Source organism: Euprymna scolopes, chromosome 5 (genome assembly GCF_053919585.1).
Source record: "Euprymna scolopes isolate OS-2025 chromosome 5, ASM5391958v1, whole genome shotgun sequence".
NCBI classification, from domain to species: domain Eukaryota; kingdom Metazoa; phylum Mollusca; class Cephalopoda; order Sepiida; family Sepiolidae; genus Euprymna; species Euprymna scolopes.
Window position 1 is genome coordinate 151354986 of NC_136486.1, and position 72089 is coordinate 151427074.

General features: G+C 37.7%; 2 protein-coding genes, 1 non-coding gene and 1 pseudogene across 3 annotated transcripts in view; 2 read left to right on the forward strand and 2 right to left on the reverse strand.

Annotated features, from left to right (window-relative positions):
* Positions 1-17901: 17901 nt before the first annotated feature.
* Positions 17902-18039, forward strand: LOC145277317 (U2 spliceosomal RNA; annotated as a pseudogene).
* A 21824-nt stretch (positions 18040-39863) lies between these two features.
* Positions 39864-40064, forward strand: LOC145277183 (U2 spliceosomal RNA). Its single transcript, XR_013868118.1, has one exon. It is a non-coding gene; the product is annotated as a U2 spliceosomal RNA (small nuclear RNA).
* Positions 40065-66346: 26282 nt separating this feature from the next.
* Positions 66347-66769, reverse strand: LOC145276651 (uncharacterized). The gene has a single exon (XM_080127842.1). It carries the CDS (start codon positions 66767-66769, stop codon positions 66347-66349), a length of 423 nt encoding a protein of 140 aa, XP_079983968.1.
* Positions 66770-67873: 1104 nt separating this feature from the next.
* Positions 67874-72089, reverse strand: part of LOC145276652 (protein CFDP2-like) — a 5494-nt gene continuing 1278 nt past the window's right edge. The window contains exon 2 of the mRNA XM_080127843.1: positions 67874-68415. Within this exon, the coding sequence (XP_079983969.1) occupies positions 67874-68415 (542 nt within the window). The remainder of the gene's footprint in view (positions 68416-72089) is intronic.

The window sequence follows — 72089 nt, forward strand, 5'->3', positions numbered from 1 at the left end:
CATTCCAAGCTCTTTTTAAAAATAATTTTATTTACCTAATTTATGCTTTAGTAACAAAATAAACCGTCGGTTTAGTTTGTTCACGGCGGTTGCAGTCAGACGTAACCTGATTTTTTTTTTTATAAAGAGAGACGCATTCGAAATCGAACAGTTTTACAATAGAAGGGATGCTTGTTTTGTATTTACAATATTTTGTTAAACATGATTATATATTAATAGGAATAATATGTACATTTATATGGAATTAAAATAATAACATTAATAAGAAATTAATTTTACTAGATTCATTATTATTTATTTCCGAGAATCAGAATATCCCAATCATCATCATCATCATCATCATGATATCGAAAATTCTATTGTTAGTATTGGTCTCCCCGATATTTATATAGGTAGAATTATTTCTAGAAATACATCAAGTACTTATAAGAGGGACCATGTAAAGGTAGCCAACATCCTAAATGAAAGTGATTTTTGTGGAACGTACTGGATTCGAACTTGTGACACCCAGTCCATGTTGTTAACCACTGAACCACCATCACTTCCCATAATATAAAAAAAAATAATATAGATGTTCGGGTTTGGTGCACACGTTTTCTCCGTTCTTTGATCTTGCCTAGTACGGTCAGAGCAGGCGTTCTGTTTGTTATATATAAAACCAGCAGGGCGCCCGGCATTGCCCGGTCGTCAAATAAGCTTAAATATGATATTTTGATTAATGCAAATTTCGTATTTATTATTATATTATATTTGACCCCACATATAGTAATGATTTAAAAAGTAAAAAAAAAAAAAGTGACTCGTGTGCCATCACCGAGAATTGAAACCGAAACGTTTGGCTTACGATTTCTTTTTTCCGTTGCCATAAATGACTGGGTTATGATAACATATTTGTTGCAAGGCTAAAATTACTGTAAATATGATATTTTGATTAATGCAAATTTCGTATTTATTATTATATTATATTGGATCTAATATAATTTAAAAAGTTAAAAAAAAAAAACTAACTCGTACGCCACCACCGAGAATCGAAACCGAAACTTTTGGCTTACGATTTATTTTTGCCTCTGCCGTTAATGACTGAGCTATGAAGACATTTGCTGCAAGGCTAAAAATTAAAACATGAGGTTATGCATGCATAATTTCTAATGCCGTCGTTCACGCTTTTGTACTGATTTTCCCGGGTTAAAACACAAATCTAAAGTTTCGCACGGGTTCAAATACCTTATACACGAAGTTTCACGTCTGTAGACCAAACACTGACAGAGGATTTTGGTAGGCAAAATTTTTTAAACAAAAATATGTATGCAAACATAAATATATATGAAAAGAACTTTGCGTTTACTATAAACCTTTTATGCAAATATTAGTATAAATCATTTAGATTACCTGCATGAATATAATTACATGTAATGGTTTACTAACATGATCATCCTATAAGAAAACCGAAAAAAAACTAATAGGAAAATAATTAAAATGAATGCTTAAAATAATATGCAAACTAGCTAGATCTTTTGCTAGTGACTGCAATTCTACGGCCTATATATAAGAAAGTTGTATTTTCTTTTTGAATGAATAGAAAAAAGAGGTTTTAAATGTATCAATACACAAAAATGAACAAATTTATAAGAGTATAAAAGGGAACAGAAAACCACTTTTTAAGAGTAAAATAGTATTTATTTATTGTTGTCGATGTTTATCTTGCCGTACATCGTTCCCATGTTTGCAAATTCGAACGCACCATCCTCATGGTGTTAGCTTACGTGAAGCCAAAACATAAAACAAACAAGAACCATTTTGAGTTGTCCTCCTCATCATTATATGGCTAAAGATTCTATTTTTGGCATCGTTTTCTCTGACATTTTCCCAGTCAGAATTCTTTCTAGAAATACATCGGGTTTTTACGGGAAGGACCACGAGAATATTTCCAACATACTAAATGAATGTGATTTTTATGGAACGAACTAGATTCTAACATCCAGCTCGTCAGTTCGTGTCGTTAATAACATGGTCATCACCATTTACCACTTTGCGTGGTAAACCCCTACGATTTCGCCTGCTACTATCCCTTAATGAAAAAATACAAGGGTAGATATTTTCTGGTTCTCACCACTGTTTTCCTCCCACTAAATCGACTCGTTGTCAACTATTATCCCAGTTATTTCAAATCAAGCTAAATTCGTATGGAAATTAATCCTAACCGGTTGTTTATTTCATGGGATCATTTAACTTAATAACCCCTCGAGAAATATGGTTAGTCAGCTTTTAGTGTTGTTTATTTATTTCACAGTTCAAACATCTTTCAACCCTTCCTGTTCCAGCTCTTCCACAAGTTCCTGTTTTAGCTCCGTTCAAATCTTTTCGGCGGCTGCTTTCAGAGTTTCCTGCTTCAGTTTCGTTCTGCAGCGTTTGTTCTCGGTCCTACTTGATCCTGCTTTTTGTTTCAGCAGTCCCGGTGCCTGACTTCTCCCGTTAGTGCAGATGTCCTAAATCTCTTTCTTTTGTAGATCCAAATTTTGATCACGTCCATAAGGATCGGATCTAAAACATTTTAGGGACGTCCACATCAAACTGTATGGCGTTATTCCATGCTATCTAGGATTCAGTCTCCCGGTTCCTGTTGATTCCATTTTCTTCTGCTATCCAGGTTCTAGAAATGTCTCCCATATATCCAGCCAGTCCCGCTCCAGTTTCCTCATTCCTGTTGATCCAACATTCCTGCTGTCCAAGTTTCCAGAGATGCCATTCTTGTCCTTTTCTGTTCATCCGCTTTCAGAGATGCCATTCCAGTTCTTCCAGCCTTCCCGCTTCCAGAGACATCGATCATGTCTTTCCAGCATTCTTGTTTCCAAACACGTTATCAAACCTATTTCTTCAATCCTTTTCTGGTATTTTCTCTTGTACAATTAATGCAATAAATACAACCTCTATTAATATTGTTCATCTGCATTTGCCATCCTCTTTGCCGTTGCTGTTACTTTTTAACTGCGTCTACATTCTTGGTTGTTATATAGTTCATCCAGGTGATCGGCCGTCTACAACACATCTATTAATCTATAATATAAATCTCACTTGTCTGTTTAAATGTATGTATGTATGTATGTATGTATGTATGTATGTATGCCTGCCTAAAACTTTCGACAAAGACGACGGATTCTGAGAGGGATATGTTTTCGGGGGACTGTGCGTCTTTTGGGCTTACTATTAGTCTTAAGAATTCTAAGATCATGTTCACACCTTTGTATGTGGAACCAAATATTTTTATCAAGAACCAGTTGACACATTTGTGTATTTGTGTAGTATTCTCGCCAGAGATGGAACCCTGGATGCTGAGGTCAACTATAGGATACAGCGTGCAACTAAGGCTTTTGGTGGCTTAGAGAAGCGAGTATAGTGTGACAGGGGTATAACTATTCATACAAAGATCAGTGTCTATCAATCTTGTATTTTACCATTCCTGTTTTACGCTTCTGAGGTCTGGACAACTTATGGTAGACACATAAAAGTCATGGAGAGAGTGCACCAGAAATTCCTGAAACACATTCTGGGCATCAGGTGGAACACTTTTATACCTGATATGGATGTTCTCATGCAAACTGACGTACCTTGTATCGAGAAGTTGATTATACGCAACCAGATGAGATGGGCTGGACATCTGACAAGGGTGGACGACGATAGATTGCCAAAGCGCCTGTTCTATGGTGAAATTACACAAGGAAAGCGTCCACAACATAAACCGACCGAGGAAACGCTTTAAGGATAACATCAAAGATAATCTTAAAGCTCTTGGTATTGACGTGTTCAGTTGGTAAAGTTCTTCCAATGATCGTAAAACTGGCGCTCCTTGGTCTATCATGGCTGTGATAGTTTTGAGAAGAAAAATATAAGCATGACAAAAATGAAGCGTGATATCCGGAAGAAAAATCTGTCAGATATATCAGGTCTGTCGGAGGATTTCATGCAGAACCACACCTGTGATTTATGCGGTAAAATGATTTTATCCGGAGCTGGCCTAGCTAGCCACAAACGTTCACATGGAGATCACTCTTTCCTTGATGGGGATAACATTGCAGGGCACAGAGATTCTGTTTGCTCTCTGGTCTGTAAATCGAGTGGAGGCCTGAAGCGCCATATGAGCGTCCACAGTAGAGCAGCACCAGTTGGCATCCATCAATCTCAGCTTAAGTGTGACCTTTGCAACATACTATGTAAGAGCAGGGCTGGTCTGAAGAGCCACCTTTGCTCCCACAGCAAATACGAATTGATGCATCTTGATTACATCTCCACATGTATATATGTATGTGTGTATAAGTGTATATATGTGTATATAATTTATAAAAAAAAGAAGAAAAAAATAAAAAAAGATTTCAAAAATACATGAAAATGAATGAGTAATCAACAATAAAGCAAGGGAAAGATGGCCTTCTTCTGTCAAGAAGTGACAATCACCACCATGTATATATGTATGTATGTATGTATGTATGCCTGCCTAAAACTTCCGACAGAGGTGACGGATTTTCAAGAGATCGGGATCATTTTGAAGCCCGCCCCTTTGGACGACATATATCGAAAATTTAGCTAAAAACATTAATTCCTTCACTCTTAACTGGTCACTTTTCTACAAGGAGGGGTCGCTTTTATCACCGATATTTTCGAAATTCATCCCCTCTTTTCGATTGACAAGCCTTAATTTAAACCTTCGCCACTTCCGGTTTAGCAGTAGACGCAAGGACAAAGACGTCACGTTTGTTTTTTCACGTTCTTTGCTTCTTTCGTGGTACGGGTTCGAGCTTGCCTGCTTACTACCACTACAAAGCCAGGCACCCAGGCTAGTCTCATACAAAACAAATAGAATATATGTTACCTAAGAATCATTCTAATAGTTCTTCATTTTTTTTCTTTCCATATTTTCATTATTACTGGGTCCTGTAACACTCTCATGCATCAGAACGAAGTATAAAATATATCGGCTTCTTTTAGAACAGGTAAACATAAAGGGAATAAAAAAATATACTACTTCTACTAACCACAGTGAGAAGATGTTGAAGTGTGAAGTGTTTGAGGAATATATCATTTCATTGTGTACCATTGTTGTTGAATCCCACGTATGTCATCGTTGTTTTCATTAAATCATAATCATCATTAAAGGATACTGTATTCTTCTTGGATGGAAACTTTTATTCGCGTTAGAAAACTATTTAGACACCATTAAAATAAATAAATAAATAAATAAATAACAATAATAATAATAATAATTATATATATATATATATATATATATATATATATATTTTATTCATTCATTTGAGCTAGAGAAGATGTGTGTGTAAGATTATAATACCATATGAGCGCTGGGATAAGTGAATTTTTTATCCGTACCGTCGCCCTCAAAAGTGAAAAGACAACAATACACCTCAGCAGAAATTACGTCAGACTTTTTTTTTTACTTTCCTTTATTCACCGAGGTCACATTTCTGACCCATAACAGTCAATCATTCCTAGTTAGTCATTTACAATCAATCAGCTATTCTCTGGTTGTCATTGTATAACTGTAACATATAAACCGTCTCTATTTCCTCTGTGTGTGATTGATGCTTTTCTTTCTTTCTTTTTAAAAAAATGTATCTTGTGTTTGAGGACGGCAAAAAAGGAATAAGATCTTACCTCTGAAAATATTTTCATTTTCTACTTTAGTTAGTCGGTCGGATATCCATCCATATTTGCATCATATGTATGTATGCACATACGAAACAGCGAAATAATGCGGATTTATATTTTATAAACCCAGCTTCGATTATCGTTCATCTACTACTGAACAAGCCACGCAACCCTAGATCAAATGACAAATATTATACATAATTAGATAATGTCGATTTTTTGTTGTGCACCGCTAGCAAATCTAATATATTGACAACTTTTAGCGTTCATTCTGTATGATCTTCAATGTTTTGATTTGCATCAATGTATTTCTATAATAACCATTGGTCGTTTAGTAGATATGTCACGCTTAAGTCTAAAATAGCTTTTTGTCGGTGTGTCAGGCTTAAATTTGAAATAATATTTTCAACGGTCTGTCAGATATATTTGAAATACCATTTTTGTTAGTCTGTCATGCTAAAGTTGAAAATATGGTTTGTCTAGGTTTTCCAAGTTTAAATTCAAAACGTTGTTTCGATGGTCTGTCACACTTAAGTTTTTAAAAAACATTTTAGTCGGTCCATCAGGTTTAAATCTGCAATACTAGTTTTGTCTGTCTGTAACGGTTAAGTGTTAAATACTATTTATGCCAGTCTGTCACTATAAAATTTGAAACAACCTTTACACTGGTCTGTAATGGCTAAATTTGAAATATCGTTTACGTTGGTCTCTAAAACGAAAAATTTGAAACAGCATTTACGTTTGTCACGTTTGAAATATTTATGTCAGTTAGTCGTAGTAAAATTTGAAATAGCAGTTATACCGATCTGTCACGTTAAAATTTAAAACAGTTTCCGCCGGTGTACACGCTAAAAAATTAAACAACATTTATACCGGTCTGTCATGACTAAGTATGAAATATCGTTTAAGCCGATCTGTCAGGCTTAAATTTTAAACATCATTTACGCCGGTATGTCATAGTTAACTTTGAAATATAATTTTACTCGGTCTGTCACACTTACGTATGAATAACCGCTTTCGTAGGTGTGCCACACTTACGTTTGAAATAGCAATTCACCAACGCATATTTATAAGAGGTTCGTTCTGTAAATCTGTCACGTTTTAGTTTGTAATAAGCATTTTACCTCTAAACAACCGTGCAGTGAATGGACGCATCTTCAGCGTATCCGTTTTTACTAGATGCATTGATAAATCGATCATTCTCTCTGACAGTTCACTTTGATCTTTGATCCCAAAGGAAGATCAATAAACAGACAAGATCAATTCCTACTAAAACCAGCCACGTTGATTTTGAAAATAAATAAAAAAAAAGTTCTCGTATTTATTTATTTGTTCAGTGTATGTTAATGTTTGATACAGAGATCTCATGAAATATTAAAATTATTTAGAATAAAAAAAAGACGTCTATGACGCTACATACCAGGTAGTTGCAAGAGCCTGCTTGTAAGAGAGATTAGCATTTCCATAGTAAATCATAAAATAACGGACTTTTAAAATCTACTCATTTGGTTGGCATGGTAATACTGAGGACGTTCCTAAAGTAATACCTCCTATTTTTATTTTGCTCGAATAGATCAGAGTAGATTACAAATTACATGTTAAACTTATATATTTATGACCTTATGAAAGCAACCCATGTCATTAGCGTGCGTCAGAATCAGAGATGCGCCATTGAATTCCTCCATACAAAAAAGTACTGATCAACAGTCACCAGTGCTTGTTGATCGTTTTCGAAGTTGATGCAGCTTACGCCAGCAGTTAGGAGATAGATTATTCGATTTCAGAGTGGCGACAGGGATTTGAGTCGCAAATCGCGTTTCGGATTTTTATGACCGAGTCACTATCTCCCACTACATCATGTCGAGGAAGAAGAGAAACAAAAAGATTGATAAAGGGGTCTTACTCCGAAATATATGTCTTTAAAAATAAACACCTGTTTATTTTATAAAAAAAATTCGCGTTGCAGTCTTGGCTTCAAATGTATTTATATATGTTTTATTCTTCAAATTTCACTCAACGCTTCGAACGGATATACACAAAAATAACTACCCAGATTTTAAATATTGTTTTGTTTTTTTAATGAATAGTAACATTTTTTCTCGCGTAAGTTGTTTTTTTTTAGGGGAGGAGGGTTAAAGTTTAAGGTTTACGATTAGGATTTAGAGTTAGAATTTAAGGTTAAGGTTTGGGTTAAGTGTAGGGTTGAGATTCAGAGTTAGGATTAGTTCCTCCTAACGGAGTGTTTCAAGTTCACTCACATTCTCTTCTGATTCCTTTTTTCTTTTGGCCGTGCCTTGCACTTCATTTCAGATGCTACCAGTTTGTTCTATTGACAGTATTCTACGTCTAACTTGTCCAATATAGTTAGATTAATTGCGGTGTGTTGCTCCATAATTTAAAAATAATTAAACAATTTTTTTCACCCTTTCTTCTAATTTATCGAAAGTCGTCTGCTAATTATGTGTTCTCATTGGGTAATGACGTTTATTGTCGCCTCCTGATCTTTCAAGTTTTGTACGGAGACGCTCGTCATATCCGGACAAACCCGAGCGGGCGTTTACAGACATCCGGTTCTGCACTAGTACCTATTATAAATAGGGTTAGAACTCAGGAAAAATATATGCTAAGTATTTGAAGATTTCTTGTGTTTGTTTAAAGCTTTAAGAAGCAAGAAAATTATTGATCTGATGAAGTTGAGACAAAGAAAATAGTATTTGGAAAATGACGTAACCGGTCGGGTTAGGGTTAGGGTCAATAAAACGAGGCACAGAAATTAAGCAAAGGATGAAATGTAACGTGACCATTGCGCTTGAACCGTATTCGTTACAGTTCAAATTTCTCTCGGACTTCAACGCCATCATGTACCGTCGTTAAAGAAAAAAAAAATAAATCGACTCAGTTTTTTAAATTTTAACACAAGTCGTTTATTACCGTTACTCTCCAAACAATGCATGCTTCTTGTTATTTTTCTTTACTGCTCATTTCGTCTGCCATGAGGTTAAAAACACCCTGCCGTCTCTACACCAGCTTAAAAGTCTCTCGCCACCACCATAGGGCCACGCGTCCATCTCACCTGGTCGCGTTTTTCTTTCTTTCGACCTCACGTTGGCATTAGCTATTTCTCGCTTTCGATTTTACATGCCCATCTTCTCCGGCGCGAATTATGCTGAAATTCAGACTTACGAAATACTGCTTAATAAGTCTAAATTAAAATAATTTGTTCGCTATTCTGCTTATAAAAAAAACTGGTATCAGAAACTAACAATATTAAAACAGCTCCTTCAATATTTTTTATTGCATTTTCATCCCAAACAAAGCATGTCGCCACTGTGGTGAAGAGGCTACTATCTGTGACATAATTTTTAGGGATGCTATGTAGGGAGTTCAGTAGCAAGATATCTGTTTGCATTACTTGCACTTCTGCATGACAGTATAGTCGGAAAAGCAGGAAACCGGAAGCGAGTTCCAAAGTCTAACAGTTCTGGAGAAGAAACTATTAAAGTAGAAGGCTTTTTGGATCTACGGTTCTCTACTATGCAGGGTGGGATTTTGCTGCTTGTCGGGTTTGTCGGGAGCATTTACGTCGAGGGGGTGTGAGGGCTTGCAGTTCGTCGGAGCATATGTCATTAAAATACTTGTAAAACAGGCGGAGGGATGCAACATTTCGTCGGTGGGAGAGAGGCTGAAGCTTAGCTGACAGTTAGGGACTTATTAGGTTCGCGACTCTCTTTTGAACCCTGTCCAGGAGTGAAAGACTAGTAGCAGATTCACGAGCTCAAATGTGGCGAATGGTGGTCTTGTAGAGGTACAGGATACTTTCAGGCGTAAGTAACTTTCTAGCACGGTAGAGATATCCCACCTCCTTCGTAGCAGCTGTGGCAATGCCTTCGATGTATTTGTTCCAGCTCATGTTTCCCATGAACGTTAAGCCAAAGAGTTTGAACAAAGTATTTTCAGGAAGGGATCATTAGCCATAGCTAGTAGCAGTTGAAAAGATTTCTTGTAATTATTAAACGACAGAAGCTTAATTTTGCTAGCATTGAATATTACCATCTATTTTTGTTCCAATTCCACTACAGATTGGACGACTTCCCCTTGGGTTTCCGCCATTGCCTTAGATATGTGTTAATACGTTTTCCCCTCGTGCCTACCATAGAGCGTTGTGTCATTCGCAAATATACCCATGTCAGATACAATTTTACCAGGGAGGTCTTTTATGAATATCAGGAATAACGAAGATTCCAAGATCGACCCCTGAGGTACACCCGCATTCATATCATACTGTTTAGACTTCCGTCCATCGACGATAACTAGGATGCTTCTCTTACTTAAAAAGGATTTAATTATATTAAGTATTCGTCTAGTAATACTATATGATCTGATTGTCTTGAGAAATCCCTTGGGCTATACCCTGTCAAAAGCCTTGGATATATCTAGGGCTGCTGCTCTATCTTCCGCTGCTTTATTCAGTGCATTGTAAATACGTTCAGAGATGACAGTTAGGATATTTGCACTAGAATATGATTACCTAAATCCATATTCTTGGTTGAACAGAAGTTTATTAGCTGTAAGGTGGTGGATTAGAGTTTAATAACATTTTTTTTATGATATCATGCACTTGGGATGTGGTGATTTTCAGATCATCTTATATGGTTTCTGTCTGTAAAAGAAAATCAGGGAGGGAGTGTTTGCTGGGTCTAATGTAGAGTTTGAGGCAAACCGATTGGCAAGCACGTTGCCCTTCTCGGTTTCTGTCCAAGCAACCTTATGATTGTTGGATAGTCGAGGAATTGTTGATTGCCTATTATTTACTACACTGTTATAGATTTTCCAGAAACCTCGAGTTCCTAATTTTCATGCTTCAATGCGTTTTCTGGTGGATTCAGTGTATTCTCTCTTAGCTGTCGCTATTTTTGTCTTGCAATTACTTCTAGCTTTTATAAACTTTTGTCTGTTTGTCTTGAACTTATGTAAGATAAACTTGCGTTATACATGCTGCCTTTGAGCAATCGCAACTCCATTAGGGAAAGTGGGGTTTGCTATAGAACTTCCCTGTGGAAACATGTGCTTCAATTACTATTTTGAGCCCGTCGCTGGTTTCGTTTGCACACTGTTCTGCAAAAAGAGAAAATATTTTACCCGTGGGGCATCTGTGATGAGATTCCTGATATCTTCCCGGTCAGCTACTTTTAGTACCTTGTCGTTTTGAGTAATGGCTCTTCAGCTTTGCGTTGAATGTTAAAGGTGATTTCTACCAGTATAACACCGTGATCAGCATTTCCGAGTTGGGTATGGGCATTCGTTACACAATCATCGAGAAGTGTAGTCAGAAATAGATGTAGAAATGAAGCTTGTTGATCTTATCGATCTGGGAGACGGGTCGAAACGTAACTGTCTATGATAGCGAATGAGATACAGAGAAGCAATGTCTTATGATACCAGCTTCGTCTGTGTAAGTAGAGAAACCAAGCCAATTATTGTGGTGGACATTAAAGTCGTCAAATACATGTACTTGTGCGCTATTATCAAGGGGGTATGCGGTATCTATGCTGTCAGAGACTTGGTTGATTAGGGTAGTTCTGGTTGAGAGGGAATGGTACAGAAAATATAAGTAGCTAACGCTAAGTTGCAGGTTAGCCATGAAGGTCTGTTAGTACATGAAGGCCTGGTCGTCTGATTCTAAATTTGATTCTCTAGCCAAAGGGCGGGTGTTTCGAATATAGATTCCAAGTCCGTGCATGACATTAGTTAATCTTTAATGAACTTCTAATGTTAATATAGCTTGATCTATAAGCATTACTATCAGTATTTATCGTATTTTATATTAATGATTGATATTCCATTATGATAGTCTCAGTGTTTTATCTGAATGTTACATGCAGAACGAATCTTGAATTGCGACTAGATTTCCTATTCGTATAACTAGAGAGCATAGTTGAAATTATGGCCATGATATTAATTTATTAAACCCATGACTGTCTTTATGTTCTATTTATCGTTTTTATAGATGTTATAATTAAATCGAGATATGTACGTTATTTAGAACGTTTATGATGTTATCATTTTTTATTGTCCGAAAAATCTCCGATAGGTTTCTTTGAAATATCCTTTATTTATATTTATTTAAATTCCAATTCTATAAGTATTCTATATGTATATATCTGTTTCTTTGAAGATGAGTATTGATAATGTTTATTATTCGCCTTAATCGGACTACTGTTCTTAACTTGAATGTTATACTCACAGCTTTTCGGCCAATGTAACCGACCCTTTTTCAGATGTATCTTGTCGAAATCAGAAAATTTCCTGTTGAACCTGGAAACAGTGCCTAATCAAAAAGAATGTTTTCCTCTTTCAAAACATAACATGCACAATAAACTTTTTAAACAAGACTTAAGTTACTTTTCAAAGAAAATACCAGTCCGAAAACTTTGATTCCTTTTCTTGTGCTATAGGTGTGGGACTTCTGCTGCTTCATTGCCGCTGAAAGAGACTTTACATCGGGTTTGCATTTTGTGATCTTCAGAAATATACACGGACTGCATTATCAATTAGGCTATTCCTATCACGACACAATGTAGTTCATAAATGTAAACAAAAACATAAGCATATACAGATGAAAACATGAGGGAAATGCTGTTGCAAAGTTTTTTGAAACACGACAAACTTTCAGAAATATCATTCCAAGCTCGCTTCATTGTTTGCACTTGTCTATTGTATTCCAAGTTGACTCTAAGATCAATAAACTTGTTTCAAATTGAGCTACTCTGAAATTCAATCAACTGCATTTAATCCATGTTTGTACATGAAAAGTTTTTTTGATGAACTTTGCTGTCTCTTCTATTTCTCTGAATTTTGAAAATCTTGTGAAGAACTACTCATCAACTGACTCGATAATGTTTATAAATAGCTTCTGGAGGCTGTGAAGATCTGTTCTGTCCTTATTTTGGAGTTTCAATCTTTTATCTTCAATATCTTTCTCAAAGACTTCTCGCTATTTTTGAAAAACCTTCATGTATCCAAACGTAGCATACGTTGTCATACCACTATCCTGTAATTTAACATAAGTTCATTTATAAGTTCACACAAATCTGCAAATGACATCAGTTATGAATCTAATTGTAGTCAGATAAATTTTGTGTAAGAAATATGATGGTTATTTAAGAAGATATTTTATCTTGCAAAGCATTTAACAAATCCTTTTAGAATAAAATATCGGCTAAGCCGTCGGACAATGGTATAAATTTTTAATCCATCATACACAGGTTCTACCTCGTTCAGTAAAACTCCAAATTGTCTTGTATGAGAAAAATATTGTTCACAAATTTGATAATAATTTGCATCACTTTCTGAAGTTCTTTCATGTCAGCTTTTGCATATAATTCTTTGTCATGTATGATACAATGGAAACCTATAACTGGATGACCAACTTCTTTAGTGAACAAACTTACAAATCTACATTCTCACTAGTCATGCTGTGGTCGCCATCAGCTCTAACAAACATCACTTTGGAAAGGCCAAGTTGATGAGGATACAATTCATTTAGAGTAACCTAACATATTTGGGTTCCTGTAGTACGCTTAGTTAATGTTAGAAGGGCAACCATTTCTTCACATATTTCATCACCTTTAAAAAATCTAGACAAAATATTGACAGTGCAGCTGTTTATGTAATATCCGTATGTTCATCAACATAAATAGAAAAATACTTGCATACAAATCTTGTGTTAACTGTTAATAATATCACTTTTCACGTTAAGTATCCTTCACTGTTTTTCTACTCAGACACAAATCTTTAATACGTTGAATAATCTTTTCTTCTTCTGCAAAAATATCAAAACAAAATGATGCACACGGTAATTAAGTTGCTCTAATGTAATCTCCATCACTAAGTGATTTTCCATGTTGAAGGATTATTTTTGAAACTTCAAAACTAGCAGTAACTAAGTTGGAACTGAGATAAAGTTCGTAAAATAATCAGCTTGTTCTTTTGTCTTGCTGAGTTCACAACTAATTAATCGTCATTTTTCTTTTTTGGTTTTATTGTTTATGTTATTAAGAACACTTTCAACGTGCGTTTTCACAGAAGATATTCTACAAACGAAAGTTTCCAAATAAAAAATGCTTTATTGTCTTTCTCAATCACGCCAAATTTTTCAGGTCGATATTTTTGTAATACTCTGACATCGTTAATTGAACAACATTGTTTTAGCAGATTGTCTTAAAATTATCCACAGTCTGTCAGTACAAAAAAAGAAATGTAATCAAGTTATTTATTTAAAAATCTATAGATAGGCCTAAAATACAATTTAAATTTAATGAAACCGTTCACTTATCTGAAATAAAATTGCAGAGATTAATTCTTAAAATCATTTTATTATAACGGTTCAACGTAATAACATCATATTCAGCACTGTTAAAAATACAGAGTAAAATATCAAATAAAGCACAGATACAAAATTAAAATAAATATAAATTACAAAGCAACATTATCTACTCAAGTTTTAAGCATAAAAACTAGACATATTTTTTAACTTCGGATTGGTTTTTAAAAAAATGAGGGATTCTAAAATTAGTAAAATTATTTCTTAATGGGCAGGTCAGATTATTTTAAAAGTTTTGTTATTAATGGGAGAGTTACAGGTTTGGTGGCAATGCTATTTGATGGAGAAATAACTTACAGTTGCTAGTAGCCTGTTTGTACGGTGACTAATATCTATGTGCTTGGCAACCCTATTATTAAGCAATTATTTAGCAATTAAATTAGTATACAACAGAACACAAAGACAAAGGAGATAGAGAACGTATATATTTGAAAAAGAAACCTATTGTAAAATTATTAGATGGAACACTTCTAATGATCATATTCGGACAGAATTTTCGTAATAAATCCAAAAGATTTTTTCTCAAACTGTTACTCTCAGATCCAAATTAAGGCAAAGAAACATAAAACAGTTCTCCATATATAAAATTATCGGGTACGGATGGATTGTAAATTTTAGACCCAAGTTTCGTTAAATGGGAGTAAATGATGCCTGATGAATAAGGATTCTTAACGGCACTAATTAACACAAAAAATTCAAGCATGTAACGTTACAAAAGTACGTAAAGACTTTACAGCACTTAACGTTACAAAAGTACGTAAAAACTTTACAGCACTTAACGTTACAAAAGTACGTAGAAACTTAACAGCACTTAACGTTACAAAGTACGTAAAAACTTAACAGCATTTAACGTTAAAAAAGTACGTAAAACATAACAACACTTAATATTACAAAAGTGCGTAAAAACTTAACAACACTTAACGTTACAAAAGTGCACTTCTATTTCTTGTTCTCTTTCGGTGGAGGAGAAATCCTTCACGACTGAGACAATTTTTATTTTTGTACCTTTTCTCCACGTTAAAAAACGACTCTGGTGTCTAACTCTGTCCCGTCGGGAGGCATAGTAAATAGGTACAAATGTATGTAAAAACTTAACAGCACTTAACTTCATAAAAGTACGAAAAAACTTTGGAGCATTTTACGTTACAAAAGTAAGTAAAGTCGAACGATATTGCGTAAGAGTGTAGGCAAAAAAATGTTAAAGTTTGCGAAGTCACCATTTTGTTACGTCATAGTATATTTCATTTCAGTCATATGGCATCAAAACACGAAAAGGAGTTAAATCAAATAATGAATTGTTAAAACAAAAAGGAAGAAAAGAGACACCCAGTTTCATCAGATAATACTGCGACGAGTTTATTAACATTTTATTTGAAGGGGGGAGGATCTCATTTCCGAGACCTCGCTCACGTGTTGGATAGAAGTGCTCGCGTGACAGGTTTGGCACGCGCGCTAGAAGTTGCCCATCCTCGCACCAGTTAAGTCTTTCTTTTAAACAATATACAGTGAGCAACTGAAAATCAAAAACATATCATTATTTAAGATAACAACTTTGCCGGCCTTCGTGACAAGATCAAAGTGTAGCATCTGTTCCGGCAGATGCTGCACTTAGGATAATTTGTACCAGTCAATGGAGGGGAAACCCTCTATACTGGGACAATTATTATTTTTGGTAACCAGAGTGCCCCCTTTTTGCCTACTTTTAGGGGAGCTGGTTTTACCTCACATTAAAAACGGCCTTGTGCCTAATTTGCTCAGTGGGGGAGCAAATAAATACCATCTGTTCCGGCAGATGCTACTAGCTATGACTAGCTATGACTAGCAAAGACCAGATGTGGGGGCAACCCCACATGCCTGACCTTTAACCAGCTCCCATTTCCCACCTCTCGGGAGCTGGTCCCCTTTTCCCTTTCCCCCTCCCTTCACTCCTCACATTAAAAATCGGCCTTGTGCCTAATTTGCTCGGTGGGGGAGCAAATAAATACCATCTGTTCCGGCAGATACTGCAAGCAAAGACTAGCTATGACTAGCAAAGACCATATGTGGGGATAACCCCACATATCTGAACTTGGTCAATGTAGGGATCACCCTACAGACCACAGTTACTATCCAGCTCCCATTTCCCACCTTTCGGGAGCTTGATCCCCCTTTCCCTCCCCCTCCCTCTCCACATTAAAAAACGGCCTTGTGCCTAATTTGCTCAGTGGGGAAGCAAATAAATCAAATCTGTTCCGGCAGATGTTGCAAGCTATGACTAGCTATGACTAGCAAAGACCAGATGTGGGGGCAACCCCACATGCCTGACCATTAACCAGCTCCCATTTCCCACCTCTCGGGAGCTGGTCCCCTTTTTCCCTTCCCCCTCCCTTCACTCCTCACATTAAAAATAGGCCTTGTGCCTAATTTGCTCGGTGGGGGAGCAAATAAATATCATTATTTAAGATAGTGATGTGCAAGGAAGACAAAGTCGATTTGACTCGTTAGTTTTATTTCGGGTAAGCCATTGATTCAACTAGCTATATCTATCCTAATTTGTGCGTGAGTCAGTTTATTATCCGTTTTGTTCCCTTACTTATACTCTAATATGTGATGTTTACCATAAATTATTCTCGTTTATATTCCTACTTTGCTACGGCCATAAACTCCATTACTACCGAAATTCTGTTGCATAGGGGATACATATATATAACAATGATGAGGGGGAAATATTTATACCGTTCTTGGATGTTTCTTATAATATATATTAGCGAAAAGAGAAGGTGATAGGGTTATAGATGCACAGTTCTTGTATTTCTTGTAACACATATAGAGACGAGGAGAGATACATATTCTTGGATGGGTTGCATAATGTTCATAATAAGATGATTAACACATTATCTTTTAATTTGTTGAATGACGACATGAAGACAAACAGTTAAATATATTGATGGTGATTCTTTATTTCATTGGACCGGTCGAATGATGATGACGTCATGAATTCACATTTGTTCTACAGTGTTTGATCTTTCAAACCTTCGCTCCCAAAGGAGTAGCTTACCACTGACTGACTCTCTTGATCTCTGCTGACTAGCAGACTCAACTCTTCTGCCTCAACTGCTGACTGATTTGACTAACTCTAGCTCCTATATTGAGAATCTCCCTTTTGCTATGACATCAGAAGTGTGTTTCCCAAACGTGACCAATTCACGTGGCTAAACACACGTTTTTCCAAACACACTTTTGACAACAAAGAATTCTCAACTAACCTTTTTTTTAACCTAACCTATTTTTTAACAATGTATTTTTAATTTGTATTGTTCATTCTTTTTAACTGACATTTTTAATATTCATTTTTTAGTCGCATGCAAGCGACTTTATGTCACTCCGTCGGTCGGTTGGTAGGTCGGGCTGTCCGTAACACTTTTGTACTTGGCCTTTTTGGTTAAGATCAAAGGTCTGTTGTTAATAGATGCTGTTGTTAGCTTTTTAAGCTTTTCTTGGCCTTTTGGCCAAGATCAAAGTGCAGTATCTGTCCGGCAGATACTGCAACCAAAGACTAGATGTGGGGATACCCCACATATAAGACCTTGGTCAATGTAGGGGCAACCCTTTATACCAATTGTCAGTATCCACCCCTACTCCCCATTTCCCCTTCACTCCTAACATTAAAAATCGGCCTTGTGCCTAATTTGCTCGGTGGGGGAGCAAATAAATACCAACCCCACATATAAGACCTTGGTCAATGTAGAGGCAACCCTTCATACCAATTGTCACTATCCAATTCCCCTACTCCCCGGGGAGTTGGTCCCCATTTCCCCTTCACTCCTCACATAAAAATCGGCCTTGTGCCTAATTTGCTTAGTGGGGGAGCAAATAAATACCGATTTTCTTGGCTTTTTGGCCAAGATCAAAGTGTAGCATCTGTTCTTACTACATGCTGCACTTATGTTTGTAACTTTGTGATATAAAGTGGGGGGATCACTTTTCTGTATTAATTTAATGTAAAATGATCACCCACTTTACGACCAGTCAGTCTCAAAGCCATTCAAGTCATTCTCCAGATCATTCATTTTTGAAGGATTACAGCTATTTTTTCAGAATTCAAGTCATTCTTAAGGTCATTCAATTCATCCTTAAGTTCATTAAAGTAATTCGAAGTCATTTACTTTTTATTTATTTAAGTCATTTCAGCCCATTTTTCGGCCATTTTAGTTTATCTTTAAGAATTTCATGTCAATCTTACATTCACGCATTCATTCATTACACGAGAACACGCGACTAATGGCTTTCGGCCTTGATATAAAAGAATGAACAATCAATTCTTTTTACGATATAAATAATATTTAACTATTTAGAATAGAATTTAACAATAGGCCTTTTCAGCATTCTGATTTCTAACATTCTATTTCTGAACCTTGCTTACAAGGTTCGAGTCTCGGCTTATCCTTATCTCATTTTCACTTATCTAATGTTCTTCTTATTTACATGGAAAGGGACAGCCTTTTTTTAATGTAACAATACTAATAACATTTTTTAATCTATGGTTCTTGATGAAGATTGCCACGAACATGTTTTCAAGGCAATATCGGTTTATTTTCGAATGAAAGAAAATATTTATATTTTTAAGGAATGTAAATGCAGAGAGTAAATAACAAATCATATACGCCACAAGTAATTCTCTCTAAAACAAACATTACGAGTCGAAATAAATTCAGTTTCATTAGTTTAACGATCAGCAACTATTAGTGTATTGGTATACAGGGTTGAATGATAAAATATCACTCTAAAGAAAACAACACTACAGCCTTATTTTAAAACTTTTATTGAAGAATCAATTCAAGTAACTTTATTATATAGTAGAGATGACATCTATTCAATGTATCCGCTTTTAGCCTCAAACATCGCTCCGATACGAGTCCGGAACTGGGAGCATGCTTTTTCCCCAAGTGCCGACAGGAGCTCGGTGAATACTTGACGGGTAGCGGCGATCACACTGGCTTTGGTGTTGTGGGAGGTCATGTTGGTGATGTTCTCGACGTATGACCACACGGAGTCGTCCAGCGGATTCAGGTCAGGAAAGAAGGGGGAGTTAGAGAAGGGTCCAAATTCGTAGCACTCCTTCTGAAGCAAAATCTGGGTCAATTTGGATTTGTGGGTCGGCGCACAGATCCAGATACACTTATGTCTTAACTTTCAAGCCGACTACGAAGATGTAACGTGGCGTGATGTTGCTCTCACTTGAAACCATGTCCGAAAACGTTGCTTTCATCGCCCTGAGCGCGTCCTTGTTATGTGTGGCAATCCAATGATGCATTTTGAGGGTGCTGGCAATGATCCTGCTGTCATAACTTGGATGGGTAGAGAGCGCGAGTTGTACAGCGCCGCATCTCCGATATCGCTCGTTGAACATTGTGCCAATTTCATACATGATAGAAGGATTCACTTCTATCACTCTTGGGATTTGTACACAACTGGCCAACCAGTAGATGATCTGCAAAAAAACAAAACAAAACAAACAAAAAAAAAACGGGTTTCATCAAACGGAAATGGAATCATCTCGAATTTTCTAGACCGACAATATTATTATTCCACCCTGTATTTCAATAAATTTAAGTATTTTGTTTTCCTATGTCTGATTTTTACAGAATATAGATTTCGTTAAGTAATATCGGTGTCTTTTCGAAACGAATTATTTTCTCTATTTTTCTTGTATGGTTTTACACCCAAAGAGAAATGTTTTATCTCGAGTTAAAATACGTTACGACATTTATATAAAAAAAATCGCTTCTGACATTTAATGTCACCGAAATGTTTTTTAGAGCCTATTTTTAGGGTATGCTTTAAATAAAGAAAGTGTCTGTAACATTGTACACGTTTACACACCCGGGACCTAACACGTTGTCGACTTCGTCGCAAGGAACAATGACAAAGGAAGAAATTTGTTACCATGATAAAGTAGGGATATGGCTGAGCATAATTCACCGTAAATAACACGGGTTGGAATATTCAGAGAAAAACTCGAATGCTAAGAAAATGGTTTCTAGCAACGCTGGGTAGAGACCAATAATAAAGATCAAGGGACACTATTTTTAACACAATACTCTAATATGTGGTGCTATCGTATTTTTTTTTACAAACGAATCACGACATATCAAGGGCCGGAGGCCACTGGAGGATAAGGGTTAAGAGTGCACATGTAGCCATCGTCAGTAGTGGAAATTTGGTAAATTGGATTACTTAATTAAGAATTTGTTCACGTTGGACAATCATATTGTACTCAGTTGGAAAGCAGGAAAACAAAACAGAGTTCCACCGGCGCGCAGTTCTACAAAAAGAGTTTGTTCGTGGAATTTACGCTTAGGTTTAAGAACAGATAAAGAGTGGTGGTAATTATTGACAGTGATTTTGGCTAGACGAGTGTTTTTCGTGAAAATCAAGACAGGGGGGACCATAGACTGGAGTTCCAACAAGCATGTGCCATGAAAATAACGACAAAGCAGAGACAGACTCGCAACATCTCTTCTGTGGGAAAGAGGTTGCAGGGAAGAGAAAATGACACCTCCTCTAATCTACGAAGTCTATTTTGAACTCTATCAAAGCAGGAAAAGCTGCTTCTAGCAGCTTCTGCCCAGATGTGGCAACAGTACTCCATCCTTGGACGTACCTGGCTCTTCTATAGGTAGAGAAATGCATCAGCAGTGAGATTTCTTCTGAAGCAGTAGAACGATCCCACCATTTTCCCAGCAGCTCTGGCAACGAATTTGATGTACATGTTCCATCTCAGAACGTAGAGCCTCCCCAAGACGAGAGCTGTTCATTTCGATTGATGCCAGACTGGAATCAGAGCGTTGATGATGGAAAGATAGAAGCTTCGTCTTAGATGTATTAAAATTATCCAGCCACCTCTTTCCCAATGCACCATGTGATCAAGATCAGAGCAGAGAAAATCAGAGAAATCTTGGTCGTTTACTGCCTTTGAAGTGTTGCCATAGATGGTAGGGTCGTCAGTATAAATATCTACAAATGATCTTAGGATGTGATTTCGGAGATAATTGATGTAGATCCCAGGATGTCACCATGAGGTACTCCAACATTAATACAGTAGGCTTCTGATTTCTGCCCGTCAACCACTACTCATTATTCTCAGTCATATTCCTACCTGTTTATGGTCACCACCTCTGTCACAACTAGTTTATTGTAAACGTTATTGTTTTGCTAACTAAATTCCAGTCCTAAATTAATTATAAAAAACTGTAAATGTTTCATTATTTTAAATATTTATATTTATTATTTTCTGCCATTGGAGTATTTAATATTTCATATTTCAATAACATTGAACATATAGCAGTGATCTTTTGTTTTCTTTACTCTCTCGTGTAATTTGGCGTTGCCTGGGAGTCATAATATCCAACACTAATAGCTCCTTTAATATATCATAGTAAACGAAGGTTGCCACTCGTATGTTTTAAAAACAATTCAGAGGTGAAGTCAGTAGTGATGACGTAGGAATAAGACAGAGCATACTTTACGATAAATATCACGGCTCCAGATATTTAGAATAAACTTTAATGCTAATAATATGATTCCTTAACAGGTCCGGATAAAAAAGAAAGATCGGCCAAAATATTGTTGGAATGTAAAAAACTACTTTGATAACATTAGTCAGAGAAATGTAAATTAGTTGTCGCATTTTGAATATTAAAAAGCAGTTAATCATATTACAAAAAAAAAAAAAAAGAACCTTCATCTTTTATCTGAAAAAGTATATTCTTGCGTCGAATAATTGATAACAGAAAAGACCTTTCTCTTATTTCATGTAATACGTACACACATTCCTCTTTTCTTCGACGAACGCAGGAGAAATCAAATGAAACGAATTTCCCTATTTTGTTATCAAAATTGTAATCACAAAATGGCGGAAAATCAAATTCTTGTTTCCTTTTGTGCTCGGTGCATATTTTGCTATGATTAAAGGGAGAAGGTCGTTATTTCTGTTGACAAAAAAAAAAAAAGAAAGAAAGAAAAAAGAAACCCTTTCGCTATTTGTCAATGCGCAGTGAGAGAACAAACTGCAAGAACGTGCCGCATAATAAGAGGTTCACCCACAAATCGATAACAGAAAGTGCCTCGTAATTATGATATTGATCATACTTTTCTGATGTATATCTCAACAAGTCTTACTCGAATGTTACATAGACGAAAGATAAAGTACTTCAATATAATTGGAAATGTTTCTACGTTTTGTACAGACAACTGATATATTTCTTGAATGGCCATAGATGAAGGGACGATGTTTCCTGGATACTTTATCTCCGAGTTTGTGTATTGAGTTAGGAGACGAAAATAGTTTTCACTTAAAATATGTGAGTTAGATGTGGAGAAATGGATGACAACGCAGACTGACGAGTTGGGCGCGCCAAGTTCGAATCCAGGCGGTTTCCTAGCATCATTTTTCTACAGATGCTGACAACATTCACCGGATCACTCTTGTAGAAACCTCGTGGAAACCAATACCAATAATAAAATCAGGTAGAAAATATAATCTGCTGATTACTGGCAATTATTGAAAATTTTTAACTATGATAATCAATGTTCCACGGTAATGGTTGCTTTTTGGCTATATAATTTCGCAGAGATATAAGCGCTCCTACATATCTGGCTAATTTGGCGTGATGATGAAAGTGTTCGCTAATAGGCCAGGAGACCGAGGTTCAATCTGCAGTTGACTCTTATCAAGGTCTTAAAAATGGTACTTTATGCTCCTTGCTGAAGGTTCAACATTATAAGAGGAATATCAAGAGAAATGGCGTAATCTTGGGCATGGAGTAGCACCCTTCCTCACATGTTAGTGTAACACCTAATGAAAACGGAGTATTCGAGTCGCTCTAGGCAATAGTTGGCCACTTATTAGCTTATCTATATGGGCTTTAAATTATACGTGTGTTTTCAGTGTAAGAGTTTCAGCAATTTAAAATCAACTTAGAAATCTTTCTATGTTATGCTACTTTAAGCGATCATATCCATCCACTGTCGTATATTTGACCATGATTAACTCGAAATTCAATCCATATCAATTATTTGTAATAACCCTGCAAACTATATCTAAACTTAACTTCAAAATCATATTACTGCCAATAAACACCTTTGCCTCTGCTCAGGGAGTTAAGTTTTATTTGGTTTTATTTTATCTGACGATTAAGATTAGGTATAATAAAACCAATTGTCATAAAATATATTGGATTCATAAAATCGATCAAATTTTATTGCGATTGCGTATGAAAGCCTTGATTCAACAAAACTTAAGCTATTTATCGTTTGACATGACAAGATACGACTATTATATTCTTGCCGTGCTTAAACCAATGACGACAAACACTAATATCTCTATCTCTACTATTATATAAAAGTCACTTGCTGTGTGTGCATGTGTGAATGCGTGTGTGTGTGTGAGTTCCTTTCTCATAGGTTCCGAAACAAAGGTCATTTATATTTCTGGCAATGTTCTTAGATAGGTTCTGTACAGAAATTAATCGGATAAGTATCGAAAATCGAAAATATCTGATCTTAAAATAGTCTTTCTTATCTTATAGAAAAAACAATTTACAGGGGAATATTTTACGTTACACCAGTGTAACCTTTGCCGGTATAACGTAAAATAGTCCCTGATAAAATTCATTATTTATATAGATAAGAAGAAAGGCAATTTTTAAGATCATCAAATGGAAATATCAGCAGACGTGATATTGTAAACAAACATAAACGAAATTTGATGAACGACATTATCATTATTATTAATTTAATTTCTTTGCGAATTACTCCACCGGCCAAATTATTCCTCGTAATATATAATATTCAATAGAGGCTTTGTTTTAGCAAAATACATGCGCATTCTGCATAAATGAAGATATCTTTTATCTTTATGGCTTCTATTACCATTTTTGGTACAACTTTTGTTGTATTGAGAGGTACATTTTGAAATTGATAAAAGTGTATACCCCAATTCATAATCATGCAGAATTTTGTATAGATTTCCACGTAACACATATATTAACCAATATATCCAAAATTATCGGGTGGATTTAATAATGAAAATAGTGTATTACATTTATTGTTTTTTGTTATTAGTTTCATTGCAATATCTATCTATCTATCTCCTCTTCTTCATCCTCTCTTTGTCTCTCTCTCTTTCTCTCTCTACTGGAAGAATACATAACGCAATTAAATCCTACCTAAGTAAAAGAAGAATCCAGGTTGTCCTCAATAGTCGTACATCTAAACAATATGATAAAATTCGGGAGTACTTCAAGGGTCTATCCTGGGACCTTTACTATTCATAATATTCATAAATGACCTCCCTGATAAAATTGTCGTTGAGATGGGTATATTTTCTGATGATACCGCGCTTTTTAACAGGCACGAGGGAACAAAAATGGATGGTCACATTCAATGCTGCCAAGACTATCTTGTTTCCTTCAATAATTACAAGAAACCTTCTCTACCACCAATAGCAACGGCCCGAAACACATTACCTGAATGTACTTCCTTTAAACTCCTCGGCCTAACGCCCACGGGGAACAGGAATTGCAACAGATACATTGAGAGCATAGCCAAGGCTACTGCGAAGAAGGTGGGCTCTCTCTACCGAGCTAGAAAGCTACTTATGCCTGAAAGTACCCTGTGCCTCTTAAAAGCGACCATTCGCACATGTAAGAAGTACTATTGTCACATTTGGGCTGGTGCCTCTGCTACTAGTCTCTCACTCCTGAACAGGGTTCAAAAAAGAGTCGACAACCTGATAGGTCCTAAACTGTCATCTAAGCTTCAGCCTCTGTCCCATCGACGAAATATTGCATCACTCTGCCTGTTCTACAAGAATTTTAATGGTGAATGCTCTGACGAACTACAAACACTTGTGCTTCCTCGACGTACCCCCGACAAACAGCTAAATCACACCTCTTCACAGTAGAGTTCCCTAGGTATGAGAAAAGCGTCTACTCCAATAGTTTCTTTCCCAGAACTGTTAGACGTTAGACCTCCCTTCTGAGATTCTGCTGTCCCAATTGTACTGACATGCAGAAGTTCAAGTGTAATGTGAAAAGACATCTTGCTGCTCATCTCCCTTCATAATATCCCTGCAACTTATGACCCTGACAGTAGCCCCTACTTCAAAGTGACACTGTGCCTTGTTTGAGGTGAAACTTGAATAGGTCTATCTATCTATATATATATATATATATATATATATATATATATATATATATATTATACTTAAGGGATTTAAATGATGCAAAATAAAAATTTATTAAACGTATTGTTCAAAAGCAAGGAATAGAGTACATGCTTTTTCCTTATTCCATAGAGTTTTAAAAACTCATAATTTTCTTTTCAGCGGAAACAAATAGCAAATTATATTAAAAAGAACATTATTATAAAGCATAAAAATTGAAAAGTTTAAAATTTTCAATATGAAAAATGTAAATGAAAAATTTCTATATTCCAAATACCAAGATTTTTTCATCTTACCGTTTATTTCTTTGAGAAAGATATAAATAGTAAGATGTACAGCATCTTCGAATTTGGAAAATATACTTTTTATCATTTATTTGTATATGCTCTGTAGTTATATTTAACATACATTGAGATTCATAAATAAAAGCATGGGTATAAATAAAAGGTGAAATATAATTGAATAATCATATTTTTCCCATAAACACACGCACACACACACATTATATGTCTCTTTTCATTTCAACTGACGTTTCAACTGAAAGTTGTTTCTGTATAGCCAAGATTATCATGTCCCCCTCAAACAACCCTTATTTTGGGACCACTCACACAAACAATTTATACAGGATCCATAGAGTTGGAGATTTTATTACAGACTTTTACGTCTTCTTGAATAATTGCTCTGTCTACTCTAATCTTTAACATATACATCGCATTATGCCTCGTTCCTTACTGTTCCCACATGAAAAATGGCCCTGTCTGTGGGGCATTAGAATACGCCGACTGCCCCCCTGCAGAGGGTAAAAGTCCCTCAATGGGGGTCCTGGATATGACCTTAAACTATATCAAGTGTTGAGGCCCCAGCTTTGGGGAGTGTGGAACCACCCTTTAATTACCATTGCTCCCAGGTCCACTCTGACCCGGAGTGGTAGTACCTGTTAGGGTCCCAACTATGGGTTAAATAGAAACCGACGTGAAAACAACAAATATATTCTATTAAAAAAATTTTTCTTCAAAATCTTTGGATTCGGCATTAAATAACCTGAAAAGGGTTGATATGCCGTAAAACAAAAACAACCAACCAACCCACATGAAAAATGTGTTATAATTGCTTCTACTTCCTTGGACTACGTCTCATTATCATCTAGATTATAATTCTTATTTACTTCTATGATTTAGGCAACTCCATCGTAATCTTGTTGCAGTTATTTGTAATGTTTTATCTTACTATTTATGTTTGTGTATAATTAGGGAGGAGGCTGAAGATATTTCGTGACTGACGTCATAACAAGAGTTGAAGAAATAACGGCAACTCTTTTATTTCCAGCAGTTAATGCTTGAGGCAGACGCCTATTTAAGAATGCGTCGATTTTCCGCCTCTTTGAAAATCCAGTATTGGAATCATAGTGTGCAACAATTAGCAAGAAGGTTTACGAGATCCTTGCCAGGACACTATAACATAATAAAGCTGTGAACTGTAAAACGTGTTGTGTTTTCTTGGATAAGATTTTTCTTGTATATCCACGCACATGCATCCACATAAAAGAAACTAGTGTTATCAAAAACGATCATACTCGCACTAAAAACACAACATCAACCCACACCCTGACCTAGATTTCCTTACCATCTAGGTTTATTTTTTAATCTACTATCTGCTTTTACAATTACCCCGGGGCAATTTTGATACACATAAATTCCGCTGCGAGGGTATATTTATTCATAACTTAGTCTATGATATTAGTAAAAGCGATAGAAAAATAGCCACAACTGGAAAACATCCCACGTGCTTGTGAAATATTGTATGCAGATGCTTTTATGTTTATATAATGTTTTCTGTATTGTTTAAGGACACAATCTCTTTTCGAAAACGTTTCTAACAATCAATGTGTGAGGTTATTTAACATTATCCTTGTGTGTTTTCAGAGACGTGTATGCATACATAATTTCGTCACTCAATTCACCTTTTAAAGTAATACATTAAAACCATAGAAGAATTGCGAGTTGGTCTATCTTTTATGAACCTCTTTCGAGATGTATATCTAATTCAAGCACTGAAGTGTTTTCAAAATGGCTGAAGGAAACCACTCTCTTTATGTGTGTTTATTTACTGAGAAAATGAGTTTTATTGTACGGTTAAAAAACAAGAATGGATACGTATGAGATACGTCCATTTAGTCTACGCGTTTATCGATGAAAATTCTCACAATTTGGATTATTCGGATTCTGTTCTACTCTTGAGTGTTTTCTATTGTCCACAAGGAACCATGCTGTACCCGATAAGGTGTTAAACAATAATCAGTCCGGGGTGATAGTCTTCTTGAGATAGCAGGTCCAACCCTTAATTAATAGACGTTTCATATTATTTGGACTATTCGGTTTCTATCATTATTATTTTTTTGTTACAAGGAAATCACTGTTTATTAAAGCCGGAAGGCCACTCCAAGATAAGGGTTAATCTATGTAAGGTGGTAGTGCAGTAATCGGTAATGGAGAAAATTGGGTAAAAAATTGGATTATTTAAGGGGACGGCTCAGCAAGAACTTGTTTACATTGGACTTGGATGCTACCATATTTTAGTCGGCCGGAAAGCAGGCTAATGGAACAGTGTTCTACAGGCGGGCAGTTCTTTAAACGAAGCTTTGTTCATCAAAACTGCGTTTAGATTTCGACACAGATATAGAGTGGGGGAAATTACAAATAGTGGTGGTAGCTAGTCGAGTATTTTTTGTGAAAGTTTTGCAAGTAGGGGATCATATATTGGAGCTCACACGAGAACTTGTCATGAGCATAACGATATAGAAGCGACATGCTCCCAACGTCTCCTTTTTGGGAAAGAGGTGTCAGGGAAGAGAAAAGGGTATCACGACATCTCGGTTGATGGAACCTCAAACCTTGTTAAGGTGCACTTGTAAAACTCAGGAATTTTTATGGCGAACTCAGGATTCTTGCACGGGGTTTCGAATCAAACCCTTTATTTTATTCACGCAGGAAGCATGCTCTCGTTCTGTCAGCAATGGCTGGGTAGAAGTCTTAGGTAATTCGCAATTGTATTCTAAGTATCACCAGCAGTGAGGATTGAACCTTCAGTCCCCAGAAAGTATTTTGAAATTTAGTGTAACATTTCATCGACCGCATAAAAATCATTATAGATATACTGGGACGCATCTAAAAAGATGCATCCATTTAATGTACAAGTTTAGTAATAAACTTGTAGCTAAAACTAAGCGTGACGGAAAGTAGGACAAAGCATCAAACAGAGATATCTATCTAAAAATGATATTTCATACGAAAGCGTGTCAGATCAAGAAACACACATACCTTATTACATAGATGATTAGATGCATTTGCAATAAGATGTATACCAAAAACAATTCCATTTTACATTTAAACCTGACAAATCTAAAAACTGATTGACACACCGACGAATATAGTAATTTATATAGATGCACAAACTAATTTATACAAGTTATTTGAAATTTACACAAGACAAACCAATGAAGACGTTATTCCAAACAGATATGTGACCGGCCAACCAACATAGAGAACCTCATATAGATACATGGAACACGTCCAGCCTATAACGATGAAAATATTATTTAAAATTTGAACGTGACAGACCGACAGCCTGAGTGACAAATAGGTGGATGTAGCCTTCCTTTTTTTTTTTAGAGATGCGGAGACACTTCAATTCAGACGTGACGACAAATATTATACTAAATTGAAATGTGACCGAAAAACAAACGGAACGATCCTCTTATAGATGCATAAGCTACTTGTGTTTAGCAATATAAATATTATGTAAAATTTAAATGTGACAGAGCGACAGTTTCTAATTAAGAATCAATGACGCATCTCAGAAAGAAAATAAAAAAATACAAACAATATTATTCTCCCTACACGAATATCTTCTGGCATAAACAAGGGTATATTTCCTTTTCTCATTCAGCGTGCACCTTTGAGAGACCCTGAGGCAAATAGGGGATATTTTCAGGCTTACTTTGAAGCAATCTTCGCTGCTCAAAACTCCACGTTCTTTCTCTACTCCAATTGAACAACACTTTTGGCTGAAAAAAAAAAAAATCCAATAATACAATCAAATTGCTCGCTTCTGTTCTCAAAGTATGCAAACATAAATCCTAATAAATTCTATTTTTTTCGCGTTTCTCAAAATAACAACCACGTAAGCTAAATACAAACAAAATATATATCTAGGGATGGAAGCCGAACATTCAGAGTAAGCACCTTGCAGCTACAATCAATTATATATATATATATATATATATATATATATATATATATATATGAATATATATATGTACATAGATACATACGTATATGTGATTATATATATATATATATGTACATACATATGAATATATATGTATGTATATACATATATATATATATATATATATATGAATATAGACATATATATATGAATATAGACATATATATATATATATATGAATATAGACATATATATATGAATATAGACATATATATATATATGAATATAGACATATATATATGAATATAGACATATATATATATATGAATATAGACATATATATATGAATATATATATTCATATATATATGAACATATACATATATATATATGAATATGAATATATATACGAATATATATATGGATATGAACATATATATATATGAATATATATGAATATAAACATATATATATACTATTTTCATTTTATTTATTCACATATATACGATTTTCAATAATTACTTCGACAGTAGTTATTACGTAAGTATGCGTAGGTCGACGTAATACGCGTGCTCTACGCATGCGCAGAAATACACTTATACGTTCAACTGTATTAATTCGTTAAGATTGATATGCACGTGCCTTAGCTTAGATGTAGCGAATACCGTTACGAAACAAAATGTTTTGGTTTCGATGTTAGCTAATAATACTCGAAACATTTTTTAAACCTTTAAAATAACTACAATATATTCAGTAAAATATGATAATCTATAGAAAATCGGCTGCATAAGAAAAATACGAAATCCGCATAAATTACAATATAGTATTTTAGTTTATTTTTAACTATCAGACAACACTGAGTAGCCTGTTACTATGTATATATATATGTATATATATATATATACACATATATATATGTATATATATATGTATGTATATATATCTGTATATATATGTATATATATATGCATATATATATGTATATATATATGTATATATATATGCATATATATATGTATGTATATATCTGTATATATATGTATATATATATGTATGTATATATCTGTATATATATGTATATATATATGTATGTATATATCTGTATATATATGTATATATATGTATGTATATATCTGTATATATATGTATATATATATGTATGTAAATATCTGTATATATATGTATATATATATGTATGTATATATATGTATATATATATGTATCTATATATATATATATATTTATGTATATATATATGTATGTATATATATGTATATATATTTATGTATATATGTATAGGTATATGTATATATATGTATGTATATGTATGTATATATATACATGTATGTATATATATATATGTATGCATATATATGTGTATATATATGTATATATATGTTTTTTTTTTACACAGCGATCACCACTTTTCAAAGCCCGGAAGCCACTCAGGGATAAGGGTTATTGCAAGTACATTACGTTAGTGTGGAGATTTGATGAAGTGTTTACAGTTCTAAGAAAGAAGTTTGCAGTCCTAAGAAAGAAGCTTTGTTCATGGAATCCGCGTTTTGATTTAGGCACAGATATAGAGTGGGGGCAATTTTTCACAGTGGATTCGGCTAGACGGGTGTTTTTCGTGAAAGATTGGTGAGGGGGACCAGAGATTGGAGTTCAAACGAGCACCTGCCATGGAAATAACGATAAAACAAGGACAGGCTCGCAACGTCTCTTCTGTGGGAGAGAGGTTGCAGGGTAGAGAAAAGGGCATCCCCCACTAAGCCACGAAGTCTATTTTGTACTCTATCAAGGCAGGATAGGCTGTTTTTATCAGCTCCTGCCCAGATATGGCAACAGTATTCCATCCTTGGACGTACTTGGCTTTTATACAGATAGAGAATTGCATCAGTAGTGAGATATCTTCTGGAGCGGTAGAAGGATCCCACAATCTTTCCAGCGAATTACGGAAGACGTTTTTTTTAATTATTTATGACTGGTTTCCATAGCAACCATGTCGCTTCTGCGACTACTGTTGCTACTAATTCACCGCTCTCGCGAAAATAGAAGTAACAAGGGAAACAGAGAGAATGGAAGAAAGAAAAGGAGATAATTAGGAGGATTTTATTAAAAGAAGACGAGTGCCGTACATTGTTATTTCACATGTGTATGTTCTGTTCATGTGGACAAAAAACGACTGAAGTTAAACAAAAAATAAGTGAATTTACTAGAAGCCTGGAAATATCATTAATTACAATAGAAAAATGCGAGCATGCAAACTAATATGGTTAAGCTTAAACATGAAAAAGTAAATGACTAGTTGTTAAAATAGGAAAAAAAAAGACAAGATATTCTAGTAAAAAGTAGAATAAATTTATAACTGCAGCATGAGGAAGTTTTTACAAAATTAAATTTATAACATTATGTAATCAATTCTTAATAGTGCAATCTGTATTGTTATTAATTTTTTTATATTTTTACTAGAATCTCTTGTCCTTTTCTTTCTCAGTTTTTACAACTAGTCCTTTACTTTTCCATGTTTAAGCTTAACCATATTACTTTGCATGCTCGCATTATTCTATTGTAATATATATATATATATATATATATATATATATATACATGTATGCATATTTTTATGTATGTATTTATATGTATATGTATATATACGTATATATATGAATATGTATATATATATGAATATGTATATCTATATGTATATATATATGTGCACGTATATATATATATGTATATATGTGTACGTATATATATATATGTATATATATGTGTACGTATATATATATGTATATATATGTGTACGTATATATATATGTGTATATATATGTGTACGTATATATATATATATATTTATATTAATGTGTATGTATATATGTGTATGTACATATATATGTATATACATATGTATATATATATGGTTGTCAAGGTCTGGTGTGGATGTGTGTTAAAAGTACATAGATGTTTTAGCGCCATACTGTGCAAGTCGTGACCACCGCCACACAGACGGGGCTTTGATGAACGCCGAGTGTCTTGCGCTGTATAACTGGGCCAAGGTTCTTTTAACCAAAGGCTAAGGGTGAGGTAACCCTGACAGAAACCTCCAGAGGAGCTTAGGCCCTGTCAGCTGCGGCATACATGTGGAGCATGCTCTGGTGCCCAGCAACCTAAGTCCCAGTCATGGATCAAATGGCATGGTAGATGGAGAGGGCTTCCGTAAGGCATTGTGAAGGCAACCTCTCTAGGAGAAGGAAAACCCTGATATAAAACCTGATGTTGACTTGCTCTTCTTTTTGGTTCAATGTGTCAGTTGTTTATAGAGTGGGATTGTCTCAGTGCAAAGTCTTTCCTCAAAGCTTCAAGCACAGGCATTACTTGATATGCGAAAAATAAATGTTAAGGGGTCATAAATAGGGTCAAAGTTTAACAAAAATTTTACCTCTGCGGCTTCTAAAAATTATACAGCCAATTTTTGGTGCAAACATTTGAAATTTTACATAAAGTGTATCCAGACATAGGGCAAGCCTTTTAATCGTTTTTTTTTTTTGCTGAAAATGTGGCTTCCGACGCGGTCAAAGTTCAAAAGATTTGACCTTTGCGGTCTCTAGCAAACTATTAAGAAAGTTGTTTAAAAGTATTTCTTTTGAAATTTGAAGTTATTTTTATGATATTATATAAAATAAGATAGCTGTATAATAGTAGTTGTGGAAGCAATTGATTTGAACAGAGATAGAAAGAGAGAGAGAGAGAGAGAGAGAGAGAGAGTGTGTGTGAAAAAGACACGAATACACTAACAGAGAGTGTAAAAAAATATTAAGACTAATACTAAAAAGTTGTGTCTGCTCTTTACAATGTTGGTTTGTTTGTGACGTTATTTAAAGAGATATTTTAATACTGAAAAAAAAACATTTCCTTTTTACATGGCAGCATAAGTTATTTCCTACTTACACGGATAAGTTTTTGTTTTATCTTATTTTAAAGTGTGTTTTCTTACACATAATGTAGTGTAAAACACACTATTATTACGGAAGATTAGATGTTATTTTAAAATAAAAAAAATTTAAACATTTTTTTTTTAATTTTTATATTTATTTTCATAATTGTTCTCCAATCTCTACTTGTAACCATTACTGGAAATTTATATTTAAATTTTAAATTTCATCATTGTAAATATAACTTATGATTAAAAAATATAACCTAATTATCCAGGCATAAGACTTTTTTCATGTTTTATTAATTTAATTAGATAATTCTCGTTTATATATATATATATATATATATATATATATATATATATATATATATATATATATATATATATATATATATATATATATTGTTGTGGAGACGCTCACTAATTAACGTAGGTGGGTGAGTGAGATATATAAAGGTATCAATCACCAATACCGGGAGAGTTCTGCAACGACTGCGAAATAGGCAAGACGTAAGACATGCAAGACGCCACCTGCCGGAATATCTCCAACTGAAATATATCTGAAGACATGTAAATATGTATATAACTTCTTTTCCTAATATATTATTGTTATACCTTTACTTTCCATGTTCTTGTTAATTATTTGTGCAGACACAACAGTGGCGACGGTGATTCGAAAAAATACTTACGCGGAATAAAATCCACTATTAAACACAACAGTGGCGTCGAGAATTCTAAAAAAGACTTACGCAGGATAAAATCTATTAAACACTTGGGTAGCCTCGAGAATTCGAAAAAAGATTAGGCGGGAAAATTCACAACTAAACTCAACAGTGGTGTACGAAAAATACTTACTCGAGAAAGATTGAAAAAAAAAACGTACTCGAAGAAAAAATCTACTGTTGAACACAACAGTAACATCGAGGATTTTGAAAAAGATTTACTCGGGAATTCACTGTTAGACACAGCAACATTATTTGAAACATGATCTACGCGGAAAGTTATCACTGTCGAAAAAAAACAAAAGAAAAACAAACGAAAGTAACTATAAAATTGTCGAACGATATATTCGAACACTGGATTCTTGAAAGCAAAATACCAATAACCATTTCGAAGTGACTACGAAAGGCAAAGAAAAAAAAGTGTTTTCGCTAGTACACCGTGAACTAAATTATGCAAATTTTCTTGAAGGAGATAAGTGATATTTTTTTTCAATTGTACCAAAAAAGGATATTTTTTTTAAAAGAATTATTTTACGTAATCAAAACTTAACAGATTAAGAGAAAAAAATAGAATACATTTTTTTTATCCCTCAATAGAAAAAGGGAAAAAGAAAGGTTCAACGCAAAAATAATATATCGATAGAATTCGGTTGACACACACAAAAAAAAAAGCGAACTTAAAAAAGGTTGTTCGTAGTTATTGTAAAAAGTGAATTAGTAAGATAGACTGATTTTTCTAATCTTTGAAAAAAAAACAAGATGGAGGAATTTGCTAAAATAATGACACAGTTCATGCAGAATCAGCAGATCCTACAAAAAGAACAGCAAGCGCTACACGCAGAAAGAGACGAAAGACAAAATGAACGACTTAGAAAGGCAGGAAGAAAGGTTCGCGTAGATGCAACTTGAATAGAAAAAACTGTTAGAAAGATTAACAGCTAATTCCATACAAGAAAGTAATACAACCTTCTCCAACACAACAATTGTTAACAGCATAGATGTATTCACATACCTACCGGAAGAGGATAAAACTTTTGATGCATACTTCAAGAGGTATGAAGATATTTTCGAAACAGACTGCGAAAACTGGCCAAATGGAAAGAAAGTTTATTACTTCGAAAGCTTGGTACCAGTGAACATTGCAAATTTGTTGATTTCATGTTGCCAAGAAGAAGGAATCAGTTAGATTTCGCTGAGACCGTAAAGCTTCTTAAGGAGTTGTTCGGACCGAACATGTCTCTTTTCCACAAGAGATGGTCATGTATGAATCTTAAGAAAACTGATGAGCAGGACTACCTGACATACGCGTCAGTAGTAAACAAAACCTGCGACAACTTCAAATCATCGGAACACGGTGGACGATTTCAAATGCTTAATCTTTGCACAGGGTCTAGTATCCACAACAAATTCAGAGATCCGAAGACGCGTTCTCTCAAAATTAGAGACAGAACAAGGCTTGACATTGCAGAAATTAGCAGAAAATTGCCAAAGGGCAGTATCACTAAAAAAAGATTCCAGGGATATAGAAGAAGCAGGAGTGGCTTACATTAGGAAGATTAAAAACCGTTTCAGAAACCCAGGACAAAGAAATTTTTAGACTAGTCAAAATTAAAAAAAAACTACCAAATTATAAATACTCAAATTATAATAACTACAGAAAACGAAATTACGATAATAGTCAATATAATAACTACAGAAAACGAAATTACGATGATAGTCAATATAATAACTACAGAAAACGAAATTACGATAATAATCAAAGGAATTATAAAAAGACAGTATCAGGTAATAATTGTAGAAGATGTGATGAAAAACATTTGGAAACGGATTGTCCTTAGAAAAATATCAGGTACTATAATTGCGATAAAGTTGGACATAAGAGTGTTTGCTGCGAACAAAAAATATAGTAAACCAAATGAGAACAAACAACAAAGGGAAAAATAATTTACGAAAAATTTTATCAGTAAATATTTTCGACAAACAAGTGAAAGTTCAGCTTGACTCTGGATCGGATTTGTCATTAATAAACGTCAACACTTGGAAAAAGCTGGGTAAACCGACTATTCAAAAGTCAAGTAAAGGTGCACGAACAGTGACAGGAGACGAAATAAAATTCGAAGGAGAGGTCATCCTGCCCATTAATTTAAATGGCAGGACGAAGAAATTGAAAATCTTCGTAATTAAAGAAAGCGAGAACTTATTGGGAATTGACTGGATTGAAAATTCAATCTTTGGGATAAACCAATGAACGCTTTTTGTAGAAAGATAACCAGTTGCACCCCAACATAAGAAAATATTAAAAACGATCTAAAAAAAAAATTCCTAGAAATATATACTACTGGACTGGGAAGATGCAATAAATTTAAGGCTTGGTTCGAGTTAAAAAAGGATGCAACACCGGTGTTTAAGAAAAAACGGGACGTACCGTTCGCCGGTTTAGACAAAATAAATAGCGAGCTAGATAGACTAAAAAAAACAGGCATCTTATCGAAAATCGAAACTAGCGTCTGGGCAGCCCCTACGGTGTCCGTAAAAAAAGTCGGAACAAATTCGAGACTGTGCAGAATTTTCCACGGGTCTAAACGATGAATTAAAAGACCACCACTACCCTTTACCAAGCCCTGAGGAGATATTTGCCAGACTAAATGGTGGCAAAATCTTTTCATAAATAGATTTGTCCGACGCCTATTTACAAATTCCGATGGAAGAAGAATGCTCAAAGATATGCATTAACACGCACAAAGGGTTGTTCAAATACAACCGTCTACCCTTCGGGATCAAAGTCGCGCCGGCGAATTCCCAACAAGCAACGGATACAATGCTGAACGGAATAGATTGTGCTTGTGCATACCTGGATGACTTAATCATCAAGAGTGCGTCCATAAGTGAACACCAAGAGCATCTAAAAGAAGTATTCACAAGATTAAACAAATACGGATTCAATGTGAAAGAAAACAAATGCGAATTTTGTTTAGACGAAATAAATATTTAGGGCAAATAATATATAAAGACGGTCGACGCCCAGACCAGGAAAGATCGACAGCAATTAAAAACATGCCGACACCACATAACGTGACGGCTCTACAGAGATTCTTAGGCCTCGCAAACTACTACCAAGTATTTATCAAATGAATGCACGACCTAAGAGCTCCGCTTAACGAGATATTAAAGAAAGAAACACCATGGATATGGACAAAAGAATGTCAAGACGCATTTGAGAAAATTAAAAAGACGCTGACGTCCGATCTATTTTTAACTTATTACGACCCAAAATTAGAAATAAGTGTTGCGAGCGACGCGAGCTCGTATGGTAGAGGAGCATGTATACAGTATATCCTGCCAGATGGATCGAAGAAACCTATAGCGCACGCCTCAAGGACACCACTTCCGGCAGAAAAGGCTTACTCTCAAATAGAAAAAGAGGGGTTAAGCATTATTTTCGCGGTGACGAAATTTCACCGTTACCTGTACGGAAGACACTTAATACTGGAAATAGATTACAAGCCCCTAGTGACAATCTTCCGTTCCAAAAAGGGCTTGCCAGTATATATGGCAAATCGCCTACTCCGTTGGGGTACGATCTTGCTAAATTATGACTTTACAAATAAAACATCTGGGTTCGGAAAAAATAGGTCATCCGGATGGCCTGTCAAAGCTTATACCGAAAATTGAGGAAACCCTTGAAGAGTCAGTAATTGCAGGTATACGTTCCAATTATGAGGAAAAAACATGGTGGCGAATATAATAAAAGAATTACCAGTCACGTTAACCGATATAAAAAGGGAGGCTGAAAATGACGATGTCATCACAGACATAAAGAAAAAAATAGGGGAAAATGATGAAAAAACGCAAAGCATATTTTCCGTATTAAATGATGTTTTATTATATAGTGAAAAGGTTGTTATCCCGAACACCTTGCAGAAAAAAGATCTTACGTGATTTTTATACAAGACACCCGGGTATAAATAGGATGAAGGCACTTATGTGGAGTTACGTTTACTGGCGTAACATGGATGTGGATATTGCACTTAGAGCAAACAAGTGTAAAGGTTGTGCGTTAGCCGAAAAGGCACCACCGATAGTCCATAAACCTTGGAAAAAAACTGACCATTCATGGTCACGCATTCATATAGACTTTGCTAGACCGACCGAAGGACAATACTACCTAATCGTAGTAGATAGTTTTTCCAGATGGCCTGAAGTAAAGCGCTTCAAGAACCCGACGGATAAAGCATTACAACAATTCCTGCAATAATACAGGATGACTAAGAACCCAAATATACCGTCGAAATTATCGCCAGCAGAATTAAGTTTTGCTAGAAAAATAAAATCACCATTTGATAAATTAATACCAAAGCAAGCAATCGTCTATCAAACTACGCACACATCACGTAAAAGGTTTAAACCTGGTGATCGTGTATATTTTAAATGTATGGAAAATAGTATTTCATATTGGGAGTTTGGTACGGTAGATAAATGTATCGGTGACTTGGTCTACATGATAAAAGGTCCAAAAGGGATACACAAAAGACATCAAAATCAATTGAGAAAACGTCATATAAAAGACAAACCTGATGAAAAGGAAGATCCAATTGATATACTATACGAAACGTTTGATATCGAACCACCACAAACCATGCCCGAACCGAGAAGATCGGGAAGGAAAAGAAAGTTTACAGAACCAATTATAATGAACCTCAAGAGAAAAAGATATTGAAATCTAAATGACTTCAAATCTTGGGAGGTGGGCGTTGTGGAGACGCCCACTAATTAACATAGGTAGGTGAGTGAGATATATATATATCATGTTTATCTTTTTTAATCCAATTTTGAAGTGTTCTAACGCTTTCTGTAAAAAATATCTGCTCATTATCGACAGTCTGTGTTCCACTTATCTTGCTTGCTAGGACCTATGGCGATGACGTCATTTTTCAGCTGACGGTACATCTATGACGATGGTCACGTTAGGAAGCCTCCAAGATCCCCACCCCCTACTAATTACAATTTTTTCTTTTCACCCCTCTCTCTAAATTTCACCCATCTTGGAGAGAAAGAAATCAATCACTACCCCCCCATTTTTTTTTCCATTTAGAGAGAATCCCCACTTAGAGACCGGACCGCAGGAGCTCAGGTTCCTTTACAAACCAAAGTGAAACGGGCAGTCTATCAACTAGAAGGGGTTGAGAGAGCCCTACTGGAATATTTTTTTTGTTTTTTCCCCGGCTTTAACACAAATGAATTATTGTATTACCTCTATTTTTATCTTTTTTGTTTTTACACGTTAATAAAAAATGTTTTAAAAATTGGGTGCTAAGTAGGACGTCCCCAAGTATGAAAGGGCGAATGCGGTATTATGGTGAAAGAAGATGCTAGCTAAGAGAAACTTTTGTTTAGTTCAAGAGTGACAAGGATGACCAAAGACCCCCATTTTTCACCCCCTTATAAGTTGGCCTTGTGCCTAAGTTTTTTGCTCATGTTCATTTTTTCCTGAATAAAAGATTTAATATCTTAAAGTGTAGTATCTGTTCCGGCAGATACTGCAAGCAAAGAGCATATGTGGGGGAAACCCAACATATAAGACCTTGGTCAATGTAGGGGCAACCCTTCATACCAATTGTCACAATCCAGCTCCCCTAATCTCCGGGGAGTTTGTCCCCAATTCCCCTTTACTCCTCACATTAAGAATCGGTCTTGTGCCTAATTTGATCGGTGGGGGAGCAAATAAATACCATTTTCTTGGCCTTTTGGCCAAGATCAAAGTGTAGTATCTGTTCTCTCAGTTACTAAACTTGACCCACCACCGGGCTTTCGGGCTAGGTTAAGGTGTTTTTTCTTACTAACTTTTGTTAGCAAGGACCGACCCCCTCCTTTGGGGAGTCAGGACCTAGAGGACCGACTCCACATTTGTGGGAGCTTGGACCCGGAAACCGATCCCCTCTTTTGGGAGACTGGAATCTCGGGACCAACACCACTATCGCTGGTAGTTGAGACCTGCTTTTTTCATTTGTTGTTTTTGCATGTTGTTTTTTCTTCGTTTCGGTCTCACTTCTCGAGACTGGGATGGTCTAATTTCTCCACACTTAATTGCCTGAGCAGCACTCTGACCTGCCAGGCCCAAACTTTGTCTATCTTCGCTGCTCTCCCAGTGGATCGAGCAGACAGGGTTCTCTTTCTCGCTTCCGTTGGGGTAAGTTAGTGGGTAGGGTGACGTGGGGTAGGGCGGGTGCTTCGTTTCTGCTCCCCTCTGTGGGCAGGGATGCCTATCCCCTCTCTCTCTTAATTGCGACGCGGCACTCTGACCCGCTAGCACCGAAGTCAAAAACTCTAATTTCTTCAAAGTCCGCTCCTCCCCCTCCTCCCCCTCCATTCCCCTGGGTTTTCTTTTCCCCCACTACACTTTGGTCCGCGCCAGCGGCCAGTGCAACCGCCACGATGCCAGGCAGGAGGGGTACGTCACCCCAAATGCGCAGCATCTCAACTGCGAACGACTCCCTATGTGAGGGAGCTGATGCATCTCCCGGCGAGACGGCGCCAGGAAACAAGGTAGGGCCCCGGCGCGCAGCGACCTTGGAAGAAAGCGGGAGGGTAGGGCCGCAGCCCGCGGCGACCCCCCGAAAAGCACGTGCAACCGCTCCCCACGAGGGCAACCCAGCGGAAAAAGCTGCCGTTAAGTCACTAGCTGGGGAAAGTGCAGAACCCAGCCAACCAGCTGCACCCCAGGACGGCAGAACCAAGGGAGGAAGACCGGGGAACCCATCCCCCGCTCCCCCAAAGGGCGACTCCCCAACAGAAAAGGAGGAAAACAGCACCGCGGACCAAACCGAGGCGCTGGATGAAGACGTAATAGCCTCCATCTGCTCACTATTCGGCGGGGAAGACAGTGATTGGCCCCCCAACACTCCCCAAGAGGACCAAATACGGAAAAGGGGTGACTCTCCGGCCAGTGGTAACAAAAGCAAGCTGGAAGGAGAGACACCCTTGACAGTACCCACCAAGGCTCCAGCTGGGAACACGGCACCAGAAGGGGAGACACCTCCATCCCCCAAGGGGACAGCCACCCAGCAAAGGAAGAAAATAAGAAAGGGGAGCGGCCCGGAGAGCAAACCAAGCCAGGACGAAACAACGCCAAAGGCACAATGGCCTACTTTGCCTGGTAACGGCCCCGTTCCGAAACCAAAAATGCCCATGACAATGGAGAGCCCCACAACACCAGCTACGCCCCCCAACCCGAGTCCAGCTGACACCCACCAGGATGGAGGACCGGCATGGGGCCCCAAAGAGCAGCAAGGGAAGTTGACGCCCGAAGACTACAGAGCACTCTTCGACTCCACTTACAAGGAGTATACCCAGGGGAACAACATCCAACCCCTCCCGGGTCAAGTGGAAGTTCTGGAGAAAAGAGTGCTCTCGCTGATAACTTCAGACACCAAGACAAGGGGTCTGACGGGCGTCAACAAGGACACCATGATGAACGTGTTGCTGGAGCAGAACATTCCCGCCAACTACATCTGTAGAAGGAGTTACGCACAGTGGGATGTTCTGCTCCCCACCTCCGAAGACGCAGTCAGGCTGTCCAGGACCTGCAATCAGAGCAGGAACATAAAGCTCCAACCCATCTATATGAACAAGAGGAGAGCAAATGTTTTTGCTCTAAACGTCCCCTGCTATATGGAGGCCAAACAACTGGGGGCTATCCTAAGCCAGTATGGAGACGTAGAGGAAGTCACCCCGGTCCGCGGATTAAGAAACATCATGACCGGGGACTACAAAGTACAGATGGTCCTGGACAAGGCTGGATTCTACGCCATCCCAGCCACACTCAAGTTCGGAGAGTGGACACTCTCCCTTATAGTGGAAGGGAGGAGGCCTCATTGCTGGCTGTGCACACAACAAGGGCATATGGCGAAGGACTGTCCAAAGAGGAATGGAGGGAAGAAGCCCACAAAAGCGGCGGGAACAAGCGTGACAACAAATCAAGCCGCTGCTCCCGCGCCGGCCGCAAATCCTCCAGAGGCACCGACAGGCTGGGTGACGGTCGTAAAGAAAGGCAAGATCAACAAACAGCCATCCTTGCAGACAGTCACCCAAGACCAAGAACAACCGAAGAGCGAGACGGAGAAAATGGACACACAGACACCCTCCTCCTCAAACAAGAGGAAACTACCAGAATCTGAGGAGGAGGCCGCGTCAGAGGCAGAGGAAGAGACAACAACAGTCTCTATGGCCCTGAGCGCAACAGAGATCAGGAGGGCCAGGAGGAGGAAAAGCCGCAAGACACGCGCAAACCCTCCTACCCCCACTGAGACTGAGAAGGACTCCCTCGCAACAACAACACAGGATGAGCCCCCTGTGATCCCAACACCCCAGCAACCCGAACAACCTTCCCCCTCTCCTATAAAGGCCCCAAGAAACTCTTCCCGCCCCTCATCCCGTGACAGGAGCCAAAAAGAAGAAAACGAGCAGGCTACCCCCTCCCCAAGCGCTCAGCCTCCCCATCAACCAAAAGAGATCCCCTCCCCCACTCCCAAAGTCCGCACTGAACGGACCAAAAAGCTCCCCTTCCTGCCAGGAAGCAGGATTTGTGAAACAGACCCTCTCCAACCGGCTCCGGACCTTAAAGGACAACAGAAGGTCCGGTACAATAAACTTAAAAACTTTGAAAAAGTCGGTGGAGACCTAGTAACAGACCCCACTAAATTCAAGGACGCTCCCTTGTTGACCACTTTCGTTAGGGTCAACAAGGACGGTAGGACTGGAGGAATGTGGGCAATGATTAAGGCAGCGAAGAATGCGATCCCAGGCCAGCAGCTGGTGGATAGGGACCATCCTTCACTGACCAACATTTTCTTTAAATGTGAGGGTAGTATCCCCATGTATGTACACCCATCGCTATACAGGGCACTCAAACTAACCTTCCCCCTGGACGTGGGGGGCGTGGCCAAGGATGGATCACCTTCATCGGATTTACTTACCGGCAGCCTTGGCCAGGCCTGCCATGTCCTCACTGCCCAGGATTTCAGACCCGTCTGTGACAGTGCTTGAGGTAAGTGATCATGTCTTTGAACTTGGCTACATTGAATGTGAGGGGCATCAGGTGTCGAAGCAAGGCCTCGCGCGTTGTGAGAGACTTGGTGTCCCTCAAGGTAGATATTGCCGCTATCCAGGAGACCCACTTTGTTTGTGACGCGGATTGTCAGGTGCTGGTAAACGATTACGATGTTTACTCAGCATATGGCAATACCTATAGTCGTGGAATCTCCTTGCTAGTGAGTCGCACCCTGTCAGCGTCGGTGAATGTTGTTCACGCAGGCGAGGACGGGCGGGCGCTTGTTGTTGATGTTGCTGTTAATTGTAGTGTTTTTCGGATTGTTGCTGTTTATGCTCTCAATGCTGCTGTAGAGAGGGCAACCTTTTTTCGACGGTTGGAGGGCTTCTTAGTGGATCCGGAACGGTTAGTTTTAATGGGGGATTGGAATGCAATCCTTGATCCCAAAATAGATAAGGTCGGGGGGACTAGCGGGTCGGCCTGGTGTGACAGCAGTCTGTCTGACCTGATGGCCTCGTGCGATCTCGTCGACAGATTTCGTCTGGATCATCCGGGGCGGGAGATGTGGACGTGGCATCCTGTAGTGCCTTCCCATCCAAGCACTTACTTGGATCGGATGTTAGTTAGAAGAGGCGATGTAGACTTCCTATCTTGCCCCACGTTCCACTTGCTAGGACACTCGGACCATAAACTTGTTATGGCCCGTTTGAGCTTAAGTGCTAGGCCTAAACTGGCCGGATACTGGAAGTTCAACAGCACCTTGTTGGAGCTGGAGGACTACCGGTTGAAGGTCACTGAGCTAATTCAGCGGGCTTTAGTGAGGGCGGTTACAGGGAGTAAGTGGTGGGTTAGTCTCAAGGCCAAAATTAGGCGCTTCTCTGTCCAGTATAGCCAACGCCTCGCGATAGATAAGGCTAAGGCAAAGAAGCGTTTAGAGGATAAGCTGACCCGGGCGGTGGAGGGGGGGACCCACTAGAGTTAGCACTAGCTAAACAAGATCTCAACCGCTTGGCTAGCGAGCGGTATGAAGGTCAAGTAGTTAGGGCTAGGTTAAACAAAGTTTCTAACGAGGCTGTGAATGTTGACGCTGTTGAGCGTAAGGCTGCTTTAAGGCGCGGTTCGGATGGGTACATTCGTAAAGTACATAACCTGGAAGGACACCCCTTAGTATCGACTCGGGAGATCTGCGAGGGTTTTCGGGAGCATCTATCGGTGCGCTTCACCCAACTACCCGGACTCAGGGTTGATGAGTTTGGCAGCTATTTGGCTGACTCGCCCCGCCTCACGGCGGCTCGGGCGGCTAGCTGTGATGGTCTTATTACTGAACATGAGGTCATTACTGCGTTGAAGCAGGTCGGCTATAACAAATCCCCGGGGCTTGATGGTTTACCCTACGAGTTTTACTTGAGGCTGTCGCCCATGTTGGTGCCTATTCTGAAGGATATGTTCAACCATTGGTTTGCCCAGGGTTCCATCCCTGGACAGGTGACCAAGGGTGTGATCACATTGCTGAGGAAAGGTCAACGGCATGGTGGGAGGGAAAACTTTGATGATTTTAGGCCCTTGACTCTGCTAAACACAGAGTTAAAGATTTTGGCAAAGATTCTTGCGAATCGCTTGCAGGTTGTCATCACTGACTTGATCGAACCGGACCAGACTTATGCTGTGAAGGGGAGATCGATTCAAGACAATTTGCACTTGATACGCTCGATCATAGAGGGGACAGAAGACGACGCCGAAGCCGCGCTGATCAGTTTGGATCAGTCCAAGGCATTCGATAGGGTCGACCATCGGTTCCTAGGATCTGTGCTAGAGGCCGCCGGATTTAATCCGGACTTCCGCAAGTGGATCTTTGTTCTGTATGACAGGCCGACGGTAGCGGTGCAGATCAACGGTAAGCTGTCGGAGTCAATCGCTGTCTCTCGGTCGGTGCGACAGGGTTGTCCGCTGTCGCCTCTGTTGTATGTCCTGGCGTTGGAACCCCTCCTTCGCAAGTTAAGGGACGAGGCGGCTACACCAGTCCTGCGCGGAATAGCTCTCCCTGGAGGCACACGAGCCAGGGTTTCCGCGTTCGCCGATGACGTCACCGTGTTCGTGTCTTGCCTCACGGACGTTCAAGCGGTGGTCGAGGCGCTCGCTCGATACGAAGAAGTAACAGGGGCCATCTTCAACCGTAGCAAGTCTGTTGGCCTGCGGTTGGGGGCCTGGACCGGGGTAAACTCGCTTCCAGGTATTTTCAGCTGGACCGATGGATCGGTCCGCATTCTCGGTGTCTAGTTTGGACCGGGACTTCAGCTGGAAAAGAATTGGTCGGAAGTACAGTCTAAGGTCAAATCGTCAGTAAAGACTTGGATTGGAAGGAAATTGTCCTTGAAGGGTCGGGCGGAGGCGTGTGCTACATACGTCTTTCCGCTCATCCTTTACCGTTTGTCTGTACTTCCTCTCCCTGCAGAACGACTAACCCGCTTACAAGGGCGCCTCGATTCACTTTTGTGGAACGAGGGTAAGCATTATGTCTGCAGAGAGGTCTGTGTTCAAAATCCGAGCGAGGGAGGCCTGGGTCAGCCCAGTCTCTTGTGTCATAGAAACGCCGAGAGATTGGCTTTCCTGGGTCGTTCGCTTGAAGGAGACGCTCCTTGGGTCCCTGTGGTTGAGAACTCGTTTCCCAATCTCAAACCCAACCCTTCGGTAGAAGGTCGTCGTAGACCGAAGGGGGAGTCCAAGTTCTTCTCCGAATGCCGAACCGCTCTTAGAGCTTTGCCGGGGACCAATGTCCTCGATCAGCCAAGGAAGAAACTGTATCGGGATTTAGTGGAGGGGACCGCGAAGGATCCACTTTGTAGGCAGATGGGATGGTCGATGGAGGTTGTCCGTTCTCAATGGCGTTGGGCGCCGGGACGGGAGATTCTGAATAACTCGGAATTCTCCCTGACTTGGCGACTGGTCCGAAATGCGCTGCCCCTCTTCGACGTGCTTTTCCGGTATAAAGAACATACTAGCCGCTTCTGTCCGTGCTGTGACGAACGCGAGCCCGAAACAATCGAGCACGCGTTTTTTAGTTGCAGCCGGATACAGCCCCTATTAAAGTACGTCGAGGGGGTAGCAGCTCGCATCGATGCCGAGTGTCTGCTCGATCTCGACGTAGGAACTTTTGTGTACAACATGGAGCCGCCGTTCCCCAGGGAGGAAAGTTTGGTTTTCCTGGCGATCCTAGCAGTAGCGCGCATGACCATTTGGATCGCGCGCCTCAAGTTGGTCCACGAAGGGACATCTGTTCCTGATCGGGATCTGATCGTTTACTTTAAACATTTGCTTAAAGTAAAGATCAGATGCGATTGGAAGAGGTTGCCTAGAGTGGAATTTGACAAGAGGTGGGTGCACAGCACTAGTTTGTGCATCCGTCGAGGAGCCAAGTTTCAATACGTGTTCCCTCCTTAGGCATGGCATGGGCGGTGCTGGGTCCTACGGAACCCATCCCGCCTAGGTTAGCATTATAAGTTCAGTAAAGTAACTCTTGACTGGTGGTACAAATGAGATCCTGTTCCTGATTTTATTTTTTGGTATTAGAGAACCTCTGAGTCTGCCCAACCTCCCTGCTCCTCATCTTTATTTTCTGATGCCCCCGGTCATCCCCCTACTCAGAGGTCACCTTCCTACCCCCTCCATCCGTTGCTTTATTTTCTCCCACCTCCATTAAGGCGACTTCCCCAAACCCCATTAGGGATGCTCTGCTTGTTTTCGGTTCCCCGGAAAACAGTGGGGGATCTAGCCACATAGAATAGTACAGGGGGGTCTTACTAACAACACATTAGTAGTTTTTTCCTTATTTTTGAAATGAACATTTTCATTAGTTTTTTCCCACTCCACGAACATTTTATGCCAATTAATTCAAGAACTCTTTCTAATGAAATCGAACTTTATTTTCTCACACATACACAAAAAAAAAAATGCACACACAACATACAGAAATGAATATACAAATTGCACATTATTAAATTTTACATTGAACGCTGGGGTTATTAGTTAGATTAGGATTCACAGAGTGATTGAGGTATTTTGGTAAATGTTGCCAGTCAAAAGTAAGACTTCAAAGTCTCATCTGTTACATAGTCAAAAAGACCCTGTACCCCCCCCCCTCCCAATTTCTTGTAGGGCCTTGTGCCTAATTTTGTTGAATTGAATTTTTTGTACGTTTTTTATGTTCAATTTTTTCTTTCTCAATAAAATATATAACATAGATCAAAGTGTAGTATCTGTTCTTACTACATGCTGTACTTATGTTTGTAACTTTGTGATATAAAGTGGGGGGATCACTTTTCTGTATTAATTTAATGTAAAATGATCACACAATTTACAGTCAGTCTCAAACCATTCAAGTCATTCTCCAGATCATTCAAGTTGTTTTTGAAGGATTCCAGTTATTTTTAAAGCATTCAAGTCATTCTTAAGGTCATTCAATTCATCCTTAAGTTCATTAAAGTCATTCTATGTCATTTACTTTTTATTTATTTAAGTCATTTCAGCCCATTTATCGGTCATTTTAGTTTATCTTTAAGAATTTCATGTACATCCTGCATTCATGCATTCATTCATTACACGAGAGCACGCGACTAATGGCTATCGGTCTTGTTTTGTAAAGTTTGGCGATATAGATTTATCATATATATATATATATATATATATATATATATATATATATATATATATATTAATAACGTTGTACCTTTACGGTACGTACCTAGAAGATTTCCAGATTATACATTATTCGATCGGGAGATCCTATTTATCAAAAAAGGGGATCGAATTTGATAACGTACTACGAACATTAAATTTTTAGTATATGCATACGTTAATTTAATGTTCTTCGTATGTTATCACCTCCTTATCCTCCTTTTAATAAATAGGATCTCTCGATCACCGAAGACGCAATGTAAAAACAAAACAAAAAAAAGGTTGCTTTTGGGCCATACGTGAAACTAAAATATAGCTTCTTGTTCCCCTGGCTAGGATCCAATTGTAGTATATTTTCTGACTAAAGATGGCATAATGATATCGTGGGGTTTCCGTTCGTGTCGAGGGGACACACAATGTAAATATGTCACAGACTACTATGAGGATATTGGAGATAAACCATAATAATCAGATATATTCTGACACTTCCTTAACCAGGTTACTTTTACAAAAGAGTTACGATAAACACGTTGAACGTCCACAGAATTCTCAGCAGCAATAGATTGCATACGAAAGATGCCGCTGTGGAATTTCCACAAGCCCCACTTGTATTATACCATTATTGCCTTAGGACTAGTTTCTGACAGCTTGCGACTTTGACATCGTTGATGGCGGCTATGAGACTTTTTGAATGATTGGTAATAAATTATCTGCTAGATGATAGAACCGAATGAAATTTAGGAAAGTAACTGTAGTGGTCCGAATCGAGAAATCGGAGAAAAGAACAGAAGAAAGACAAAACAGAAACACAATTGTCTATCTCTGCTCAGATATCCCACAATGACAAAAAAAAAAAAAAATCCAAAAAACAAACAAAAAAAAAACTACATTTATGTTGTTATTCCTGTATTAAGCATTTATGTTGTTATTCCTGTGTTAAGCATTTTCATGATTTATGAAAATAAAAAGAAGTTGCATAAGAAAATCATACACATAAATATTGTTTTAATTTTAACGTTAACAACGGTGTTTCTTTCTTCTTTTTTTATCTCGGTGAATTCCACTGAACGACAGAACAATGGTTTTGCTCGTAGTCGTGTTAAATAATCGCTCTACACAAGCGAAACATTCCTTTATAAAATAAGCAAACGTTAAATCATGAAAAAGAAAGCTCAGTTTGAATACTGTTTACAACAGCATAGATTTTTAATACGTGCCTATTCAATTTACTCGAAGAAAACGATATTTTAAACTTAGCTTGACAAAATAAAGAGATTGTCGGAATTATCTTACCAATTAATAAAAGGGGGTGGACGAGAAAAGACGTTTAAAGCTTGCAACACGCAATCTTTTCTCACAACGGTGCTGCTAAACGGAGACGAATTTAACACACACGTCATCTGTCTGGAAATTCAAAGAAATGTCTGGACATTCAAAGAAATGTCTGGAAATTCAAAGAAATTGTCGACTTTTCGTTCCGCGAGATTTGACGAGACTTGAGAGTGTATGGAGAACTTATCAAATCCGGTCACCTGGTTTCGGTTACAGAAAAATGGTTTAGCGTTGTCCATAGAAAGGAGTTCTTTTACTTCGTCTTCGACCAATCCTCGGTAAGCACAACATTTCCAAGTTATCACAAAATACTATTTCAAACGTAAACTTGATAGATCAGCGGAAACTTTTGTACTTAAGCGAAACCGCTAATTTAAACTTGATTAGTGTATATCAATGAAAATGCTATTTCAAACTTAAGATCGGCTGGAAAATAAGTGTTTTGGTTCTACCGCATACTGATTTTCCCGAACGCTTTCCTGTTTAGAACGTTAGCGAAAGTAGAATGTGTTTGTTAATTAGGCGACCCCGCACAATTACGCCGAGACTTTCTTATTTGGTAAAGAAAATGTTAAAAGCTGCGGGAACTCATCCATAGGAGTTGCTCGAAGCATCTATCCTGCTTTGAGAGTTTCAAACAGATTTCGTAATCTAATAGGCGATGCCCTTTTTTCTTCTCTTCAGCCTCTTTCCTACAGAGGAGATGTTCGTTATGAGCCTGTCTCTGCTCTATCGCTATTTTCATGGTAAGTGTTCGGCTGAGCTCTAATCTATGCCACCCTATCGCGAACTTTTCACCCCCCCATTCGTCTAGCCCAAATCACTATCCAAAAAATCCCCTACTTTCTATCGGTGTCTAAACCTAAAAATAGATTCCATGAACAAAGCTTTTTTTCTATGAACTGACTACCTGTGGAACTTTGTTCTACTAGTCTGCTTTCCAGCTGACTACAATATCGTCGTCTTCAAGTCCAACGTAAACAATTCTTATTGAACCGTTCTCGTAAGAAATTTAATTATATCAAATGACCACTACAAACGATTATTACGCAACTGATTCAATGACTACAATACACACATTAACTCCTATCCTAGAGTGGCCTCGTTTTCTAAAAGAAAACCTCTCCAAACAGTATAAATATATCGAGAGGCACTACTCTCGTGATGTGTGTATTAAGTAGTACAGCATGTCGGCAGCATAATCGCGTTGACACACCGGTTCCCGTTAGATCACCGAAGTTAAGCAACGTTGAGCCTGGTTACTACTAAAATTGGTGACCATTTGGGAATTGCAAGTGCTATATGTGCTCTCTGCTTATCTCCGCATTGTTTCCAGTCGTCCTGCACTTCTGCTTGTCACTGGAATCAAGCAGTCCCGATTCGGGAGAAATGTGGTTGGTAATTGCGCAATCCTTGCTTCACAATTTCACGCGCAGCCACTCCTACAGGAGGTATCTTCTTTCGAGATCGAACGGAAAATTGTACTACAATTCTCGTTATATATTATCTCTTGTTAAGACGAATACGTTTTTCTAAAGTGTTCGAGTGTTTCGTACATTAACATTGGCATTCATTCTTTTTTCCCCCCATATTTTATTTAATTATTATTGCAGGTGAAAAACTCATAACATCCTACATGTAATATTTGTTATTTCTGAGAAAATGTGTCTGTAAATAAACGTATTAAAAAAATGTAAAAAATGTAAAAACGACATAAATTTGTGAAGGAAAATGCAAACATAAAGATATTGAAAAAATATCAGATTAGAATATTCTTATTTATCAGATCTAAAAACAATATCTTTTTATCCAAAACTGCGTGAAAATTAAATGAAAGAAACAAGAAAGCGTGAAGCGTAATTGGCGGGGCTGTCAAATTAACTAACTCCGTTTACTTCCTATGACGTCACAAAAGAGGAAATAATTCGCGAAAGTCAATACGCTATAAAACCAGTGCTTCTTATAGAGATGCTTATATACATTTAATTTAACAAAAAAAAAAAAAAAAAAAAAAAAAAAAATCGCCCATTCAGTCAGCGTGTTAAGTAAAAAAAAAAACAACAAAACAACGTAAGTGTATTCTTTGGCAGAGAGAGAGAGAGAGAGAGAGAGAGAGAGAGAGAGAGAGAGAGAGAGAGAGAGAGATAATAATAAATGAATTAATATTTTATTTACCTTTTAAAAGATAGAAACATTTTTAAATTTAGCTGCGAAATGGCTAAAAGACTCGTTCGTTGTAAATGCAATTAAAAAAACGAAATATGTTCATAAGTTTCGTTTATTTTAAAAGAAGTGAAACAAAAATTTGTATCTGAAATAAGAAAATCGTCCCATTCCGGATTTAGCGTAAAAACAACGTTTGTTCTTCTTTTTTTATGCAGAAATGTAAGAGACCGACAGACAGAGTCGATCATAGAAATGAGATCGCGTGTAAAACTATTAAATGCGATTGTAATTACGTTTTTTTTTTTTTTTTTTTTTTTTGGCAAGAGACAATTGTTGATATCCACTAGGAGAGAATTTGGATTATGAGGCAAATGTTACAAGATATAGTATTACTAGCAGGGTGACCTGGCATTACCCGTGATTGAATGATGATCAACGAATGTTTGACACTCCCATATTTTTATTGTCATGGACATCGATGAAATCGCTTATTTTTCAATCAAATCGATTTACAGTCTGCTGTAGTTGAAGAGCCATCGCGGTGCACTGGGAGGAAGCTTCATATGCCTTAATAAGGTGACTTAGTCTATAATTCATTGTGGTCTACATTGCACTGTAGAGAACTTATTGTTGATTTTATAAAATTATTTTTAAATAATGGCTTGAATTAAAGTTTAAAATGCAAAATTAAGCATCATGCTTCAGTTGTGGTCTAAATAGAATCATTCATTTTCAACGCGCCTCTGTCATAGCAAATGACCTACTCTTAATTATATATGCGAGACCTTACTGCTTGTGGGGTAATAATGGCTTTCATTTAACTTTAAAATGAGAAAAAAATCAAGTATTATGCTGCAATTGTGTTTTAAATAGAAACATTCATTTCGAACGCGCCTCTGTCATACTAGTGATTTAGTATGTTGGACCTTTCGGCGAGTGTAGTAATAAAACTTCTCAAATGTGCTTGTGATATTAGGCTGTGTAAAGTGTTAACTTTGGTCCAAATCGAATGTTCCTTCTTTTATCGGATTGTTTCGATTATTGATTAAACATCCCAATACAAAACCTATCGAAGGCATCCCAATACAAAATCTATGTAAGTACACTACCAGGTACATAAAGTACCTTCGTGTGAAATTTAATAAAAATCGATCCAGCCGTTTTCGAGTCCATAGGGAACAAACAGACACACAAACACACATACAGACACACAGACAAAGTTCGTTTTATATAACAATAGAGTAGATAGATAGATAGTTTGAATTAAAGTTTAACCCGTCCCTGTCATATCAAAGAATCTACTGCTGATTTTATATGTGGGGTCTTTCTGCTTGTGTGGTAATAAACTTTCTTAAAGGTATTTGTAATAATAGACTGTGTAAGGTATTAACTTTGGTCTAAGCCGAATGTTCCTTCTTTCATCTCATTATCGATACTTATCGAATACATTCCTATATGAAACCCATCTAAGAACACTGCCAGGCACATAAAGTACCTTCGTGTAGAATTTCATAAAACAGGCCCAGCTGTTTTCGAGTCCATAGGGAACGAACTCACGCACACACAGACAAAGTTCCTTTTATATAAGAGTAGAATAATTATAATAAAAAGTGATTTTATGTATGCCTAACCCACTTCACGTCATGTAGAAGATTTTGTGGAGGGAATGAATCAGAAGGTGAAAAGACCAGTAAAATAGATAGAAGTGATTTGCAAGAAAGGAGAAAAGGAAATGCTCTAAAACGCAAGCGCAAATAACCATCAACAACAAATAATTTTTCTTCGGTGAAATTTAAAAAAGTATATATGACTCTATCTCATTTACTTTTTACTAGCGAGACCTGTGGAAATTTCACAGCGGCGTCTTTTATATCAATATACTGCTACTGGGCATTCTGTGGATGTTCAGTGTGAATGGAGACCCCGCGATATTATTGTATCACTTTTGTTAAATCTATAAAAGTATTTATCTAAGTAATCTAGTTAATGTAGAGTCAGAATATTTTTGGTTATTACGGTCTATCTTGAATATTCTTATTGAAGTCTCTGACATAAATTTCAATGTATAGACGTCCGTTGCGAACGGAAACCTCACGATATCATTGTACCATCTTTATACAGAACAGATACTACTTTTGGATCCTTGCCAGAAAACCAAGAAGGTATATTTTAGTTTCACGTACGGCCAAATTTATGCATTTATTTTTTATTTTACATTGCGTCTTCGGTCATCAGGAGATCCTATTTATTAAACAGTAGGATAGAAGATGATTACCTGCTACGACCATTATATTAGCATATCTATATACTATTTTAATGTTCGTAGTAATTATCACCTTCCATTGTCCTTTTTAATGAATAGGATCCTCCGATCAAATAATTTATTATCTGGTTACCGTGACACACGTACGTACGTAGGTTAAATGTACTACAGCATTAATATATAGATTTCTGGAGAGAGAGAAAGAGAGTAACTAAATCTATATTTTATTCACTTTTTAAAAGTTTGACAATTTTTTAATTTAGCAACGAAATAGCTAAACATATATTGTAACCAATGCAGTTTAAAAACTAATTTGGGACATTAGAAATTTCGTTTATTTTAAGAGAAGTAAAACAAATATTTATGCGTTTGATAAGAGAATAAAATAAGAAAACGCATCTCCCCTGTTTGACTGATCTTTTGTTGAAGGAAAATATATTTAAGTTTTTCTATTTAATTAATTTCTGATTTTCCTATTTCTATATACTCCGTTTACTACTGTTGATTATTTCGAACGGTTTCTCACGCATAACGCATAATCCTCCTTGATGAAACAGAACCGCTCATATTTTTCTGTGCTATATTTCTTTCTATCAGTTCGTCTCTTTGAGAATTCATAAAGATGAACAGATAAAGCAGGTTCTGAGAGGAAATAGATTGGTATCGTCTGCATAATATTGCATAGTGGTAATGCTATGACTTGACGAAAAAGAAACATTTAGACTAGCGACGAATGAAACTAGCAAAATAGGAAACAGACTCTAAAGTGGATTTAACGACTTATTACCTATCTTGTTCTTTTGTCTTTTAGAAAATTTACTGAAAGCTTAAAAGTGTGGGATTTCGCCCAATAAACTATGTAGTTTTAGAAATAATATATCATGAATAAACAGTTGAAAATAACAAGGGCAAAAAGAACACAAACTTTTAAATTGTGGCAATTTTATATAATACTAATAGTATATATCTCCAGAATAAAAACTTGATTAAACCTAGAACCCCATCTTCCAACGTAGACCCCTACTACCAGGTATCCTTCTCCAAAATCAGGGATCTACGTTCCAACCTTCCAGAGGTTGAAACCCAATTACAGGAGATGAAACCGGACATATTATTTCTAAGTGAAACTGGAATAGTGCCGACCACTTCCCTAGATGAGTTCATAATTAACGGATACTCGAATTTAACAGCTAAATCTGACACCCAAGACCGCCATGGGCATGGAATATGTGTCTACATGAAGGATGGCTTCCCGTGTGGCCAAGATATCTCTAGAAAAGATCCTAATTTACCCTATATGTGCTTCAGGGTTGCACTTTCTAACACCACTGCATTTATATTTGCTCTCTATAGACCCCACAACAGTGGAGTTACTATCTTTAAGAGCATATCTGAGAAAATAGACCACATACTGTCTTCACATCCCTCGGCTAAGATCCACATCTGTGGTGACTTCAACGTCCATAACGTGGAATGGCTGACCCATTCAAATAAGACAGATGATGAGGGGAGGTTTTGTCATGATTTTGCCATTGCTCATGACCTCACTCAGATTGTTCGTGAACCCACCCGTGTGCCCGATACACCCGGTCAATATGCAAGCCTCCTAGACCTTTTTCTCTCAACTTCCCCTGAGCTATGTTCATGTTCCGTTCATTCTCCTCTAGGATCCTCCGACCACTCCGTCGTATCAGTTAAGATAAAAACGAAATGTAAGAAGCCCCCAGACGTATCCCTCCACCGTACTGTATACCGATACTCTATGGCTGACTGTACATTCATATCTGATTTACCTGAGATAGCTTCCGTACATTCATATCTGATTTACATCTGCACTCCATGTTTAAAAAGAAAATGTCCTCTATAGTATCAGATCTGACCGAATGGTTAATTGTAGGCATAAACCAATTCATACCATCTAAAAATTCCAACAAAAACCTTACAGCCAGCCATGGTTCTCCCCAGAATGTGCTGCTTCTATCGCGCACAGAAATCACTTTTTCCATAGCTACCAACGTAATAGATGCACTGAGACTAAAGCTGCTTTCAGGACTGCCAGCAACCACTGTAAAAGAGTAATAAAAAATGCAAGAGAGCTATATGCCCAGTCTGTTAAATCTAAGGTAGCTGATCAGCGGCTTGGTTCCCACCAGTTTTGGCGAATAACAAATAGGATCCTGAACAGAAGTGTGCGTTCTATCCCAACCATTATCAATGGACCAGAGGTCATCTCGTCAGCGTCAGATTAGGCCAAACTATTTGCAAAGAACTTTGCAGCTAGTTCTACCCTATGCGACGAAGGCCATCAACTCCCCATATTTCCTCCTATAACACAGAACAAGCTAGGTAACATACAAATATCCGTGCATGAGGTCGCCAAGCTAATCAAGAACATAGATTCCAGTAAAGCAACTGGCCCTGATGGCATCCCAATTATAGTGTTAAAAGAGCTTCAACCAGAACTTGCTCCCATACTTACGAAACTGTTTAAGTGCTGCCTTAAGGAGAAGTGCTTTCCGACTCCCTGGAAAACCTGATCAGTTTTCCCTGTATTTAAGAATTCAGGTGATAAGTCATCTCCCTCTCAGTACAGACGTATAAGTCTCCTGTGTGGTATGAGTAAGTTGCTGGAATCCATATTAAATAGAGAAATTGTCAACCACCTCAGCAGAAATAACCTTCTTAGTGACACACAATATGGTTTCCGCTCTGCAAGATCTACCGCAGATGTGCTGACGGTTATATCCCACAGGATTAGTGAATCTCTCGACAAAGGCTTCCTTTCTAGGTCAATTGCTCTTGACATATCAAAGGCCTTCGACAAGGTATGGCATAAGGGTCTACTTCACAAGATTTCAAGCTACGGTATAACTGGAAATGTTTTCTCAATCATTAAATCATTTCTCTCCGATAGGCTCATAAGAGTAGTGGTAGATGGACAAAAATAGGAGGCCTGCAATATAAATGCTGGAATCCCTCAGGGGTCAATCCTAGGCCCAACTCTCTTCCTGATCTACATCAATGACCTCCCTAAACACATACTTAAATCATTCGTTGACATCTATGCTGATGATACGACCATCTACGGCAACACATCAAAGGCTGTAAATGACAAAGTTCTCTCTGATTCTCTCTCCTATGATCTCGAGCGCGTTGTTCAGTGGGGGAAGATGTGGCTGGTTACCTTTAATGCATCCAAAACCAAACTCCTATCCTTACATCATCAACGCTCTGATCCCCATCTGGCATCAATTGTGATGGATGGCTCTCGTCTGAGTGAGGCCCCGTGTTTTGACAAGCTTCTTGGTTTGACCTTTACTCCTGGTCTGAAATGGAACATGTACATCAAATCTGTTGCCAAGGTCGCTGGAAAGATGGTGCGATCCTTCTACCGCTCCAAAAGATATATCACTACTAATGCAATTCTCTATATATAAAAGCCAAGTACGTCCAGGGATGGAATACTGTTGCCATATCCGGGCAGGAGCTGCAAAAAACAGCCTATTCTGCCTTGACAGAGTACAAAATAGACTTCGTGGCTTAGTGGGGGATGCCTTTTCTCTACCCTGCAACCTCTCTCCCACAGAAGAGACGTTGCGAGCCTGTCCTTGTTTTATCGTTATTTCCATGGCAGGTGCTCGTCTGAACTCCAATCTCTGGTCCCCTCTCGCCAATCTTTCACGAAAAACACCCGTCTAGCCGAATCCACTGTGAAAAATTTCCCCCGCTCTTTATCTGTGCCTAGATCAAAACGTGGATTCCATGAACAACGCTTCTTTCTTAGAACTGCATGCCTGTAGAACTCTGTTCCGTCTGCCTGCTTCCCACCGGACTACAACTTGGATGTGTTCAAGTCCAATGTTAACAAATTCCTAATGAACCGCCCCCTTAAGTAAACACTTCATCAAATCTCCACACTAACGTAATGTACTTGCAATAACCCTTATCCCTGAGTGGCTTCCGGGCCTTGATAAGTGGTGATCACTGTGTAAAAAAAGGGTCTCCTGTTCGTAAAGTACGCTTAGATATTAGAATAACAGATATTAGAATGATAGATATTAGAATGACAACATAATCCTTTCAAATCTTATAAGAAACTTGCCAATCTGTCCTCATAAAAAAACAACATATTTTATGCATTGCATGACTTTTCATGAACACATATTTTTTCCCTAAGAACATGTCACCACTGGAGTTCTTTCTGACAGGCTACAGTATGATCCTTTCAAATTGAATCCAAAAATATTTCAAACAACGTCATCATGAGTGATCGCATTATGTTTAGTATAATCTATGATTTAAATCATCTAATAATATTCTTCATCATTTAAAGTAAAATCTATCAGTATCCTTATTGCATTCGCTTAGTTGCTTCTAGCCTTGATAAGTTTTGACTTATTAATAAAGTTTCAAAATGGTGTTATTACGATGGGTTTCCAATTTGAGTTTATTCCCGATTAGGTACCGTGTTAATAAAAAAAATGTAATACCAGTCGTGGCTTGTTATGACCCAAATGGTGATGTAGTTTAAGGTTCTTCGATCATTACCCAGAAACAACTCAGAGCATAATTCGTCGAGACAAAAACAAATGACACACACACACACACACACACACACACACACACACACACACACACACACACACACACACACACACACACACGCGCACACACACACATCAATTATTTTATTGTGTAATAAAATTTAATAAAAACAAACTAAAACATGACATGCAATGTCACAATTGGTCAAAACAAAACGAACAAAGAAAGGAAATTCGTAAGTTTACGAATCTTTCTGTTCTCTTTTAAACAAAACACAGAATGCAATGTCTCAACGGGTCAAAACAAAACGGAACAAAAGAAAGAAATTCTCAAGTTTAGCAATGCCTTCTTTTTTCTTCTCTTTATATTATATAAGATACTATATAGTTACATGAAAACACATGTCTGAAGATTTGAGTTCGGCTATTCATGGGAGTGGACAGAATTGGGATAAAAAGTGGGGATTCATAATCAAAATAATCTTAATGAGATGAATGATCCACAGAAATAAAGTATTTAAGAGAAATCATCGTCGAATTTCAAGCTTTCCGGAATTTTAATAATTCTTTGATATTCGCAGTAACATTTTTGTTCCCTAATTTGCGGTAAATATAATTTTTTGATGTGGCTGTCCCATTTCGTTGCATTGATAAATGCATATAGGCATGTTGGCCTTTTATCACGAGTAGTTATCCCCAAATTCAATCAATTAGGGCGCCTGGTGACTTTAACAAATTCTCTACAACAGATTCTATCATCCTGTGTCTCTCCCCCCCCTGTGACGGTTGATTTTGGAATAGTTATTTTATTCCTTATGCGGTTTGATTTTATTTTATTTTAAATTCTCTCCCTCCTTCTCTCTTTATGAACTAGGAAGAATATGGGGAGGGTAAGAGGATGACGAAATGTGTGACGTGATGACGAGGGATTGAGAGGTGTTTGTCTGGGCCATTTCCGTTAGTAACGTGTGGGCATCATGAAAGATTCACTTTCCTCTTCCTTTCAACGATCGAAAAAATCTAATAAAAGAAAGGGAATCTTTGTTATTACGCATTTTAATTGACTCTCGTAACAGTATCGCCACTTAATCGCCCCCGCGCGTGTAAGTGCTTTTTTTATAGGACTAGTTCATATCCTTTAAGGATCGCGTTTTTTGCTGTTTAATAATCAACGCAGTCCTACGCTGAAAGTGCTGCGTACGTCTTTTGCGCTTTGCGACTTAACGCTATCTGTAAAAGCATCGTTTAGCATTCTTCCGGCCAGTTCATGTTCAGTGCAGTTCTCTTAAAATGCGCGACGTATTCATCCACATGTTTCCCCACGAATTTTGGGAACAGGTGTGCTTTTTTCATCATGTCAAAATTGTTTTGCCTGTCCTCCCGTGTTTGATAAGATATATCCAATTTGCTCATTCTAATCTCTTGCTCGATTCGAGCTTTCTCAATCTCCATTCTAGCCATTATTCTAGCTTTTTATAGTTCGACTAAACTGGGCGTCATGGCCGTTATCTCCGCTGGTGATTCTTCCAGTGTTTGTTCGTTGAAGATATCATTATCCATCATATGCTCAGTGATCACTCTAATCAACTTCATGGCTCCGCTCACCTCTAAATCTAGTTTCCTTCCTATTTCTATTAATTAATCCTTCTTGAGTCTTTCTAATCTCTCTGGCGATAGGTTTCGTAGAAAGTTTTCTTTGTCCGTAATATTGCCTTATTCGTCAGTGCAAAATATTTTAGTATTTCAACGAGAGTTATAAGCCACGGGGTGCGACCTCACTTATTTGGTGTTTAACTGATCTCGCGGCGGACCTCATGTTACTATACGATCCGATGGGTTCCAAATTGGAATTTATTCCCGATTACGTATCGTGTTAATAAAAAAAAATAATATGTCGGTTGTGGTATGTTACGACCCAAATGGCAAGGTAGTCTAAAGTTCTTTCATCAGTATCATCGTTAAATAACCCAGAGAAAAATTCGACAAGACAAGAAAAAAATGACTAGACATACCAACGAGACGCCAAAAACTTTAACATTAAGACTCGAATTTTAAAGTAACCCCCTCCTCCTACACCCACATGTTCCCCTTCCCCCTCCATGTATCCCTATGCCCTCAGCCACACCAGAAATGAACTTCCCAGACCCTCCCCTACTAGTTGCTTAAACTCCAAAACTAAAACATTACCGACATACCAAGCACCCCCTCCCACCTTTCCCCTTGTTCCCTTCCTCTTTTTCAGCTCTCCTCGCACCCCTCCCCTGACCTCATTCACTCTTTCATCCCATAATAACGAACATTTCTGTAATAGTCCGAGGAAGCTACAGACGGCAAAAAAAAAAAAAAAATAAAAATAAAAAATAAAAAAACGGCCGGGTAGCTGAAACAATAATGTAACTTAATAGAAAGATACGGTAATAAAAAAATAAAACGCATATTTGCTCTACAACAGTATTGAGCACTTTCTTCAGTTTTTATTAGTTACCATTTATACTATATATATATATATAGTAGTAAGTTATAAAATACATATGGCAATTAAGCTACACAGAATATTCCGCGTTTCACCCACGCTAGGATTCATCAGGCTTAGCCATAAGCCTGATTAATCCTAGCGGAATATTCTGTGTAGCTTAATTGCTATATATATTTTATTTTATAACTTACTATCTAGCTCTACCTACGTATTGAACAGTGTTGAAGTAAATACTTAAAATTTACGCATAAATTTATACGTTCGTATATTAATTTATGTGATTAAATGAAGTAGACACACACACGCACGTGCGCGCACACACACGCACGTGCGCGCGCACACACACACACATATATACATCAATTAGTTTATTGTGCAATAAAATTTAGAATTCTTCTCTTTATATTATATAAGATAATATATATAGTCGCATGAAAACACATGTATGAAGATTTGAGTTCGGCTGTTCATGGGAGTGGACAGGATTGGGATTAAAAAAGAGTGGATTAATAATCACAGTGTATTTATCTCTTAGAAAAGGTATAATCCGAATAAGATGAATTCCCTCCCTGCTTGTTTCTTTATGAAATAGGAAGAATGAATATGGACGGTGTAAGGGGATGAAGAAATGTGTGATATGATGAGGACGGCTGGAGGGGTATTTGTCGCGAGCGTCATAGATGAAAATCTAATCAAGGAATGGGGGAGAATCTTTGTCATAACGTATTTTAACTGACTCTCGTAACGGCATCACCACTTAATCGCGCTCGCGCCTAACAGTGTTTTTATAGTTAAACACATCTCACAAAAGAATCGTCTAAGAAACGCTATAAGAAGCTCTGAATGTCAAACATTCGAATATGCTGTAGTTGTAATTAACATTTTCTTCGAATTGTTTTGCTTAATTATAGAATAGTATTTAAAGGCCCATCTAAACATCTGTACGATATGTCTGAGTCGCCTATTTGCCGGCCCGTTACGAATGGATTCGAAATAACATTATCATTTCTAAACGCATACATTTAATGGCCGTATCTGAAGAATCGAAGTTATTGTTAAACTTCGTACGATCATAATCAGTCACGCGACGAAAATGAATACGTTTTATGCTTGCTACGTGACATTTCTGGTAAACATGAACTGCGATCCCCACGTTGTCAGCCTCACATGCAGTTAATCCGTTTCTCACACCTTGTATGTTGACTTCACATTGTCTTGCAATAATTCCAACACCAAAGAACTACCTGTCAATAACTATCACCTATTTATTGATAGTTGTTCCGCAAAATGGCAAAAAAGATTCTCTCTGTAAAAGGTGGTTGTTTTCAGACAACGTCGTTCTCATTTTGGATGGCAACAAGGAAGCGTTAATTTCACTCGAAAGCATATCTATTTTGATTTTCTAAGCCATACAAACACCGTGTGATTATTCTTGCTTCGATAGCAGCCTGTCTGACGATCTAAAATAAAATTCTGCTTCAGATACTCTCCCTTCTTCCCACCATCCACACTTTTGTCTGTTCATATTATCAGTTCATAGCGGAACCTGTCTCCAAAAGAGGCAGCTAGCTGACATTAGAATCGATTATTTTTTGTTAATTCCACAGAAAATACACCAACAAAGTTTTGCGACTTTTCTATGCAGTTATATCAGACGTATTTATCTAAAGTTGGTGATCACAGAAAAGAACGTCATCACACGTGAAAGCATCACTTGGAAACAAAAACGTTCGACTCAAAAAAAGCGAATCCATATTTCATGGAAACAGAAAAAAAACAGAAAGAAACTAATAAATAAGAATATTATTAATTTAAAACATCTATTGCAAATCAAATAATGTTATATGCCTTTTATTTAATTAATAAAATCATTTCTTTTTCTGAGATTTTCGGTGTAACACACAATTTTCAAAAAAAAAAATGTTTTTTTCTATATTCTTCTGGTATTAACCTCGAAGTGTCCGTTTTCTAGTGGAAAAAGAAAAGTATACGCCCGATGTTATTGACGGTTGTCGTAAAATTTGAAATTGATATATTTGTACGGTTGGTGCGAATGTTTAATATGAGGAGTTATATATTATAACACCAACAAATTGAAAAGAAAGAGAGAGAGAGAGAGAGAGAGAGAGAGAGAGTAGTCCTCTTTGAGGAAGGTGTATTACACCGAAAATCTCAGATAAATATCAATGATTTTAATTATGTAACAAAAATGACATAGATTTTAAAATTAAACTTACAAGATTATATTTTCAAAAGAATGATCTGGCTTCTTCTATTAAAGAATATTATTAATTAAAATTTGTTGTATAAATTCTATTTGTAATCAGCAACAAAAACGAACAGAAATGAACCTTTTCATAAAAAAGTTATTTACATCCTGTACTAGCTTTCTCTATCCGACGCTGCCAAGAACATTTTTTTATACTTTATATTTTGATTTTTATTCTTGTATTACGCTTGTTTAACGCTTGAATTTATAAATAACTAACAGCACCCGTTAACCGGTGTTGCCCGGTAGAAGCATGCCATCACTTTATAGAAAAATTAAAGTACGGTTGTAGTTGCTGTTGCCCAATCCCAAATTCTTCATATTAAGAACGGCTTTTGGAATAGACACCCCGACCTTCTAATGTTAAGAACGATTTTCGGAATGGGCAAGCCCAACCTCCGCATGTGTAGAATGGCTTTCGGAATGGCCAACCCCAACCTCCTCATGTTAAGAATGTCTTTCGGAATGGTAACCCGCAACATCCTAATGTCGGAATAGACACCCCATTTTGTGAGTGATGTGACTGTCAAAATATTTGCCACAAATTTAACCTTGATAATTGCTGCCAGGATCCCCACGCACAAATTCTATGAACCAACGAAGTTTTTTTGGGGTGGTCGGATATGATTAGATTTGTTCTTCGCCCATCTGGCGGTTAGTGATTTAAAGTGCATAATACAGGGCGTTATACCGCGAAAACAACTTGTAATCCGCCAAATGTAAATGAGATGTTCTTAATCAGTAGTAGAACAACTGAAAAAGTCGTCATATTATAGAAAAGTGTGTAGGTGGATCTAAGGATAAATTATCTATAACCCCCCCCCCTACAATTGGTCTATAATCAAGCATACCCTCCTCGTAAAAAAATGAAGTACGATTGTTGTTGTTGTTGTTGTTGTTGCGCAACCCACAATCCCCTCATGTTAAGAATGGAATTCAGAATAGACACTCCAAACCTCCTTATGTTAAGTATGTCTTTCGAAATGGATACCCCCAACTTCCTTATGTTAAGAACGGATTTCGAGATGGTCAACTGTTACATACCCATGTTACAGACGGCTTTCAAAATAGACACCACATTGTGTTAATGGGAGGAGTTGTCAAAGTATTGTCTTCAAATTTAACCTTAATAATTGCTGCCAACATCCCCACGCGCAAATACTATGAACAAAATGTAAGAAAAGTTTTCATTTTAAAGAAAAGCATGTCTATAATTAGTCTATATTCAAATATCTGCATAAAATATTGGGACGGTGATAAGTGGGGCGGTGTGAGGACTGTATGTTTAGAGTGAAAAAAAAGAACTACTTTGTCTAAAAATGTTGCAATTGTGATGATGTTACTCTTAGGATGAAATGTAGGATTTTATTATAACGACTAAATGTATCTAAAATGTAATTCTAAAGTTACATAAGCTAGTGGCTAATAGTTTAGACATAGTAAATGTGTATATGGCATATATTGTTGCGAACGTACGGTATTTTTTATCCAGAGGGGAATTTATGCAATCAAAATATTATGTAGGAGACAAAGAAATACTCTGGCCAGCATTGGTAAAATTACTTGCCAGAACAAAATCTTTTTGCAACAAATTTACGTACACTTGCGAAGATTAAAATCAAAATGCTTTTTAATTTATTGCTAGAATACCTGTTCTACTGGTGATCAGATGTCAAACTATTTACGGCTTACACTTAAAGGCTGTTGAGAATAAATTGTAGAGCATCCTGACGAACACCTATGAATCAAATTCTTTCCATAAAGAAATTAAAACTAAATATAGTCGACATTACTACTCTTTACGTAAAACAGCTGTGCTTCCAAATCATAATAATTTATTACTTAGTTTAGTAAATCTATAAACATTTTTTTTACATAGGCATCACCACTTATCAAGGACCAAAGACCACTCGAAGATAGTAATCGTTAGTAATGGAAATTCGGTAAATTTGTCAACTTAAGTGGAACGGCTCATAAAGAATTTGTTTACGTTGGACTTGAAGACAATCAGATTGTAGTCAGCTGGAAAGCAGGAAAACGGAAGACAGTTCCACAGGCGTGCACTTCTAAGAAAGAAGCTTTGTTCATAGAATCTACGTTTAGTTTTAGGCACAGATAAAGTGGGGGGAATTATTGATAGTGTTTTCAGCTAGACGAGTGTTTCTTGTGAAAGTTTGACGAGGGGGGACCATAGATTGAAGCTCAGTCGAGTACTTACCATGAAATAAAAGCAGAGACAAACTCGCAACATCTTTTCTGTGAGATAGAGGTTGCAGGGAAGAGAAAAGGACATCTACGAAGCTACGAAGTTTATTTTGAACTCCATCAAAGCAGGATAAGTCCTTTCTAGCAGTTCCTGTCCAAATGTGGCAACAGTACTCCGTCTGCCCGCTTCTCTCTCTATCTTTATATATATATATATATATATATATATATATATATATATATAATCTCTCACGTGTTCGTCCTTCGAAGTCGAAGATGACCATGACATCAGTGAGTAGAAGTATTGTTTTTGTGTTCCGGAGTTGACTTGTAAGGTCGGATCGGGCATGGAAGGCTCTCCCACAAGTTGGACAGTGTTGAGCAGGTGTTGTGGGGATAGAGCTTGTTGCTCTGGCTTTGCGGGTTGCACGCTTTGAGGGTTCTTATTTCTTCAGCTGTTTCAGCTCCTTTGTTGATGAGGTGGCGGCAGTGAGGTCTGTCTGATGCAAGCGATTCCCAGCCCTCGGTACTGATGTTGAAGTCTTTGAGGGAGACTTTCAAGTTGTTCTTAAAGCGTTTTCTTCGTGCTCCGACTGGACGCTTGCCTTGGCACAGCTCACCATACAGGAGTTGTTTTGGGATTCTTTCATCTGGCATGCAGGAGACGTGACCTGCTCATCTCAGTTGGGTTTTTCGAATAGTGGTAGTTATGCTGGGAAGATTAGCACTTTTCAGGAACTCTGTATCAGGGACTTTGTCTTGCCATCTGATATTGAAAAGATTTCGGAGACATCTCAGGTGGAAGTGGTTCAACGTTTTTTCGTGCCTTCTGTAGGTAGTCCAGGTTTCTGAGTCATAGAGCAATGTGGTGAGGACAACTGCTCTGTAAACCTTCAGCTTGGTGTCAATGCTGATTCCCCTCCTTTCCCAGACTTTGCTTTTGAGTCTCCAGAATGCGCTGCTTGCCTTTGCGATTCTGTTGTTGATTTCGAGATTGATTGTGACTGTCCAGGACAGAGTACTGCCCAGATAGGTAAAGGTACAAACCGCTTGAAGGTTCTGTCCCTTGACTGAGATACTTGGCTCATGATACAGATTTCTGGGGGCTGGTTGGAACATAATTTCTGTCTTCTTGGTGCTAATTGTGAGGCAGAAGTTGTCACAGGCTGCGGAGAATTTTTTCATCTGCTCTTGCATTTCTTGCTGGCATTGAGGGCACAGTCATCAGCAAAAAGAAAGTCACTCAGTACTGCTTCCTTCACCCTTTGTCACAGTCTGCAGTCTCCTTTGGTTAAACAACTTTCCATCTGTTCTGAATTTAATGTTGATGCCTGGTGACTGGTCGCTGAAAGCGTCAAATAGCATTGCAGAAAACATCAAGCTGAACAGTGTAGGGACAAGGACACAGCCTTGTTTAACTCCACTTGTTACCGGAAAAGCCTCCGAGGGTTCACCGTTGTCAAGGACACGCCCCATCATGCCTTCATGGAATTGACGAACTACTGTGACGAAAGTACTTGAGCAACCGAATTTCTTCATTATTTTCCACGGATCTTCCTGACTTACTGTGTCAAATGCCTTGGTCAAGTCGATAAAGGTTGTGTAAAGGTCTCGGTGCTGTTCGATGCATTTCTCTTGAAGCTGACGAGCGGCAAAGATCATGTCAGTGGTCCCCCGACCGGCGCAGAAACCACATTGACTCTCCGGCAGGAGACCCTGTTCCAGGTGACCAAGTAAGCGGTTGAGGAGGATGCGAGCCAAGATCTTTCCTACTATGGAAGGAGAGAGATTGGCTATTTCCTTTTCGCTTATAGATGTGAACGATTGTGGCGTCTTTAAACTCTTGTGGTAGTTGTCCCTTCCTCCACATGATCTGATACAAGCAGGTCAGCTGCTCCTGCAAGGCTGCACCACCGGACTTGTAAACCTAAGCTGGGATTTTATCTTGACCTGGAGTTTTTCCACTGGTTGACTGATGAATGGTTTTGCTGACCCCTTCGATTGATGGGGGTGTGTGTCGAGCTGTTGATGGGGGACTTGGGGGAGACGTTCAATTGCTATATCATTGATGGCTCCAGGGCGATTGAGCACTTTGTTGGAATGGTCAGCCCATCTGTTGAGGATCTCTTTCTTTCCCGTGAGTAGAGTTAAGCCGTCAGCACTGAGCAGAGGAGAGGTTCCCGAAGACTGTGGTCCGTAAACTGCCCTTAGTGCATCGTAAAAATTCTTTGTATCGTGTTTGTCTGCGTAGCCTTGGCTTTCATCTGTCTTGGCACTGAGCCAGGAATCCTGCATTGAACGCAGCTTAGATTGGACTTTGTTGCGCATGTTAAAGAAGGCAGGGTAATTTTGATGTGCTCTTAGTGGGCGACGTTTTTACTGCAACAAGTTGTGAATCTCAGAATCATTCTCGTCAAACCAGTTCTGGTGGTGTTTGGTGGCAGGACTTAGAACGTCAAGAGTAGCAGAGTGAACAACATCTCTGAAGGATGTACAGCTCTCTTCAACGCTGTTGTGCTTGAGATTGAAGTTAGCAAGTTTATTATGTATGCTGCTCTGGAATTCCTCTGCTGTTTTAGGACATTTCAAGTTGGCTGTATTGAGCCTCTTGGCTGTTTTTTTACCCTGAGGCCTTCTCTTTGGTTGGATGAAGAAGTTGAATTTGGAGAGGATGAGGCGGTGGTCGGTCCAACAATCAGCCCCGCACATGGCTTTGGTCAGTCTCACGTCCTGCCTGTCCTTGACTCTGATAATTACATAGTCGATCTAATGCCGGTGCCGAGAGCGTGGATGCATCCATGTGGTTTTATTGAGATTTGGGAGACGGAACATAGTGTTTGTGATGTTGAGATCATGTGACGCACAGGTTCTAAGGAGGAGGAGCCAGTTGCTATTGCATTTGCCTACTCCATGCTTTTCAATGATGTGCCAGGATTGATGATCTGTACCTACACGTGCATTGAAGTCCCCAAGAATTACAAGCTTTTCCGACTGAGAGACTGAGGAAATGAGAGAGTCCAGCTCTTCATAAGACTCGTCTTTGACATTATCAGGTTTAGTCATCGTTGGGGCATAGGCGCTGACCAACGTAGCGCTGGTGTTGCGTCCAAGAGATAACTGCATTTTCAGTTGTGTGTCGTTGATACCTTCAGGAATGCTTGTTAGTTTTGGTACGTGAGTTGTTTTGATAGCAAAACCCACACCAGCTTCACGCCGCTCCTCAACACTGCGCCCACACAAGAAGAAGATGTAGCCTCCACCAGTTTCGTTCAGTTGGCTTTTGTCTGCCAAACGAGTCTCACTTAGGGCTGCAATGTCAATATTTTAGCGAGCAAGCTCACGAGCTACAAGCGCTATTCGTCTTTCAGGTCAATTTGCTTTTGCATTGTTGAGCAGGGTTCGGACATTTCACGATGCTAAAGTAAGCACCTTTGTTTTCTTTTTTTCTTTTGTTTCGACTTGCTGAAGAGGGATCTCCGCCAACCGCGGTATACTGGCCAGGGTTTGGTGAACCAGGCGATTTTTAGGGCACCTTTTCTAGCCCCATCCTCATTCTACGGAGGCGAGCAGAGCGATTCTAAAGAGGGCTGCTCGGTCACTCAGGATGCTGCCGGACCCACTACTGCCTCAGTCCAGTGAGGAACGACCACATGTCCTGAATCGCCTATGTAAGTTCACAGCTACAGCTTCCAGTGTATCCACACCTACTGCTTCGCCGTTTCCCTGTCGCTGCAGGTCTTGAGGTTAACAAAAAAAAAACTTGCGCTTGTCTTGGATTAAAGTGAGGGAGATTTGCGCAGGATCAGCCTCACTCTCTCTTCCTAATGCGCCGGTTCCAGTGGCAGGACTGTGTCAAGACGAATCAGAATGCGAGAGTTGTCGGAAGGAGACTGGTCTGTCTTCCTACCGCCTTAGGGGCTCCACTCCGGATTTTCTGTTGGGGTTTACTCCCTTAGCCATTGCCTTTCTCAAGACAGCCGCAAGAAAGTGGAACTACGTGACCCATAGCTGGGGGTTAGTTCATGAGTCACCAGGGCATATCCACACGACAATGGGCCTGCATGTCACATGTCCGGGGGCCAACGTCTCCGAGTCCTTGTAGTTTAGCCTGAGGCCGCAGGGTGCTCAGTTTCGATGTTTCAGTGCATGGAACCACTACATAGGGCTTGCAAATGGAGAGACTGTATACTGGCAGAGAGAGACTTCCGCATTCGGCTCCTTTTTCATATAAATGCTAGCCAGCGGTGTTAGCTGAGAGCAAGAGATGATAAGCACATCTACTACTACGACTACAACTACACACTAGACGCATCACACCGCCATTTGAAACATACAACTATACAAATATATAACTATGTATTATATATATATATAATGTATATATATATACTTATATATAAATATATATAGATATTTTATATATATATTCTTATATATTTATCTATCTATCTCTCTATCTATACTTATACATATAAAGAGAAAGAGATAGAGAAAGAAGCAGGCAGATATACAGATAGCAACACTGTGCGCTAGTCTTATTGGAGACAGCACACAGACGTATCTCTCTTCATAAAATCTCACTTGCTAAGGTTGACACGGCCACCCGTGTGGTCGTTGTTTCCGTCTGCTAATAAATTTACTCGGACCCCGATGTTCATATAACCGTTTTTTTTTAAAGACAGTCACAAGAAAACACCAGAGAGACAAATTACTTGTATACACGTGATATATATATTTTCCCCCCTCCCAGCTAATTTATATTTATATATATATATATGTATGTATATGTATATGTATATATATATATGTATGTGTAAGTGTTTGCATCTGGATGTATGTGTATTTGCATATATGTTTATATATGTATATATGCGTGTATTTTTACGTATCTGTGTATGTGTACATATATATATGTGTTTATATATGTATGTTTGTGTATATATGTATATGTATATATATATATATATATATATATATATATATGTATGTGTGATCACGCATGTGCTTTTTCCCCCATTTACGTATGTGCATTTGCTGTACATATTTATGCGTGTGCTTATATTTGTGTGTTACTTATTAAAAATGTTTTTTTCTATTATTTAAGTTACTTACTTAAGCTTTCCCCTATTTTATTTTATTTCATTAAAATAAACCTGTAACGTATAATTTCTACCTGCCCGGCTAATTTATTTATATATATATTATATTTAATTATATATATATATCATTACACTATCAAAATAAACCTGTAAAGTATAATTCATTAACTTATTTTTCCTTTTCTTTTTCTTTCCATTTTATAAACAATAAATATCTTTCAATCTCTCCCCGCCCGGCTAAATTACTTTAAACCCAATTTTCAACCCGTTCCTTCACTAACATTAACTTTCCAACCTGTTGCCATGGTGATCCTTTAAATTAACTGTTACTTATGCCGTTATCAACAAAAGTAGCGTCTTTTAAGTTTAAACCGTTAAAAAACACGTATATAAGAATTTACACATAATTAATATTTAATTATAAACCCCTCTCTTTTTTTAATACACTCCTACTACTTTAAACTCCAACTTCCTCTCCCCACCACTCCCCCTTCTTTTCTAACTCCCCTTTATCTACGATCTTTCCATTTTTATTTGACTTTATAACTTAGTCCATCTATGAATTCTGATGATGCTAGTTGGATTTTTCCTCTCTTTGAGGATTTTCCTCTAGTTGAAACAATTTGTAAACTCATTCTGGACTCACAGTAATAAATTTCCTATATACTGCTCTGACTACACATTGAGCACTTTAGTCCGGTTTTTTTTCTTTCACCACTGGTAAATAAATATATATATATATATATATATATATATATATATATATATATATATATATATATAAAGCTAACTGTATTTGGGGGGTGTCTGGTCACGAATAGGCTCCTATATGGTTGACTATTATGGAAAACTGATTACATATAATGATAGCTGTATCGAGGCACAGGAATGGGTATGTTTGATCTGGCATAATGATGGTTCATTAAAATTGTGGGTCTGCGTACGCGCCTGGTCGACAAAGTATGGAAATAAAAAATTTAAAATTAAAAAAAAAACGTTTACAAGTGTTTTTGATATAGATATACATAATAATACTTTGATAAGTATGTTTTAACTTAAATAGGGATGGTATAATACAAGTATGGGGTCTGCGTTCGCGCCTGGCGTCCATAGAATGGAAATAGGCACAGACTTTAATAAAGACTTTTCAGATCTATCTGCGTAAGTATACTTTGATAATTATGTTTCAGTTTGAAGAAATATGTTATAATAAAATTATGGGGTGTTCGTTCGCGCCTGACCTCCATAGAATGGGAATATGTCAAAGTTTAACAAGGTTTTTTTAATATAGATCCACATAATATTGTGATAAGGGTTTCAGTGTGAACAGGAATGGTATAATAAATGATGGGGTTTATCTATTTTATTTTTACTTTCATCATATTTTGTTTTGGTTTTGATAAACCCAAATTCGAAGTTATTTCTTTACAACCCTTCCTTTTCATAACCTACCATACTTTCATAAATCAGAGTCCATTTTCTGTAGGCTGTTTTTGAACCCAGTCAACGACAGGTACTTTTGCTAGTATATATATATATATATATATATATATATATATATATAATATATATATATATATGTATATATATATGTGTGCATGCATGTATATATATACATATATATATGAGGGAGAGAGAGAGAAAGACAGAGGTAGATAAATAAATAGACGGATAGCTTGTCTCGTTCTGCTATATTGTGAGCGCAACTTTTCACTGGGGATATAACATATAATGGTCTTTTCTGCTTGATGTCTCGCCAGCCAAAGAGACAGAAAGTCCTCCATCGGGAATCATGTAATTTCATCGGCTTCGCCAGGCTAAATTCTGACATAAGCAAAGCTTTTCCACCCAAACACGGTCCTCGTTATGCAATACAGGATTAC

Coding starts and splice junctions, on each gene's coding strand:
- LOC145276651 (XM_080127842.1), bottom strand. CDS start 66,769: ATGATCTTTGCCGCTCGTCAGCTTCAAGAGAAATGCATCGAACAGCAC.